Raw genomic sequence first — 72,089 nt, forward strand, 5'->3', positions numbered from 1 at the left:
ATCGTACGGACAAAAACTATATCGCCAATCTTAGCATTAAATGGCCGTCTTCCCTTATTATACCAGTCGGCCTCTTTCTGGTGGGCCGCGAAGACGTTTCTCCCAATTTTCCCGGAGTATCGGAGGAGTAAATTGCTCCGCAAGAATATCATTGATGGCCTACAGATTAGAGAGTGGCGAATTGACCTGATAGGCAAACATCAGCTTGTTGGGACAAGAGTCGGTGGATTCGTGTCTGGCGGAATTGAGCGCCTGATTGAGCCAACCTAAGGTGGTATCCCACTTAGAAGGGGCCCGAGCATGATAAATACAAAGAGCCGCCTTCAAATTGCGGCTAACTCTTGCTGCAAACGAAGGACTGGGATAATAAGGGGTGGTAATAATATGCCTAATACCTTGATTAAAACAAAATCCCTTAAAGTGGTGAGACAAAAAGGCTGGCGCGTTACCGGAAACCAAACTCTTCGGGGGTCCAAACCAGGCGAAAATCTGGGTTAGATGCTGAACGGTGACAGAGGCAGTAACTCCAGTGGTAGGCCTCAACCAGAGAAAGCGAGAGGAGGCATCAACGGCCACAAAGATATACATGTTTCCTCTCTTAGTACGCAGCAAAGGTTCAAAAATGGCTCTGAGCACTATGGGACTTAACATCTATGGTCATCAGTCCCCTAGAACTTAGAAATACTTAAACCTAACTAACCTAAGGACATCACACAACACACAGTCATCACGAGGCAGAGAAAATTCCTAACCCCGCCGGGAATCGAACCCGGGAACCCGGGCGTGGGATGCGAGAACGCTACCGAACAACCACGAGCTGCGGACTACGCAGTAAAGGTCCGACATAATCAATGTATACACGATCCAAAGGATACTGCTCGCGAGTAGACTGTAGCAGACCTTTCCGAGCCCCGGAGTAGGGTTTAGCCTTTTTACAATCATAACAATTGTTGACGTAAGAACGAACATCGCGATACATGCCCTCCCAGAAAAAATTTCTCGCGGACCTTCGCTAAGGTTTTAAAAAAACCAAGGTGACCACCCAGTGCCGAGTTAAGAAAATAGTGCAAGACACTCAAATGAGTCTACTAGGAAGACAAATTTTCCAATCCGCTCCGGGAGCACATTGTTTACAGAGGACCCGCTGACGCAAGGAAAAGCCAGACACCCCCTGTCCACTCTGGAGACGAGTGTAAATATCACTCGACTTACAATCCTGTTTCTGTTCTTGAGGTAAATCACAAAATAGATCAGGCACTTCGCTCAGTATGGTGTTAACGGCCACCTCATGTACTTCAACCTCGGGCTCTTCAGTAAACATACGACTCAATGCGTCGGCCACCTCGTTATCGACACCTCTGATGTGACGAACCCTAAAACGAAATGCTGACAACCTAATAGCCTATCTAGCAATACGACCTGTTTTACGGGGACGAGTCAAGACCCAGCTCAAAGCCTGGTTATCAGTTTCCAAATTGAATTCTCGATGTTCGAGGAAAAAGGCAAACAGAACAGCCAGAGCTTCACGTTCGTACACAGAGTATTTACTTTCAGTACCAGTGAGACGACGAGAGGCGTAGGCTACAGGACGCCTCTCACCGTTTTCCTCCTGCAACAAGACAGCCGCTATGCCCGCATGAGAAGCATCAGTCTGAACCTCAAAGGGGAGATTGAAATCTGGGATCGCTAACACAGGGGGATTGCTAATAGCGGTCTTAAGAGCAGAAAAGGCTTGTTGCTGCTGTTCCCCCCAAACGAATGGCACGGTCTTTTTTCTTAAATAATTAAGAGGAGCAGCCAACTGAGCAAAGTTAGGGACATGCTTACGAAAAAAATTACCCATGCCGACAAAACGAGCTACTCCGCGTTGATCGCGGGGCGGAGGAAATTCCCTAATGGCTCTGGTTCGCTCCTGATCAATGCCGACACCCTTGGCTGAAACAATATGCCCTAAACACGAAATCCTATCTCTACATAGGGTCATCTTGGCGGGGCTGACCGTTAACCCTGCGTCTTTAAGCCTTTGAAAGACTTGTTCAAGATGGTGAAAGTGTTCAGGAAAGGATTTACTAAAGACAACAACATCGTCTAAATATTTGTACACACATTTAAACTTTAAGTCGTGTAGTACATTATCGAGCAAGCGTGAAAGCACAGCTGCACCGGTCGCGAGACCAAAAGGGACCCGGTTGAATTCGAATAGGATCCAGTCCGTACAAAATGCTGTTACTCGCTTTGATGATTCAGCGAGAGGTATTTGGTAATATGCTTGGTTAAGGTCCAGTACCGAGAAAACGGTAGCCCCCTTGAACCAGCAAAAACAGTTATGTAAATCGGGTAAAGGAACGGACTCCAAAATTACCTTCTGTTAAGTTCGCGATAATCTACCACCGGCCTAAAGTCCTTTTGGTCGTCTTTCGGTACTAAAAACATTGGGGCAGCTTAAGGCGAAGTAGAAGGGCGAATGACTCCCTGTTGTAGCATCTTTTCAACCTTTTGCCGAAGAACGCCCATTTTTGATGGAGAAAGGCGGTAAGGTGCCCGACGGACGGGGACGTTATCAGTTAACTGTATTTCATGCTGAATCAGGGCAGTCATACCCAAGCGTTGAGTAATTACCTCAGGAAACTTCTCAATTAATTGCTTAAGTTGGCTAGCAGTCACCTGCTCAAGATGATCCAGATCAACACCTGCCTCATCTTCTGTAACACAAAGGGTTTTGGTTGGATTCTCGCGATTACAGGAACACAGGGTGATAGAAGTGCTAGGACTGAATTTAAAATAAAAGGTGTGCCCAGAGAAATCCAAGACCAAACTCATACGTTGAATGAAATCACAACCCAAAATAACCGGGGTGCCTAATTTTTCAGCAATCAAGAAAGGGGTCGGCCATGAAAAACCTTGCATAGAGACCTTTGCCTTCACCAAACCGAAGATAGGTAACCATTGCCCATCCGCGAGCCGATATCTACCATCATAAGGTTTGGGTAAAGTAAAACCACACAAACGTCTAAATTCATGATAACCACGTCTATCAACGGCCGACAGGACGCACCCGGAATCCAAGAGAGCACACAGAGGCTCTTGCCCAATAGCAAGGCATAAATACGGTACTGAGCGCCTTTTCGGGTAGGAAATGGCTCTACAATTAACGGGCCATTTCCTAACGCGCTTCCTTTTCCTCCCTATAACCTGGCGTCATTGAGAAACACGATGTTTCCGTTGTACCGGGCACTGAGCTATCAAATGTTCGGAAGAAGCACAACGATAATAACGCCGCTCCCTGGGCTTCTCAACATGACGCTCAGACGAGCTCTGTGGAGTGCGCAAGGGAGTAATATTGGAGGTAAGATTATTCTGATCTCGTTGTGATTCTGGCCCATACAAAGTATACCCTATCCTTGTGTCTCATACCTTCAAGTAACATAGCAGCTCCCTCCTGTTCCGGAATATCAACGTCCAAGGCTAGCCTGGCTACGTTAACTGTTTCAAAATATTGAGCTAAGGTTCCTTCCGCACCCTGCACCTTCCAGAAATAATCAGCCAATAACTGGTTGCGCATGCGTGCCGAGATAAACTCAGTGCGAATACGTCTCCTCAATGCCACCAATGGTCCCCCTTTTTGCAGATACTCAGCCAAGGCGGAAGTTAAACGACCTTTAGTTAACGGGTAAAGGAACGCTAGGATCAAGGAATGTGAAAACTGCAAAGCGTCAGCATGATCTTGCAACTCAACCACCAGCCAAAGCTTATATTTAAGCTGCTGCAATGAATCAACATCTAAACATTGAATCCTCTGAACTAACAAAGCTAGCGGATGCTGTAAACGGGCAATACTACTGTCGAAGGAAGCTGTCCGATCTCTGACCAAGGAAGCACAACTCGACACATCCACTGCCTCTTGACTACCTTCCCCGGATTGATTCTCGATCAAAGATAATGATAACAAGCGCATCTGAAATGACTGCAACGACGTCAATAGGTCTTCAATTTGCTTCTTACCCTCACCAGATTGACCCAACGAGAGAAGATCTATAAGAAAAAATGGTTCAAATGGCTCTGAGCACTATGGGACTTAACTTCTCAGGACATCAGTCCCCTAGAACTTAGAACTACTTAAACCTAACTAACCTAAGGACATCACACACATCCATGCCCGAGGCAGGATTCGAACCTGCGACCGTAGCGGTCACACGGTTCCAAACTGAAGCGCTTAGAACCGCACGGCCACACCGGCCGGCATCTACACTCCTGGAAATTGAAATAAGAACACCGTGAATTCATTGTCCCAGGAAGGGGAAACTTTATTGACACATTCCTGGGGTCAGATACATCACATGATCACACTGACAGAACCACAGGCACATAGACACAGGCAACAGAGCATGCACAATGTCGGCACTAGTACAGTGTATATCCACCTTTCGCACCAATACAGGCTGCTATTTTCCCATGGAGACGATCGTAGAGATGCTGGATGTAGTCCTGTGGAACGGCTTGCCATGCCATTTCCACCTGGCGCCTCAGTTGGACCAGCGTTCGTGCTGGACGTGCAGACCGCGTGAGACGACGCTTCATCCAGTCCCAAACATGCTCAATGGGGGACAGATCCGGAGATCTTGCTGGCCAGGGTAGTTGACTTACACCTTCTAGAGCACGTTGGGTGGCACGGGATACATGCGGACGTGCATTGTCCTGTTGGAACAGCAAGTTCCCTTGCCGGTCTAGGAATGGTAGAACGATGGATTCGATGACGGTTTGGATGTACCGTGCACTATTCAGTGTCCCCTCGACGATCACCAGTGGTGTACGGCCAGTGTAGGAGATCGCTCCCCACACCATGATGCCGGGTGTTGGCCCTGTGTGCCTCGGTCGTATGCAGTCCTGATTGTGGCGCTCACCTGCACGGCGCCAAACACGCATACGACCATCATTGGCACCGAGGCAGAAGCGACTCTCATCGCTGAAGACGACACGTCTCCATTCGTCCCTCCATTCACGCCTGTCGCGACACCACTGGAGGCGGGCTGCACGATGTTGGGGCGTGAGCGGAAGACGGCCTAACGGTGTGCGGGACCGTAGCCCAGCTTCATGGAGACGGTTGCGAATGGTCCTCGCCGATACCCCAGGAGCAACAGTGTCCCTAATTTGCTGGGAAGTGGCGGTGCGGTCCCCTACGGCACTGCGTAGGATCCTACGGTCTTGGCGTGCATCCGTGCGTCGCTGCGGTCCGGTCCCAGGTCGACGGGCACGTGCACCTTCCGCCGACCACTGGCGACAACATCGATGTACTGTGGAGACCTCACGCCCCACGTGTTGAGCAATTCGGCGGTACGTCCACCCGGCCTCCCGCATGCCCACTATACGCCCTCGCTCAAAGTCCGTCAACTGCACATACGGTTCACGTCCACGCTGTCGCGGCGTGCTACCAGTGTTAAAGACTGCGATGGAGCTCCGTATGCCACGGCAAACTGGCTGACACTGACGGCGGCGGTGCACAAATGCTGCGCAGCTAGCGCCATTCGACGGCCAACACCGCGGTTCCTGGTGTGTCCGCTGTGCCGTGCGTGTGATCATTGCTTGTACAGCCCTCTCGCAGTGTCCGGAGCAAGTATGGTGGGTCTGACACACCGGTGTCAATGTGTTCTTTTTTCCATTTCCAGGAGTGTATAAGAAACTGCCTACAATGCAAAAGGTGTGCCTGAATACGAGCTACCTGTTTCTGAGTGGGTAACTGTCTCGTAAACAAATCCAGAACCGGCTCTAATAGCTGAATATTATGTGCTACGCTTGCCAAGAACTCACCCAACGCCGGAAAACTGTCCGCGACAATGTTGACCGGTAACCCGAGCGCCGCGCGCAATCGTGACGCCAACTCGGGAACGGTGCCATCTAAAGCTTGGCCGCGAATGCGCAGCTCACTACGGAGCTGATCGCGTCGCAGATATCCTAGTCGGGGAACTGGTCGGGCATTCATGACAGCAGTCTGAACTGAAAACACAGTACAAGAACAAATGAGTACACTACCAAACAAGGCCAAAATACTTATGATTAAAGCAACTTGCGTGCAAAATCCCCCCAAACGAAGGATGGTAGCTCTGCTACCATTGAGCGGACGATTGGGATGGGATTCGGTTAATGAAACGGGGACATACTATTCAAGGTTTATTTCCCCAAAACAATTAATTAATTGTAATAAATTACACTGTGGCTTACAAATTACAGTGACACAAACAAATCAAGCTGCTTACAATATGAGGTAATAAAAAAGGTTATATGCCACAGGTGAACAGAGAAACTTATTTGTGTCGATTGAATCACTGCCAAACAAATTGTTTACAATTTGATACATTAACAAATAAAAATTGTGCGTTAAACTACATACTTTCACCTAATACAGTTAAATTTTATAATGTGAAGCATAAATGTGTAACTTACAATTACATTGTCAATCGAAGTTACTCCTTCCTATACCTTCTTTAAAAGAGTGATAAAATTTCCAAAAGGTATCTCAATTAAAAAATGCCCTAAAGCCCTTAACACAAAAAAATGGACATGACTAGCTCGAATAATAAATATATGTACGGCAAACCCCAACATTCATTTTCTTACAGAAAGTTTGCTGATTTCAACAGCGCAGACCACATTCAAACTCTAGCCAACATGGGCTGCTTGTCGGTCAGAACATATTACGACTGCGGCAGCGGTCAAACTTACATAGGTAATAAAAGAACACAGGCCACCTAGCAATCTAACCAAAATCAGTTTACACGAAGGATGAAGAGGGGGGGGGGGGGGGTGAAACATAATAAATACCATACGCAAGTGCACTTGCCAAACCTACTACTAAAAATACAGTATAAAAGGATCTCAATTAATGGCGAAATCCGGGATAGGCCCGGCAATATTGCACCTGAGCGCTAGTAGCCAAAATAAGGTTGACAGATACCAAGGTCTGACATCATCTTAGGTCTAACTGGCACAACAAATAAATAAGAGTAAAAGAACAAGCAAATGGCAATGCCCAAGACTTTAAATAGGATTAAGTACACACGAGGCTAAAATCAATTGCTAGCACCTTGGACATTGTCTTAGGCTTCATTGACACTACAAATAAATAAAGGTAAGAGAACAGGAAAATGACAATGCCCAGCATTTATATAAAAATAAGGAAGCACAAGGCTAAAAGCAATTGCTAGCAACTTAACAAACACACACAAAAATATCAGACTGCTGACACATCACAAAACGAAACAGGCGCGGGCGCAGTCCCCAGAAAGCCAGAAAACCAATAACACACACTCCAGCAACCGAGCCAGCCTGACCACAGTAATTTCAACTCAGAATCAGGGCGCGTGAGCACACCGGGTACACGCAAAGAACACACTGCCAAATAATTCCCACCAACAGATACGGCTGCCCCCCGGGGCGGGAAAACGGGGGCGACGACCGGGTACACACCAGCAAAAGACTCGACACCTAGACTCCGGCCAAAACGGAATCACGCAGAAAATACACTCCTGGCCATTAAAATTGCTACACCACGAAGATGACGTGCTACAGACGCGAAATTTAACCGACAGGAAGAAGATGCTGTGATATGCAAATGATTAGCTTTTCAGAGCATTCATACAAGATTGACGCCGGTGGCGACACCTACAACGTGGTGACATGAGGAAAGCTTCCAACCGATTTCTCACACACAAACAGCAATTTATCGGCGTTGCCTGGTGAAACGTTGTTGTGATGCCTCATGTAAGGAGGAGAAATGGCGTACCATCACGTTTCCGACTTTGATAAAGGTCGGATTGTAGCCTATCGTGATTGCGGTTTATCGTATCGCGACATTGCTGCACGCGTTGGTCGAATCCACTGACTGTTAGCAGAATATGGAATCGGTGGGTCCAGGAGGGTAACACGGAACGCCGTGCTGGATCCCAGCGGCCTCGTATCATTAGTAGTCGAGATGACAGGCATCTTATCCGCATGCTGTAACGGATCGTGCAGCCACGTCTCGATCCCTGAGTCAACAGATGGGGACGTTTGCAAGGCAACAACCATCTGCACGAACAGTTCGACGACGTTTGCAGCAGCATGGACTATCAGCTCGGAGAGCATGGCTGCGGTTACCCTTGACGCTGCATCACAGACAGGAGCGCCTGCGATGGTGTACTCAACGACGAACCTGGGTGCAGGAATGGCAAATCGTCATTTTTTCCTGATGAATCCAGGTTCTGTTTACAGCATCATGATGGCCGCATCCGTGTTTGGTGACATCGCGGTGAACGCACATTGGAAGCGTGTATTCGTCATCGCCATAGTGGTGTATCACCCGACATGATGGTATGAGGTGCCATTGGTTACACATCTCGGTCACTTCTTGTTCGCACTGACGGCAGTTTGTGCAGTGGACGTTACATTTAAGATGTGTTACGACCCGTGGCGCTACCCTTTATTCGACCCCTGCGAAATCCTACATTTCAGCAAGATAATCCACTACCGCATGTTGCAGGTCCTGTACGGGCCTTTCTGGATACAGAAAATGTTCCACTGCTGCCCTGCACAGCACATTCTCCAGATCTCTCACCAATCGAAAACGTCTGGTCAATGGTGGCCGAGCAACTGGCTCATCACAATACGCCACTCAGTACTCTTGATGAACTGTGGTATCGTGTTGAAGCTGCATGGGCAGCCGTACCTGTCCACGCCATCCAAGCTCTGGTTAACTCAATGCCCAGGCGTATCAAGGCCGTTATTGCGGCCAGAGGTGGTTGTTCTGGGTATTTATTTCTCAGGATCTATGCACCCAAATTGCGTGAAAATGTAATCACATGTCAGTTCTAGTATAATGTATTTGTCCAATGAATACCCGTTTATCATCTGCATTTCTTCTTGGTGTAGCAATTTTAATGGCCAGTAGTGTATAAACAATAGCTGAAGTAAGGTGAGACCGAGCGAGGTGGCGCAGCGGTTCGACACTGGACTCGCATTCGGGAGGACGACGGTTCAATCCCGCGTCCGGCCATCCTGATTTAGGTTTTCCGTGATTTCCCTAAATCGCTCCAGCCAAATGCCGGGATGGTTCCTTTCAAAGGGCACGGCCGACTTCCTTCCCTGTTCTTCCCTAATCCAATGAGACCGATGACCTCGCTGTCTGGTCTTCCCCAAAACAACCAACCAACCAAGTAAGGTGAAACGATAAAAATAAAAATAAAATAAAACACAAGGGCCAGTGACAGATGGTGCTCCAGGAATCGAACTCTGAGTAGGTCACACCAAAAACACTTTCGCCAGCGAAGAGAAAGGCAGCCAAGATTTGCACTCAGATCACAGGATGATAACTCGGACTAGTGGCAGACTAACGAGCGACTAATGATAACTTTGGTGAGGCTACCTGACATCCAACAGAACAAATGCGAGATGTAAAATTACGCCAAAGCCGGAACCGGCGATCTGGGCTCCGCCCGCTGAATACTGAGCCCGGAACAAGAAGGAATGACTCTCACTAAGGTATAAGACCGCTAACCAACCTATAATCAAGAAGCTGTCAAACATACACGCCTCACCGGGCAGCGGCGGCAAGACGAGGAAATGTACACTGCCATTACATACACTAACCCATAGGGCAAGTAACTGGGGCGTTAGCAGCCACAAGACAGAAAAATACCGCTGGTTGAACTCAACAATGTTAGAAGCTGAAAATAGTGAATAGTAATTAGAAGCTCAGGAAGGCTAACCAAATCCGCCTTCCCCAGGTACTCCACTCGCTTCTTTCCACCTCGGTGACACTACAAGCAGCGACATGAACCCAAGTCACTGGAGAATCGCGACATTTCACAGTGGTGGAGGTTACTCTACGCGAATTGCAATGCAGTCAACTTAAACATGCAGGATCCGGTTTCGACGAGGTCGTGCACCCTCGTGACCACTGCCCTTCGATCCGGCAGTCCATACGCGTCGCCAGTGGTCCTGTCCTGTTATCGCTCGGCGCGGGCCTCGCTGCTCCTCCGTCACCAACCGAACTCCCCACTCACCACACAGGAGAAGAACGAGGTCACCCCAAAGATAGGACAGCAGAACTACATATCGATAAGCGCCGCTGCTGCCACTAGCGGACAGGCAACGCTTACGAAACCGAGTGGCGCCAGTGAACACGAGAAGACAAACAACGTAACCACGCCAAGTAAACGACACTGTCTGGCAGAAACCTACACACGGCACCAACGCGAGCCGCAGCACGGCTCAAGCTCCCCCTCTCAAGGAGAAACCCTGCAGCACGGCTCATATCCGGATACCAATTAGTGGACATTAATATAGGATATGTCCACAATTCCCTTTATGATGCCGTGAACTCTGGTAGGACACTTTCAACGAGGCGTCTGAATGAACGGTAAGCCATTTCCAGAGGAGTTCCAAAGGGTTCAGGTCGGGACTTTGCGCAGGTCAGTCCATTTCAGTAATGTCATTGTCCACAAACCATTGCCCCACAAGAGCTGCTTTATATCAGGGTGTGCTGTCATGTTGATACAGTCATCGTCTCCGAACTGTTCCTCTACTGTACACAGCACACAATTCTGTAAAAGGATATCGTTTCAAATTTAACATTTTGTTCAGCGCAAAAAGAGGACCACGCCCAAACCACTAAAAATATCCTCTTACTGTAATACCACCTCGTCTGTACTTCAGTGTTATAAGAAGTGTTCATATCCTTACTCATTTAGCGTTTTCTTAGGCGCAAAACGGCGACTATACCCTAACCACGAAAACACACCGAATAACTCTGCCCTTCACTGTTGGCACTACACATGGTGGTAAGTAATGTTCTCTAGACATTCGTCAAACCCAAACCCTCCCATCGTATTATCATAGGATGTGGCAGGACTCATCTCCAGATCACTCGTTTCCAGTCATACACAGTCCCGTGGCATCGCTGTTTACGCTACGCACACATCCCTTAGAAATGACTGCAGTAATAGTAATGTGCGGCTTATGAGGAGCTGTTCGATCGTTGTACCCTAAAATCGAGAATTATCAGGACCAGGAAAACGACATGGACTATGCCCATTTAACTAACATCATTTATCCTGGGACAACATCATTCACTTTTTTGTAACAACAGGTCCTCTTCGAGAGACAGGTAGGGAAATTGAAGTTGACTTGCCATTACAAAAATGGAAGCGTTCAAATCGGTGAATTAGACAGCCGTTGAATCACAATAATAATAATAATAAGAAGAAGAAACAAATTTCTATTTTTCTAAAACTGACATGGTGACACCGTGGCTGTGTACAATTAATGTAGGTTGATTCTTACAAAGGAGAAGACAGCAACCAGCTACCATTAATACTGCTATTTATTTGAGTAAATAGCGCCATTGTTCTTTGTAAGAATCAACCTACATTAAGAAACAAATTCATGAAATAAGACCTTAAAAATAAGACCTTAACAATATTGCCCTTTTTAAAATTTTTAAATTAAACAATGTTAAATAAACCAGCCAACAAAAATTATTGAAACAGTTCTCGATAAATTTCTTCAAGACATTGCGCAGTGTCCCAAAATGTTTGCACCAAAAAATTTCCAACAAAACTTAGAGCAAGAATACAATACGTACCAAACATTAAAGGGAAAATTTATTGTGCGAAGCCAGCTAATCAAACTGCCTCTTGGCCGACGGAAAATTTCGTTTTCAGTGCAAGTCAGATAACGTAAGATACTCAGCTTGAGCACAGACAGGCAGGACGCGCGACTGCAAACAAATAGCAAGCCGCGCTAGGGTCGTGTACACGGCCGCAAGAACACCGGGCCCCATGTGGCAAGAAGCAACCGAAACGGAACACACTCGCCCAGGAACTTAGTAAGTGATGTTAACAAACAAGAAAGATAAGTGTATGACTGGATTATACTACAAGTGAAGTTATGGTTTAACCGTGATTGCACTTGTAGAGCCTTTCACATAAACTGAAACGTCATAGGAAATAAGCATTGCTAACAGAGAACGACGAAATGGAGCTGCATTTTTCTTCCAGGGAAGAATATAATAAACAACTCGCAAGGGTCTTACCATTATCTGCAGCTCATAACATGCCTAAAAGGGCTGGATAATAGTGATACGGGAGTGCCCACCACCTTCTAAAACATTGCGAAAACAAATTTAACAGCGGTTCTCTCGCATAAGAATTATAAAATAAACACAGTTTTAAAGAAGTATATATGACGTACGCCCCTGATAGAGCTACGCGTGACAACTAGGCACAACTAGTTGAGCACAATACAAGCGAGCCAGACCTTAAGCCGACGGCACACAGACCGTGCATCCGAACGTTGAGCGTTGAGTGTGCCAAGATTCTGACGTCATAGCGTGGAACAGCACGTTTGGGAGTCTTTCCGAACGTGCAGAGCAATATCTGGTATGTCAGATATTCTGAGCGTGCGTCTGAGCGTTGACCAATGAGATGACACAACGCCACCTACGTCACACGCACACTGTCTCCCTTTAGTACAGAGTTGTGAGGCGCCATATTGGCATTCGTTTCAAGCCTATATGTATATATGCCGTTTCTTAGCACCAGCAAATTGAGAATCACTGGAAAACCCGTTGTTAATTGTAGGATTCTTTCCAATGAAATAATGAGAAACATCATATTCGTGGCAAAAGAATGATTGTAACTTGCGTATTATGAGAGTAGGATATGTGAAGGCATGACACACTGAAGATCCACCAAAACGCATTGTTCTTGGTACAATTTGTTATAATTAAATTTCAATTAGTAACATATCTACGATTAAGGTTTTCAGCATGGCGTGAGGTAACATGATTAGATGCAAAAGGTCTGGTGTTGGTTTAGCGTAATGAGTAGCGTCAGTTTCCTCTCTTGAGTTGTTAGGTGAGGCAGCGGTTCGCGTATTCTACAGGACAGCTTGCGCTACTTGTGTAAAGATATTTTGCTCCTTTTTCTTTTACGCTTCGTAATTTACATGTTGCAAAGATTCTGGTACTGGGTAGGAACAGTGATCAAGTAGGACTGACCTTGGAGTTTAACTAAAATGTGGGAATTATGAAATAATGTTTATCTTATGCCGAGAAGTATGCCAAATTTTCACCGCACTGTTTGTAATGGAACTTTTATAAGTCTGTGTCCTTATTGATTGGACATGGCTCTTTCCTTTTCGTGGATGATGGAGGAAATGTGCGTTTTAATAGAGGTAACGTGGGAATTTTACGCGCGCCCGTTGAGTAAACAGTGTGATCTACGAACTAGAAACATCCCTCAACTGCCGCTGGAATGCGTTGCGATCGCGTATACCACGTTGGGTCCCAGTGCCGTATGCACAAGTCGCATCGTTTCTGAGCGTTCAGCAGCTCGCTGAACTTGGCACGCTCAACGTTAACGTTCAACAGCACGGTCCGTCGGCTCACGGACCGTGCATCCGAACGTTGGGGGTTGAGCGTGCCGAGTTTCTGACGTCATAGCGTGGAATAGCACGTTCGGGAGTCTTTCCGAACGTGCAGCGCAATATCTAGCATATGAGATATTCTGAGCGTCCATCTGAGCGTTGACCAATGAGATAGCACAACGCCACCTACGTCACATGCACGCCATCTCCTTTCAGCATTGAGCTGTGAGGCGCCATATTGGCATTCAGTTCAAGCCTATACGTATATATGTCGTTTCTGAGCACCAGCAAATTGAGAATCACTCGAAACCCTTTGTTAACTGCGTGATGCGTTGCAATAAAATAATGACAGACATCACATTCGTGGCAAAAGAATTATTGTAATTTTCGTATTATGAGAGTATGTCATTTGAAGGTAGCGACACACTGAGGATCCACCAAAAACACATTGTTCTTGGTAATATTTGTTGTAATTAAATTTCAGTTAGTAACATAGCTACGATTAAAGCATTTCGCAAGTGACAACATCTTAGAATTGGCTATTAACGAATTGTTGTCACTTTAGCATGGTGAGCAGCATTGATGATTTATGACCAGATAGGTGATCTGCTGGTGGTTTGCGTCTTGCCGAGTCTAAATATTTTTTTCCTAACATTCGCGTATATAATAGGTTCTGATGCTTTATTATTAGTTTAATGTAAGTATAGATTGCAATATTTGATGTTATGTAAATACAAGTTCACCTTTTTTTGTGGAGTGAGTTTGTTCGATGGGCTTAATCTACAAGACAGCTTGCGCTACTTGTATAAAGATATTTTGTTCAATTTTCTTTTGAGTTTCGTAATTTACATGTTGTAAAGAATCTGCTACTGGGTAGGAACAGTTATCAAGTAATAATGACCTTAGGGTGTTACTAAAATGTGGGAAAGTTAAAATAGGGTGTATCCTATGTGGAGAACTATTGCATATTTGTGTCGTACTGTTTAATGGAACTTTTATAAGCCTGTGTCCTTATTGACTGGACATGGTACTTTCCTTTTTGTCTTAAAACATCTACATCGATATTGAAGTTTTTATTTGTGTAGCCTATATTACATGTAGAACAACGCGACTAGGATATGAACAATGGAGGAAATGTGCGTTTTAATAGAGCTAACGTCGGAATTTTATGCGTGCCTGTTGAGTAAACGGTGTGATTTACGAACTAGAAACATCTCGCAACTGCCGCTGGAATGCGTTGCGATCGCGTATACCACGTTGGGATCCACGTACCGTATGCACAAGTCGCATCATTCCTGAGCGTTCAGCAGCACGTTGAACTCAGCACGCTCAACGTTGACGTTCTACACCACGGTCCGTTTGCCGACGGCTTTAGCCTTCTGCCCAGTCCTGGAGAATAAGAGTGAACGACGCCCCGGAAAAGACGTCGTGCAGATCTGCACCGCGTGTCCGTTGCTCCAAGCACTGCTGCTGCCTCAGCTCCACACTGTGCGAAAACCATCCGTCAACTCCCTGCGCCGGGCTCTTCGGAGGACTTTCTCTAGACGTGACTCCAGCGGTCGCTTTTGAAGACTAGGCGAGGCAGCTAAAGCCGCACAAGGGAGAAACCCGCGTTCCCTGGTGTGACGCCAGCTATAAGTTATCGATAGTGGGAAGAAGAAATGAGCCGCCACGGTTCATACCCAATTCGTTTTCTCCCTACGCACATACTGATAACTCAATGGCTAACAGCACCATGAAACTCACGAGTGATTTCTTTCGCTGATTTCAAGCGCTTGTTTTCGTACACCCTCCGCAATTTTCAATGCTTTGTGTCCATCGGTACATATGTTCTAACGTGTCTTGGTTTACCTGTAGTTGTTCGTTCGTGTTCCCGCTTCAGAATCGCATGACCAATAGCCGCCTTGGGCAGCTTCAAAAGTGTTGAAGTGTCCCTGATGGATTTCTTCCTCAGGTGACAGCAACTGACTAGTCCACGTTAGATGTCACTGAGCTCTCCTGACCCCGCTAAAAGCCGGCCTTTATGGCCGAGCGGTTCTAGGCGCTTCGGTCCGGAACCGCGCGACTGCTACGGTCGCAGGTTCGAATCCTGCCTCGGACGTGGATGTGTGTGATGTCCTTAGGTTACTTAGGTTTAAGTAGATTCTAAGTCTAGGGGACTGATGACCTCAGATGTTAAGTCCCATAGTGCTTAGAGCCATTTGAACCATTCTGATCCACACAATCCGCTGTTATTTATTCTCTTCTGAAACCACAACACACCCTGCTTCTGTTTGCACTGGCAAATCCGACTATCGTGACGTCTAGTGATCAATTCCTCATTACACAGTGGTGCCTGCGAGCTTGATCAGATAGTATAGACAATCACGTAGCTCCTCCACTTGTTTCCCTTCCTATCTCCCATAGTAATTCCCGTTCGTCCAATGAACAACCCTCAGTTTCAATTTTTTTTTTTTTTTGCATTACTATCTGTAAAATAAGAAGTACGCATTGATTGTAAACTTTCGTTTTATTTTCCGAAACCTGGTTTACTTTCTCAACAGCACTAGACCATTTTAAAACTTCAGTTTCTTTCTTTGTGTGTCCATCCAGTCAATGTCATCAACTTCACTGCTAACTTGCGCAATTTTTTTTTCAAGATACAGTTATTGTACTTTTACAATAATTGATTTTTGTCCTACCCTCACCCTGATTCTATTACGTTCTTCGCTCTGTCTATCTGCACCAGAATCAAGCAGACCACGGACATCATCAAAACGAAATTGCTTCAGGTATCTTCCATTGACGTGTACTCATTCGTTATTTTCTGGCTTAAGTGCCCCAAAATTTCCTTTGGAACTGATAAGAACAGTTTTGGTGATATAAAATCCTAAGTGACTTCCCCTCAATTCTGAATGTGTCATTATACTGATAAAATCTAATGGAATAGGTTCCCAAATATGAGTCGCTCAAAGACTTCTTCAGTAATAGAATCCAGCACGCTGTCCACGATGGCGAGTGTTCATCAGAGACAAGGTTACCGTCAGGAGTGCCCCAAGGAAGAAATGTGATAGGACTGCTATTACTTTCTATATAGATAAATGATCTGGTGGACAGGTGCGCAGTAATCTGCGGCTGTTTGTTGATAATGCTGCGGTCTACAGGAAGGTCCCGAATTGAGTGACTGTAGGACGATAGAAGTGAACGTAGACAAAATTCCTAGCTGATCTTATTAATGGCAGGAAGCTAAAAATGTAGAAAAATGTAAGCTTATATGGACTAATAGGAAAAACAAACCCCCTAATGTTCGCATATACGATTAGTAGTGTCCTGTTTGACAAGTCGCGTTGTTTAAATATCTGGGCGTAACGTTGCAAAGCGATATGAAATGGAACGAACATTTAAGAATATTGGTAGAAAAGGCGAAAGATCCATTTCGGTTTATTGGGAGAGAGTTCTAGGAAAGTATGGTTCATCTGTAACGGAGGCGCCGGCCGGAGTGGCCGAGCGGTTCTAGGCGCTACAGTCTGGAACCGCGCGACCGCTACGGTCATAGATTCGAATCCTGCCTCGGGCATGGATGTGTGTGATGTCCTTAGGTTAGTTAGGTTTAAGTAGTTCTAAGTTCTAGGGGACTGATGACCTTAGAAGTTAAGTCCCATAGTGCTCAGAGCCATTTGAACCATTTTTTTTTTTTTTTTGTAACGGAGGCCGCATAGAGGATGCTGGTGCCACCTGTTCTTGAGCAGTGCTCTAGTGATGGGGATCCGCACCAGGTCGGATTAGAGGAAGACACCGAAGCAATTCAAAAGGCGGGCTGCTAGATTTGTTACCGGCACGTTCAAACAACACGTAAATATTACGGAGACTCTTCGGGAACTCAAACGAATCCCTGGAGGGAAGCTGATGATGTTCTTTTCGAGGAACACAACTGAGGAAATTTAGAGAAACGGCATGTCAAGCTGGCTGCAGAACGATTCTGCACATTTCACATCAAGACAATGAAGATAAGCCGGCCGTTGTGGCCGAGCGGTTCTAGGCGCTACAGTCTGGAGCCGAGCGACCGCTACGGTCGCAGGTTCGAATCCTGCCTCCGGCATGAATGTGTGTGATGTCCTTAGGTTAGTTAGGTTTGAGTAGTTCTAAGTCTAGGGGACTGATGAGCTCAGATGTTAAGTCCCACTGTGCTCAGAGCCATTTTAACCATCTGAATGAAGATAAAATCCGAGAAGTGAGGGCTCTTGCAGAGGCATATACACGGTCATTTTTCCTTCGCTCTGTTTGCGATCGGAAGGGAAAGAAAATGGCTAGTAGTGGTACAGGATACCCTCCACCACGCTCTGTACGGTGGCTTGCGGCGTATGTACGTAGATGTACATGTGTAAGACGAAACATTCCATAGTCTACTACTCCAGTCTACTAATGTACGATGAATCAGATTCGTCTCTCAATGACTATTAACTCAGATGTCGTTAAGACGGAGTCAAAAAATTATTCACAAAAGCATGAATTCCAAACAACGTGCTATTTCCTACTGATTTTTCCGCTCCATTAGTTCGTTCGCAACGTGTAAATGGTTCATACTTCTCAACACGAAGAAATCCTGATGAGAGATCTTCAGACAAGAGAGACTCCCCAAGTTGCAGATGGCTCATTTTAAGCAATGAATTCATTAAAGGGTGAAATTCAAGTTTTAACAGACTCTGGGTCGATTGTATAGTATAAAGAAAGATGTCGAGCCGGCCGAAGTGGCCGTGCGGTTAAAGGCGCTGCAGTCTGGAACCGCAAGACCGCTACGGTCGCAGGTTCGAATCCTGCCTCGGGCATGGATGTTTGTGATGTCCTTAGGTTAGTTAGGTTTAACTAGTTCTAAGTTCTAGGGGACTAATGACCTCAGCAGTTGAGTCCTATAGTGCTCAGAGCCATTTGTACCATTTGAAAGATGTCGAAGAAAAAACTCTTAACCACGTTTCCAAAGGCAAGAAAAGAATGTAAGAGATCATCGAGGCGGTGGATGCATTCAGAACAGATCCTGCGGCTCGAAGCGTGGCAGGAATGGAATGTGAATATCTACATTGAATCGAAAACGAAACAATAGTTCCATTAGCATCTGCTGCAAGTACAAGAAACAGGCGTGATGCTCTTTCAGTTATTGAAGTACACATGCAAATCAGTGGCAACTCATTGCTCTCTTTTATCCCAGCCAACAGGGATTAAAATAAAGGTCGATTAGAGGGAAAAAAAGTGTGGTCGTAAATTTTTGGGCAGTGTTAGGAGAGAGTATCCTGAACAACAGACTAAAAATTCTGAAAGATGGAGTGTGAGCGTTGAGGGAAGGGACGGGAGGGGGGCGGGGCGTTTAAAAGTCAAAATTTTTATATTTTTCTCGAATAACTCGAAAACCTCGCCTTCTAGCGAAAATCTGTCATATCACAAAATGAAAATACATTAAATTTCCTACAAAACATTTCCTATTAATACTTTTTTTCTCTAGTACTAGTACTAGGTTCGAAAAAAGTGCGGATTATTAAAAATATTGTTTTGACGGTATAAAATTAATGTTTATCTTTAAATGAAGTGGGTTAGAACAATTATTAAATGTTTGTACAATGTCTGAGTGCAGGAGAGTCGTATTAGACAGTAAATTGCGTTTCAGGGGTGAAATAAATGAAGGGGGAGGGGAGGAGGGATGTACGGGGTATAAGCGCGTGTTAAGGCAGATGCCGGCAACGGCCTTGCCGCAGTGGATGCACCGGTTCCCGTGAGCTCACCGAAGTTAAGCGCTGTCGGGCGTGACCAGCACTTGCTTGGGTGACCATCTGGGTCGCCATGCGCTGTTGCCATTTTTCGGGTTGCACTCAGCCTCGTGATGCCAATTGAGGAGCTACTCGACCGAATAGTAGCGTCACCGGTCACAGAAAACAATCGTAAATAGCGGGAGATCGGTGTGATGACCACACGCCCCTCCTATCCCCATCCTCATTTGAGGATGACACGGCGGTCGGATGGTCCCAATGGGCCACTTCTCGCCTGAAGACTGAGTGCTTAATGTAGATGCCGGATGATGTTCGTACACTCCCCTCCTTCCACTACGTCACAAGACGCAACTACAGGGTGTCTCACAAAACTACGCCGACCCCCACAGTGCGTCTTATGAAACACTGGCGAGGCAGTGCGCTGACTATATCTGGAGGATGCTTAGTTTCCACATACTGCGTTAACACTAAAAGGATACATGTTACTAACAACACTAACGCAGGTAATGCAAATGGACAGAATCTACATAAACTCTGCACACTGTTCTGCAGGTCTAGAGGAGAAATCGATTCTAAGTCATCCTGCACAGCAGTTATCGTTAGTGGTCTACCGGGAAAGGCAACTTCCCCCGCCATCAGTGCTGGTCGATTTTCAGTTTGTAAGAGGTCCATGACTAAGGAATTTATTGTTAGCGCACTCGAGCAGATATAACTTCGATGGATTGCTCACGCGCTGCCGTAAGTTAAAATAGAATCGCAGACCGGAGAGTAGTGTCGGCAGTAGTAGTAGCAGCCAGGGTTGTGATATGTACAAGAATTCTCGTACGCATACGAGAATTTCGCCATTTGTACGATACACGAGGCAAAAGTGAATATCGTACACGAAAATACGTGATTTTTGCCTAAACTTTTTTTTTTTTTAGCGTTTAATCTGATCGATAACTGGAGTCGTTACAGACGACTTACTCTACCCTATCCTATCCTAACTTAGTCTACAGACGTCACAGAAACATACATGCCCACGGGGGAACTCGAACCTTAGTAGTTGCGGGCTCGTGGCTCGTGACACCACACCATACACACCATATCGTGTGGCTATGGAGGCGGGTCCAAATTTTTTACCAAATATACATTATACACATTTGTTTGGAAAATAATCAATTCATCTGTTCTATTTTAAAAATGATTAGAAACTGTTACGGATCCATGCAGTCTCTGTCAATCAACATATTTCAGGCAGGAGAGAGAGCGCCAAACTACCGACATGACAAAACGATTAAAGTCAAGAATGAGACTTAGTTCAAAGCCTTGTAGTGCTACAACGATGAAAATTAATATTACGACGATGTCAAACCTTATTTTCATGATTTAAAGAAGTATTCATGATATTAAAAATGTAATTATAATTTTATTGTTACCAGTTACAGTCAATTTACCAACGGTAGAGCCAACACAAATACTAATGGATCCATTTTCTCTCTTAATGATGAAAATGGAACAATGTTTAAAATACAGGAACAATTACAGATACAGCGTGAACAACAAACTGCTAAACAGCTTGCAACTGAGATTAATAATAATTTAGATAAACGGATTAGCAGAGTAGATGAACGGATTAGGACCTTGGATGAACGCATCAGTCAATTATACGAGCGTACGCAGTTAAGCTTTTCACAGTTCTCAAAAGAGATAGATCAAAAGCTTGAAAACCGGTTAAAAGAACACGATCGCCAGCTGCGACAGCAAATAAATGCCCAGTTGTCTGCTGTACAGAACAACATTTCAAGTATGCAACAAACATACCATGACTTACCACAGAATTTAAAGCAAGTAACCCAGGATGTGGACAAATTACAACAAACACACACTTCTTTGGAAGCAGAAATACGCAACATAAGTACACGTACAGAAAACCTTACGGTTGATAATCAAAACGTAATAGAACAATAATGCAAAGCACAAGAAGAATGCGTTGTGACCACATTCAACACATGGCTAAAAGACAAAGACAAAGATAAACAAATTAGTACTGTTATACAGAAGGAACTACCTGTGATATTACAACGAGCAGGAACACAACTGATACATGAAAACAACACAAAGATTCATGAACTGCAGACTGAATTACAAAACGTGCAGAAAGTGCTTAATGAAACACGTATGCAAACATCTCATAACAGTTCACCAGAGTGTGTTAGTATCACAGAAACACGCCCTGATCATTATGAAACGCCTTTAACTGAAAGTAGGGGGCAGACGGTAATAATTTCAATCCAATACGTGGAGTAACATCCGTTTATCAAGACCATACACAATCATTGGTCACTCAGGATGCTTTAGTGAAGAATTCACAGTTTCAGAAGTTTACCAAAGATAAGAACGGACCCCATCCAATTGTGTTTATCAAAGGGATCCGCGGAATAATGCCAAAAAGTTGGAACGAAAGGGAGGAAATTGTCTTTAGAGAGCACTCCGTCTTCAGGCCACATGTGACCCATCGGGGCCATCCGACCGCCGTATCATCCTCTGATGAGGATGCGGATAGGAGGGGCGTGGGGTCAGCACACCGCTCTCCCGGTCGTTATGATGGTTTTCTTTGACCGGAGCCGCTGCTATTCGGTCGAGTAGCTCCTCAATTGGCATCACGAGGCTGAGTGCACCCAGAAAAATGGCAACAGCTCATGGCGGCCCGGATGGTCACCCATCCAAGTGCCGGCCACGCCCGACAGCGCTTACCTTCGGTGATCTGACGGGAACCGGTGTACCCATTGCGGCAAGGCCGTTGCCAGAAAATTGTATTTACCATTACCCATATTCAAGGTGAGCCAGCGTTGTTCGCGACACACAAAGCTGAACAATGCAGCTCCTTCGATGAACTTGAACAAGCTTTTCTAAACAAGTATTTTTCGCGTGGGGTACAAGAACGATTAAGAAAAGAAGTTTATAGTTCTGAGCCATTTAATAGGAAAGGCGGTACTTTGCGGAAATATTTCTAAAAGTATCTGGACAAAGTGAAATATTTATCCACACCAATTCCTGAGTGTGATGCTTTAAAGATATTAAAGGAGAAGTTACCGCGTGATCTAAAGGAGAAATTGTTTCACATTCCTGAAGACAACGCGGAACATTTTCTATCTGTACTGGACTCTTTAGATTTGGTTATCGAAGAGGACAGACACCATTATGGGAATAATTCGTCGAATAATGGTAATGGTAATGGCAACGGGCGAAACCACAAGAACAATAGTAATAGAAACACCTACTATGGGAATCAAAATCATTGGAATAGTCCGAATTATTCAGGATGGCAGAACCACAATATGAACACAAATGGACAGTACGGTAATGCACCGAATCACAATTATCATCCACAGAACAATAGTGGACAAAACAATAACGGAAACTTTTCAAAGAAACGGAAACGAGATTTTAGAGTTAACGCCAATTACAATAATGGTAATTTTTCAAATAATCAGCAAAACATGCAACCACCGTATAACTGGTCAACACAGAATTATGCACAACAGCAATGGCAGCAGCCTAGGCCACCGCAGTATCACAGCAACAATCATGTACAACCCCCGTACAACACAAATATGTCAAATAAAATGCAGCAGCATATGAATGCGCAGCCATGGTAACCACCGAATCAAAATATCAAGATCATTGAGGTAAGTGAACCACAACCGTCAACCAGTACCAGTCAGTCAAACTAGATGCGACGACATTCTGCTCGCGTGTGTCAGTCGCAGGGTGTCTAGGGGGCATTTGCATGAATGATGTTAGTAATAACGAGCAACCAAGCGTGCAGACAACCAGCTGTAGTAACAATGAGAATATGTGTCGCATAGAATCAGCAGCGATCGGGTCTAACAACGCAAAAGATGTAGTGTGTAGGAATAATTCTGTTGATGTTGCTCAGCAACGTAGTTCAAATGGTTAAAATGGCTCTGAGCACTATGGGACTTAACATCTGTGGTCATCAGTCCCCAATTAAACCTAACTAACCTAAGGACATCACACACAGCCATGCCCGAGGCAGGATTCGAACCTGCGACCGTAGCGGTCACGCGGTTCCAGACTGAAGCGCCTATAACCGCACGGCCACACCGGCCGGCAGCAACGTAGTTCAACTATCCAGATGTTAAGATATAATGACGGAGTCGATATACGAGAGGAATTATGTCAATATTTTCGGAAGAAGTGTAATTTATTTGAACGGGAAGTTGTACAAGCAGCTATAGTTTGTGATATTTATGGTATTCAAACTACGGTGATTTTAGATACTGGATCATCTGTTTCTGTGCTGAATGAATCGTTCTTTCTTCACTTAAAGAAGATTAGAAAGATTCCGGTTTTTCCAGTCACTAATTGTCGAGTTACAGGAGCCATTAGTCAGAAAGCCCAACTAGTTCGGGAACAGACACGGATTTGTGTTAATTTTGGAATGGGAGCCAAAGAGTGCACCTTCCTTATTGTAAGAAATTTAGCCGTGAACTGTCTCCTCGGATTAGATATTGTGAGAGACGGAAACTATAATCGATCTCGCAAAGGGCGAATGCAGCATGTGTTTCGGTGACACGAGAGTCAGGGTAGACTTGGTAAAGACCAAAGAACTGCATGGCAAATATTGTCAAATTTTAAAGATAGAACCGATTGCGCACATTTATGGCGGCTTCAAGATAGTTTCAATTGCAGTACATTCCCGGTCATGGAAGATGTGAAGGACGAGGAGAATATCCACCTCTGTGAAATAGTAGAAAAAGTACAACAATCCTCTGGTCTTGACAGTCTGCAACAAAAGTAATTATTAGACACACTTACCAATTATCGTAAAGATTTTTGAAAAAACCTGGACTAATTAAAGGTTACGTGTACGACATGCAAGTGTTTCCCCATTAAATTTACTGTCGTCAGACGTACTCAATACCCAGCTCGAAAAGGGAAGCAGTAACAAAAGAAATCAGACGAATGCTGGAATGGGGAATTATTGAGACCTCGTTATCACCATATAGTAACCCACTTTTATCGGTAATGAAATCCGATGAAAGCGTAAGGTTGGTTCTCGACGCTCGCCGGATTAATCAAATTATTATGCCTGTCAGGACGCGGCCTGAGAATCTAGAAGAACTATTACAGAAGTTCCATGGGATAAAGTATCTATCAAGCCTCGACCTCCGCGCGTCATACTGGCAGGTGGTCTTAACGCCAAGATCTAGGAAATATACAGCATTTATTTATAGAGGAAGAAACTATCAATTCAGAGTATTGCCATTCGGATTGAATGTCAGTGCCGGAGTCTTTATTAATGCGCTTGACACTGTCCTAGGCCCGGATTTGTTAGAGCAAGTTACTGTCTATGTGGACGATTTATTAATTGCTTCACCAGCGTAGGACGAGCATATCAAACTAATTAACTTGGTGTTACAAAAATTTGAACTTGCAGGTGTTACGGTTAACCTTAAGAAGTCCAAGTTTGGAAAAACGGAGATAAAGTTTCTAGGACATATAGTATCATCAGAAGGAATCTTCCCGGATAGTACGAAACTCGAGGCTATCAGAAATTGTCCATATCCGGCCAACAAAAGACAATTAAAGGCATATGTGGGTCTTGTATCCTTTTTCCGAAAGTTCGTGCCTAATCAATGGCTTAACAGCGAACATATATTGGGGCTTCTGAAAAAGAATGCGCCGTGGGTGTGGACTGACCAGTGTGCACATGATTTCGACACGATCAAGCATTGCTTGTCAAATGCTGAAATCTTGCACCATCCAGATCTCAGTAAGGATTTTTGCATAACCTCAGATGTTTCATGTACTGGGTTAGGTGCGTGTTTATTTCAAACAGAAACAGTAGACTGACACGAGCAAATAAAAATAATATCTTTCGCAAGTCGTGTATTATCGGAATGCGAACGCGCATATTCCACTACAGAGCTTGATGCATTGGCAGTGGTATGGGCGTTTCGCAAATTTCATTATTATGTTTATGGTAGACACGTTCGGGTATACTGTGATCATCAGGCTTTGAGTTTCCTGCTGACCTGTAAACTTCTCCATGCACGTTTGGCAAGATGGACATTAGCGTTGCAGGAGTATGATTTCCAGATTATTTACATCAAAGGAAGTAATAATATTGTGGCAGATGCTTTGTCTAGGCTACCCCAAGGTTTACCTCAATTTAGTGAACTCACAGAGCAAGCATCGGAATTTAAAGTGTTACTAATGGCGGACAATGTTAATCGTAAATATTTTCTAGACAGGTGTAAAAATATGGCACAAAAACAGGATATAGATAATATTTGACACGAGATCAAGGATCAACTGAGGACGGATCCTACTTCGAAATTGCATAAATATTACATGTTACATCAGGATGTGTTATTCTTTAGAAGAAATGAGGATTCACGAAACTGGCTAGTATGTATTCCGCAGAATGTGAGTAAAAATTAATAATATATACACATAATGTTTGGGGTCATTTCGATTCAAGGAAGTGCCTGGCGAAACTAAGAATGTATTGTCATTTTAATAACATGTATAGAAAGATCCTATGGATGACGCGAGCATGTGACATTTGCCAGCGCGTAAAGCCGTATGCTTTATCATCGCAGACATTAATGCAGTCAATTGTTCCAACTGTTTCGCGCCAACTTTTAAGTATTGACATCGCTGCACCTCTGCCAACTGCCAGAGGAGGGGTCAAATACCTCGTAGCAGTGCTAGATAACTTTACTAAGTTTGTAAAGCTATTTGCTACAAAAACAACAGACACAAGAACGATAATAAACCGATTGGAAAAGGATTACATACCTCATTTCGGAACGCCAGAAACATTACTCTCTGACAATGCCTCAAATTTTACGAGTGTTACCTGGAAGAAATTCTTAGAGAAACAACTGCCAGAGGAGGGGTCAAATACCTCGTAGCAGTGCTAGATAACTTTACTAAGTTTGTAAAGCTATTTGCTACAAAAACGACAGACACGAGAACGATAATAAACCGATTGGAAAAGGATTACATACCTCATTTCGGAACGCCAGAAACATTACTCTCTGACAATGCCTCAAATTTTACGATTGTTACCTGGAAGAAATTCTTAGAGAAACATAATATAAAACCAATTTTCATTTCGAAGTTCCACCCCCAAGGTAATCCCACAGACGTGTGTTCCGCGTGTTTAATCGCTTTGTGAGAACGTACTGCTCAGCTAAACAAACTAAGTGGGTAGAATACATAGAGCCGTTTGAAAGTATTGTAAACTACATACCACATTTATCGACAGGTTTTACTCCAGCAGAACTCACATTAAAACAAAAGAGAACAATAGTTGGGTCAACCCACTTTCAAAACTAAATACCGAACCGGAAGACTGGGAGGACAAAGTTGGACAAGCATTGGTCACACTATACGAGAATGCACAGAAATGGCAAGAATCAACCGGAGACTACAGAATACTCAACAATTTAACGTGGGAGATATGGTGTTAGGAAGGAATTATCCGCAGTCGTCACTATTAAAGAGAAAAATAAAGAAGTGGTTTCCGTTATATTCAGGACCATCTGTGATCTTAGGTACACCACATAAAAATAGTTATTTCTTGGTCTATTCCAACTCAAATAGACAGAAAGGACTATACAATCACAAGGACTTGAAATGATATGTATCTTAAGTACAGTAGATGACCTTTTACGTGTGTCGTCATGAGGTGAAGTCAAACATCAAAGACTCAAGTACTGTGCGAGTAGGCTAAGTGACAATTATTAATTAATGGACTAGTGTATAAGTATTTCATGGACACATTGTGATGTGGCGTGTGGGAGAATAGGAACATACAACATTGGAAGCATCAGTACTGCTTGGAGGAAGAGACTCTCAGAATACCAATTAGTTGTAAGAAAACTTCAGCTCCGGTTCGACGGAGAAGAGGACGCCGAGCTCCAACAAGGAGAAGAAGAATTGCTTCAAGATGATTCCACCCTAAGACACTTAATCAAACATAATACAAACTTATTGAGATTTAGTAAACTTTCAGGAACTTATGCGTGTAAAACTACGAACAGTGAACAGAACTGCCTATTTCACACAACAGTAGGCTATAGTGACTTTAGAAAATAAACGTTTCATTTTGTTGATTGTTAACTATTTTGAACTCACTAGGGTGAGCAGGTTATGTTCTTTTTTTTTTCTTTCAGACTGTGTACAGGATAAACTTACAACATGTAAAGTTTATGCAAGGTACGTATAGGTTTAACAAATTTTCCACCGTAAGTTAGTGCTCGGACTTGCATGAGCTATAAACCAGGTCGAACCAGATGTTGTCCATGACTGAACAGATCATTACGCAGACAAACATATACAGACTTGTGTTTATCACTGCACAATTCTTTGTAAGTCCAGGAGCACCTTTTCGAGAAAATATATGACTTAGGATTTGCTTTTATATTGTAAATGACTACAATTATGTACTTCATTTGATATGTACAATCATTCAGTTATTAATCATTATATAACTAGACTGTGTAAAGACATTCTTATGGGCAGCACAAGGACTTTACCTTGTCAGACTTGATAACTGTGATCAAGTGACTACGTGGTGGAGTGAACATGTCACAGATGACCTATGAACAAAGACTTCCTGTGAACATTGTCCTCTGCGCGTACGAACTTTATTTCACTGGCGAAAGAGTGGAATTTAACACAAAAGTGGACGCTCAATGAGTGCATTGTGTTACCATGATTTCGTTTTCAAATTTTGTGCTACGAGTGTTTAGTAATTCCAAGTATTCAGAGTGTTATTGGGACCACATGCGTGAACGTAACATTCCAGGCAAACTAAAACTCAAGAGCAAGTGTTTTTATCGATCAGTTAGCAACAGTGGTGAGTCGTAACAGTGTTGGGAACTGCTACTGACTATATCATTAAACCCATCGCAGAACGGTATCAATGTTGGAACGTAATTACATGAACCTTTAATTGCAGATAGTCAGTTACGTCGGAAGGACGAATGGACTTGCATCGTGATAAAGAAACTAAGAAACTCACAAACAGTCGAACACCTCACAAAAAAAAAAAACACATTCTTCTTGTTGAGTGAAAGAGTGCGTGAAATATGATGTAATTTAGATGTTAATTTAAGGAACTGATACTGCTGTTTGAATTTCATGGGACTTTATGCTGGGATGCTGCGCACACGTGTCGGTGAGAGCAGCATACTGCAGCGACATCATCCGTCATCGCTTGCCGCACCCTGCAACGTCATCGCAGTCCATCGCAGACTTACCTGATGGGGCGAGACATCGGTGTTGCAGTACACCAATCGCCAGTCGTCGTCACCAGCAGCACTATCACGAAATTGTACCATTATTAAATGTCATACGAAGTGAATATTCAAATGCTCAAAATTAAAAAAGAGGGTATGGAAGATGTGCTCTCTCCGCCGTGGTTTTTTTCCGGGGTTTTTCCCATTGGCCTTTGCCCGAATGGGAGAGCGTAACTCAAAATCACTGAGACTTAAAAGTAAACAAAGCACATGCTTCCAGGTGAAAGAACACAGTGAACTTTAAACAGAACAGACAAGGAAAATAAGCCTGCTTGGGTGTCCAGTCAAACAAGTGTGACTGTACATCCAAAGGGGGCAATGTAGTGCTACAACGATGAAAATTAGTATTACGACGATGTCAAACCTTATTTTCATGATTTAAAGAAGTATTCATGATATTAAAAATGTAATTATAATTTTATTATTTTCATTTTTGTGCTCAGTGTATCAAATGCTTTCTAGTGCACGGAATAAATTAGCATTGTTTGTACTACGAAACTATATATGATTGTTGAGGGTTAAGCATGTAATAATTCGATGTAAGACATTTTGTTTAGTCTGATTTTTGTTCTCGTACTGGTCGGTAGAGAAGGAAAAATTCCTTAATCGATGTGAAGGTATAAAGGCTGTAAAAAGGAGAGAGAGAGAAGGTAAATACAAGCTATTCAAAACAAATATCTCTAAAGTGTAACGTCTTGTGATTTCCTACAACTAAAAATTGCAAGGTCTAATCTGAGCCTGTCCTGAATAACAACGAAGAACATTTATTTTACCATATATTTTCTTCGTTTGATCACGGTTGTGATTCGCATGTTTCTTTTTGTTATGCGACGTGTTATGAATATTTTCATTATACGCGCAAAAGTGCACACAGTTTTAATCGAACCTGCGTCTTTCGGAAACGATAACTTTCAATCAGTACAATTACGCGAATACCGTCTAAAACGCAACCGTTATCGCAAAAGTGTTTCCTGGCCCAAATAATTCTTATAAAATGTGTATTCTCCAAAGCGAGCAGCATTGCACTATCGCTGACTCGCAACAATCGAAAGAGTAAAAACAGTGCTTAAATAAAATTGCCACCTTTTAACAATTATTATTATCCCATTAAATAAATAAATAGCAATTCAGTGGCTATCCAATCAATAAACAGAGAGGGCAATTCAGCCTGGCCCTGGAAAATAAATTAAATAAGCTAACAATAACGAATCACTTTGCTTTGCATGACATATTTCACTCTGTTCGAATTGTTAAGTTTCAGGAATAGAGCGGCCAACGAATCTCAAAGCACTAAATGGAACTTTAATCGAATATTATTGGAAAGCAGTTAACAGTAGACCTAATTACCCTATAATATGGAATTGTTAAGTACAAACGAAAGACATTTCAGCAGACGGTATTGTTTCGTCTTCAACAAACGATACTCTTAACAATGCGTAATTCGCGTATAGTCATTAAGAGTACGTTTAGCTGAATTCATTTACTGTGTAGTTTCTTTTTGTAAGTGTTTCGGGTTACTGTGTGTTACTGTGAGTGGAGAAATGGGAAGTGACAGTGAATATGAAAACACAAGCACGAAACTTTCGTGCACGCCGGAGAAAAAACGTCTAAAAAGAGGTGAAATCTCGAAGACAGAACGGCCTGTCTATCGACAACAAAAATTTCGTGATGAGTGGCTACATATGCCAGGTTTACGTAATTGGCTGGTGCGCGATAGTGATCCGCTCAGGGCGCGATGCAGATATTGCAATACCAGCATGGTTTCCGAAATCCAGAATATTAAAAACCATTCCAGAAGTAAGAAGCACCTAAACATGGTGCAGTCTGCTACCGTGCGACAGCCTTCAGTTGCTCAATTTGTCACAAACGCACAACCAGTTAAGAGGAAGGTTGCTAAAGCTGAAATCAAATTATCAGCATTCTTAGCAGAACATAATGTGGTATTTTTAGTTGCTGACCATTTATCCGATTTGTTAAAAGATATTTTTCCAGACTCGGATATTGCAAGGGCAATGACTCTTAAACGGCACAAAGCACGTGCCATTTTTTCTAATGTTATTGGGGCGTCACACAAAGAAGTGTTGGCGAAAAAACTACAACACGCCAAATTTAGCATAATGACGGACGAGTTCACCGATATCGGAACTGTGAAAAATTCCTGCGTGGCGATCCGCTTTTATGACAAAGATTCAGGGGAGTAATAATAAGAGCTAGTTTTGAAATAATTACCAAATTAATTCTAAAATAAATTTTCCTGTTAAGTTACCACTTTGTATCACTTCTCCTTTTACAGGTTGTATTGAAAGTAAGTTTTTGGAGCTATATAAAGTTTATGAAGATGGAGACTTAAATTTTGAGAAAGCTTCTACTGCAGAAAATCTCTATAATGGTGTAGTAAAAGCGTTTCAGCAGCATAACATTCCATTTGCCAATATTATTGGCTTTGGAGCAGATGGTTGCAATACTATGATGGAAGTTCGTAATTCTGTAGCAAGCAGGTTCAGAGATAGCTGCCCGGGAATTTTTGTAATGAAGTGTGTTCGTCATTCGGTGCATATATGCGCAAGCGAGGCGTGCAAGAACCTTCCAAGAGCTTGTGAGGACCTCGCGAGGAATATTTATGGTTTTTTCAAACTCAGTGCAAAGAGGCAGGCAGAGTTCAAGAAATTTCAGGTATTTTAGCATTTTATATCTCATAGACTTTATTTTACGTCCGATCGTGTGGAAATAGGCTAAACATTATGTTTTATTCCAGGTATTTTTAAACTTGGAACCACACAAATTACTACATCCTTCACAGACACGTTGGCTGTCAATGATCGCGGTTGTTAGGACAGTGCTGGAAAACTAGGATGCTCTAATGCTATTTTTTAACCAAAAATGGCTTTCTGAGCGAGTTCTAAGTGCTGAATAAGTTTTTAACTGTTAACATGACTCCTTTGCAAAAATGTATTATATGTTCTTAGAGTGGATTCTACCAAAATTTACTACTTTCAGCGAGTATTTCCAGCCTAGAGCAGTAGTAATTGTTGACCTTCATGACAATATTAGAGCTCTCTATACAGAAATACTTCTGTATTTCATGAAACCCATTTATGTCATGGGAAAAAATCTCAGTGATGTTGACCCAAAAAATGCACCTCATCATCTGGAAGATTCACAACTGTATTTGGGTGTGAAAATTCTGAAGAACGTTGGCACACCAGAGATAAAGAATCACCCACATCTTAGCAAGGATTTTTATCATCGATGCAGTACACCTCGTTTGCCTGAAATCATATATAATTTGTGTTTTATTGTTTTCTATACATTTGTGTGTTTATGTGTGGCATATCTAATGAAAGCTATTAATTCTCAAATATTACAGACAGCTTCGTGCCAGATCAAATTACGGTATGATATGGAAGATAAAGTGCTGTCCAAACTATCGGCACTCAAACCTACAAATGCCCTGTCACAAAGTTTCCGAGATACAACACCTTCACTCATGCCTTTAATGGAACTGTTGCCACGTATAATTCCTCCCTCAGATCTCGATTTAGCACAAACTACAGATGACCAGTGGAGGCGTCTCCCTCTGGTTTTGGCTTGTCTCCCAGACTCACTACAAAAGGAACAATCACCGGATAAAATGTGGTATATATTAAATAACGAATCTGAAGAATTTAAGGAAATGAGCGTTTTCGCTCTCTCAATTTTGAGTTTACCTCATTCAAATGCAGACTGCGAAAGAGTTTTTTCTAAGGTATGTAAAGCAATGAAGCTAATAACTAGTTAATAATATGATTTCATACTTGTCAGGTTATTGAAGTTTCATGTTCAACTTCAGGGAAACCTCATGACTCCAAACCAGTACACTGAATGGAGCACTTCTTGCCTCTGAATGCATTAAAGAACGACCAGGAAACAACGGAACATGTGTAACTTTTGAGCCAACACACGAAATGTACGAGAAAATGACGTCAGACACTCTTTATAAAACGAAACAGGAAGAAGAAGATGTAGACATCGAATTTGTTTCATAATTACACATTCTTGTCCATAGTTTTATTCATTGTAAATAAGGTTTTGTAAAGCTATATATATATAGTACGAATAAAAAATTTTCAAAACGTACGAGAGTTTTTACTAAAATACGAGAATTTCATAAGGTTGGTACGATAATCGCGCTGTCTGGATATCACAACCCTGGTAGCAGCAATAGCTCGCAGTCGGGCAGTTGGGCCGGTCGTGGAGAGCGATGGCGGAGCCTGAGGGATTAGTTTAATGTAAAACCAAAAATAACTATTTATAGCTGCGCGCATATGTAATTTGTAACAACTGATTTTGTACTATTGTTATATCAAATCGCATGTAAATGTTTTAAAAATCTTTTAATAATAATCTTTGTTATAAAATTAACTTTTGACAATCATTCATCTGAATTTAAAGATTTTGCTAATTTCTCCTATCCATGGTCATCCCGATTACCGTTAAGAAAAATCAGTTGTTTCTTTTTTTACATAACAAACCTAGCGGCCAGCATTGCACTGGGCGGTGCCAGAAAATTTTCTTATAGGAGCAGATATATAGGCGTTATCCAGGGACTTCTTTGATGTAAGAATTTTCAATTTATTCAGAATGATTTTTCAGGGCCTTGACGCAGCATTCATGGCGTCCAGATTTACCCGTTTAGATTCACAGTCAGTTAATTATTGAGAGGTTATATATGAGCCACATTTTCATTGGGCCGTTAGTCACATTTTATTGCGAGGTTACGGAATCTAAACTGTTGGGAGGTTACTCTTGGCGACAGCCGGCCAGGATCGTATTCTTTTTTAATTTCTGAGAAGTAGTCAGTTATATATCTGCTCTTATTTACCTAATGTTAAATGTAGTTTGCATCTGGTGCAACGCATTTACTAATTTGTCACTCCTTTTCACAGATCATCGGCAATTTCTTGCTCCTTGTTGTTATTGTATTTGTTCCATTTTTCTTTGTCTTTGTTTGATTTTCTGCCTACCTTTGACGTGTGAAAATGCCGCGAAAAGCTGCTAACAGCACATCGCGATTCGCAATGAGTGAAAAATCCGACTTGAATAAATTGACTGATCAGTATCATAATGATAATCCTCCAATTACAGATAATCAGTGCGTGCCGACCACCAGTAATGATTTTAGTCTAAATGGTGAGCAAACAAATTCAATTATGCCCACAGTAAATTTAACGGCAATTTAAGACGCGGCTCGTTCCGCTACAATGAACGTTGCCCAGTTTGACACACCTGATTTACAAAATTTACATAGTGAACAGATAAATGTTTCTAATGAAGACGAACAATGTACTCAAAATACGTCAGATTTATTTGATTCCGATGTAGTGACCAACGGAGCACATCCAATTAGCAAACTTTTTCGTGAATCAGACAATGACCAAATAGTTACACAAAAGTGACAAATGCAAATACACCATCACATAGCACAGAGAATAGAGTCGCTAATATTGGCATGTATGAAATTATGGCAGTATTGCTACAACTTAACGAAAATCTCAAACAGTCGAATGAAAAACAAGACAACAATTATAAACAACGTAATGAATCGAACAAACAATTTATTGAAAGTTTCAAACAGTCGAATGAAAAACACGACATGTCGATCAATCAAATTAATGAGAACTTCAAACAGATTAATGAAGAGATTACAGCTGTTGCCATGCAATGTAATGAAACTAAAGAACAATTACGTGAGGAAATTAAGGCTTGTGCTAGGAATAGTAGTGAAGAATTTAGATCCGTTGCACAAGAAATACGTAATACACATACAGCCACATCAAAATTACTTAGAGATGAAATTAGTGCAGTTGCTAAACAATGTTCTGAAAACGCAACACAGTTACGCGACGAGTTTAAATTAATGTCAGCAGAACTTTCACGCACTCTGGATGCGAAAGTCGCCAAGAAATTTGAACAACAGAACAGCCAAATTGATGAACGTTTTAATCACCATCTACAAAACAGTGAAACGCGTTACCGTAAATTCATACAGGAACAGAACAGAGTAAAGATACAAGTCATGGAAAAAATTACGACACAGAGACAGGAAGACTAGCGTAGTTTGCTTACGAAAGCAAAAACATACGTAGACACCAACATTGCTACAGTATCAGACGAAATCAATACTATCAAACAGTTGAACGCTGATTTTCATGGTGAAATCTCCAATCTAAAAACAAAAACCGACACTAATATTCAGACTTTGGAAAGTAAATACACAATAGACTTTCAAACAGTGACCAGCAGACTTGAACAATTGGAGTTAATACAGGTTACCGATGGCATTTAAGCAGATGTTAAGAAATTAAAGAAAACCACACGTAAAATGAAAAAACTAAAAATGAGGATCAGGTAAAAGCACTGACTGAAAAATTTCATGAATTGGCCAGTCGTGCTGACGTTATCGAAAATAACAATGACACCAGATCAGACGATACGTCACCAGTTTCGTTTAATCAAGCACCCGAATTCCAAACCATATAGCAGACAATCAGTGAGAGAGGTACGTCCAATAATACATTGCGTAGAAAATTCTTATCTTCAGAGCAAGAAGTGACAGAAATGAAAAATGTTTCAGCCTCTAACACGTCACAGCATACGCCACATTATGAACATCTGTCACACTCACGTAGACAGTATAATTTAGGTAATTTACAAAGAGTACGTGACTTAGATTCTAAAAAGACACAGACAAATAGATTCTCATACAATCCTGAACCTGCTCATAAATTCAGAGACGGTAATTTTGATTACAAGCACTTTCTACAATTTAAACTATTTAAAAATGACAGAACACAAATACACTCTTTGGACTGGATACAACAATTTGCTTTTGCATTTCCACCGGGTTGGCCTGTAACGCAGAAACTAAAATTTATTTGCCGATTTTGACCTCAGGGGATTCATTACGCTTAGATGAATATGTGCCATAGCGTGCACAGGGCCCCGAGCCGTAGTAGTGCTGTTTCTTGTTTAGTTTTCTGCACTGCTGCCTAATCTTTTACTATCCTTTATATCTATCAAAGCAACTCTTCAACTATCGATCTATCTAGGATTAGGAGTGAGCAAAGAAAACCTGATATGATAAGTTTTACCTGAAAGCGACAGTTTTCATTATACGCTCCAGAAATGACAACCACTGGAACTTTAGTACCAGTCAAAATTTTTAGTTTTAGTGTCGTCAAAATTATCAGCAACAGAAAACTCATTTTGGCAACAATAGAGGCTTTTCCTCACAACAACAACAAAACTAGCCAGCTAGCATACCTAACCAACATTGTGGTTTGCAAGGTCAACCAAGCTTTAATGTTTCGTCGCCTACACGTATAGCGTCGGCTCCGCCAAATAGTAACGCACAGCAACAAGGAAATCGCTACATACAGAAGACACATAATTTCAACTCCTATCGCAACGCGCCGTATAGTAATGACTATCATGACAGACGTAAAAGTAATGAGCAGAGTTTTCTGCGCACGTTTAATAACAGTAGGTCTTGTCAGCAGCAGAATCATCCACAACAACAGATTATCATGAATGAACCAGACAGTCGACATCATCTCCAACCTAATACGTCAGGACGAAGTAATAGAGTAGTACAAATAGTTGAAATACCACAGCATCCTCCCACAAATAACAGCACGTCAGAAAGTATTTGACTAGATACAGTACAGGTTGCATCTTCCAGCAACGTAAGCAATAATTTTGATACACAGAATCTTGTTCATGAAAATGTTATTACTTTTGACGATACACGAGACACACTTTTACATGAAAAACCGGTTATACAAAAAACCATTTCCCACCCTGTTGTTGAAGTAAAGATTGGATCATCCACATTTTCAGCAGTAATCGATTCTGGATCACCTACGATAGTTATAAATGAAGAAACTTTCAACGAATGTAACAAAGAGAATACCTATCCTACGTTACCACTAGGCAAAACTGAAGTAGAAGGAGCAGTATCTGGTAAAGGAGTAGTTGTAAAATTACAGACACACTTATTTTGTATTGCAGGTCATACGTTCTAATCAAATTTTTGGATTGTTAACTTATTGACAACAGACGTTATTTTAGGTACGAATTTTTTGGTATAACACGACGCAATTACTGACTTTCAAAATTCCTATTTAATGTTAAAGGATAAAAAGGTACAACTGGCATTAGAATTTCAGCACTTTTTATCTGCTGAAGAACAAGCAATTAATCGGACAGAGGTCATTTCTACATCGCGTAACACAGACTGTCATTCCACATTGTTCACAGATACGTATGCACACAACTACAATACACCAGACGAAGCCGACTATGACGTTATGCAAATGATTTCTGAGAAAGTAAAACAAAGCATCGCAAATACCAACGTACTCAACTACACAAAATTATTTTACAGCAAGCTCCAGTTTTTGACAATATCCCTAGTACTATGTCCCGTTTTATGTATGAATTTCAAGTTAAACAGCATGACACATTTAAAGCCAAACATTATTGCATTCCAAATATTCACAGAGAACAAGTCAAGAAGGAGTTGCAAGCTATGCTTGACCAAGGTGTTATTGAACCGGAAGTTAGTCCTTACATAAACGTAAAAAATGTTCAAATGTGTGTGAAATCTTATGGGACTTAACTGCTAAGGTCATCAGTCCCTAAGCTTACACACTACTTAACCTAAATTATCCTAAAGACAAACACACACACCCATGCCCGAGGGAGGACTCGAACCTCCGCCGGGACCAGCCGCACAGCCCATGACTGCAGCGCCATAGACCGCTCGGCTAATCCTGCGCGGCGTACATAAACCCGCTCCATATTGTTCAGAAAAAGGACGGCTCATTTCGCCTTGTACTTGATTCCCGTCATGTCAACGACATTATTATTAATGAAACAGATCGCCCACAGACACTAGAAGAACTTCTACAGAAATTTCATGGTACTATTATTTATTCCCCATTAGATTTAAAATCGGGATTTTGGCAAATTCACCTCCATCTGAACTGCAGAAAGCACACAGCATTTCTCTGTTTTGGTGATTGTTATCAATTTTGAAAATTACTGTTCGGTCTAACAGTTTCTTCAGCAGCGTTTATTCGCGGTTTGAATACCATAATTCCGAAAGAACTTAAAGGCAGAATCACAACATATGTAGACGACATCCTAATAGCAGAAGCTAACTGATCTGAACAAAATTTGATTCTTGAACAGCTGTTGCGAACTTTTCTTGCACAAGGACTCACAGTCACTCTTAGCAAATCGCACTTTGGAAAAACTTCCATAAAATTTCTGGGGCATGTAATTTCAGCAGAAGGCATTGCGCCTGACCCGGAAAAACTTCAAGTTTTACATGACATTACTGTTCCAACGACCAAGAAACAACTACGCAGCCTTCTGGGTTTAATTAACTTTTTCCGCAAATTTATTCATTACTCTACCTTAGACACCCCTAGATTATGCCAGTTGACGGGTAAAAACGATATTTGGTCCCTGGGATAACTGAAACAAGCCTTGTTAAACGCACCACTTTTATCACACCCAGGTCCTACCAGAAATTTTTCCATTGCCACCGACAGTTCTAACACCGCTTTAGGCGTACACATTTTTCAGGAAATTGAAGAAGACTGTACTACAGTAATTAAAAACATCGCCTTTGCAAGTTGCACTCTGTCACCTGCTGAACGCAACTATTCTGTTATGGAACTTGAAACATTATGTGTTGTATGTGCATTTACCAGATTTAGGCATTTTCTTTATGGAATACATACTACCGTTTATACAGATCATAGAGATATACAGTTTTTACTTTCCGCTAAATTTACATATGACAGGTTAAGCAGATGGAAGCTTTATTTATAGGAATTTAATTTTACAATTGTTCATATACCCAGTACATAAAATATTGTAGCAGACGCATTATCCCGTTCTCTCGGGAAGACATCGCAACCGAGTTCTGCCAAGCAAATTTTAGCCTCATGTATATTGAACAAGTTGCATTTGAAAATTTCATTTCGTCGTCATTACGAGACATAGCACAAGAGCAGAGAAAAGACAACGTATTGAAAGAAATTAAACACCTTTGGCAAGATAGGAATAACGTTACCATTAGAAACCATTATACTGTACGCAACAACATTTTGTTTCGCCGCTCTCACTCTGACAGCAACAACTGGTTATTATGCATTCCTGACGAGCTTGTTATCAAATTAATTTGGTGTACTCATTTAAGTTACGCACATTATGGAGCCAGAAAATGTTTTCTTATACTGAGACAGAATTGTTATTTTGCCAACATGGAAAAACGTATTCAACGAGTTTTAGCGTCATGTAAAATCTGCCAGAAAGCTAAATGAGACACGACTTCACATACTCTTCCGTTATATCCCATTGTACCCATTTTTGGACCGATTCCCAGATCTAACAGAGGTGTTCGCTACATCTACGTCGCTGTTGAACTCACTTCGAAATTTGTTATCTTCACTCCGTTACGCAAAGCTACTGCTAAATCTATTTCGAATGCATTTGTAAAACATTTTCTATTTCATGTAGGGCATGTATTGACAGTAATTTCCGACAATGGACCACAATTTCGATCTGCGATGTGGACACGTACGTTACGAGCTAGAAACATTTCTCCGGTCTATATATCCAGGCATCGCGCTTCTTCGAACCCTTCTGAACGATTGATGGAAGAAATTGGTTAACTATGTAGAATGTACTGCCATAAAAGACATATTGATTGGGACACACACATACTCTCATTCCAGGATGTAATTAACTCCGTACCAAATGAATCTCCGACTGTTTTATTGAAAAATGTTGAACCACCCAACAAAATTAAATAATTAGTATCTTTTCCTACATCTCGTCGACTACGCCACCATGAAATAATTGACATTGTGCTCAACAACATCGAACGTGCCGCAGAACGCCGGAAAAGACAGCAAAAACTGGTTTGTACATGCCCTGAATTTCACATAGGACAGAAGATATTAGTACGCACACATTATTTATCCAACAGAGGAAAGAGCAGATGCAGTAAATCTGAGCTTCTATACGCTGGTCCATATAGAATTGGCATCATTCCTCACCCTAATGTAGTACATTGCGAAACTTTGAGAACCAGAGAAACCAAGGGCAATCACCACATTTCCAATATTAAACCCTTTATTGAATAAACATACTTTATGACTTATCACACTGTAATGCCATTTCTAGATATTTATATGACCACTTATTGATGATCATATTTTTTCTCGGCTAGTGCCCGGCGAGTTAAGGATAGCAGGTCGCTTTTCTTGTCATTATACCTCAGACCGTGCACATTTTTCCAGATAAACTTACATATTGTGTGACCACTTATGCATTTATATCTATGGGACTACTTACTGATGATGATCATATTTTTTTCTTGGTAAGTACCCGGCAAGGTAAGGTTAGCAGGTCGCTTTTCTTGTCGTTATATGTCAGACCGTGCACATTTTCCATTTTTCCAGATGTATATATGATGGTTTTTCTATTGAAAGTAGAATTTTCTCTGTATGCACTATGAAATCTTTAAGATATAACAAACACCAGTTGACTTTGACAATTTGCCTTATGATCTCCTAACATGTTGACTATTCTACATTTTTTGCTACTGTATTATGATATTGTGTGTACATTTTTGCACTTGAAAATTGTGTATGGTTTTGACCTAATACGTTTTCTGTCATGCTATGCTGTATGCTTAGTCACATCGCTAGAAACAAGTTTTCATTTGATGGGTATATGATTTAAATGCAAGATATTAATCCATATTCATCATTTTCAGAAAGCGATACCAAGTAAAAGAAATAAATTAAAGACCCACAGAGGTTTACTATGAAATGGAAATTTTACTATCAGAATGAACGAAAGAAAATGCAATACTTTGTCATGGAAAGTAAATGGATCGGAATTAACAAGCATTAACAAGAATATACTATACACACTGTATGATAGCAGTCGTGACTAATTATTTTTCTTTCAGGATACAAGGCAATTGTGGCAGGCTGTCAGACAAAACTACACATGTTAATTTTAGTGATGAAATGTGCTAGAAGAAAGAAACTATAATATATGAAATAATGAATGATAATGAATAGTTGTATGAAGAATATGGTAATATGCACATGATGATAATGATGAAGTTTATATATTTTTTATTAGTCAAGAGATGCTATGTAATTATTTAAGTATTTGTTGCAGATCTTTATGACAGTATGTCATATGATGCATAGTATAATGACTGAATGTTTTGGGAAAGACAGCTAGAGTACATACACATTAAGTACACGTTTCATTACCTGTTAATTGGAAGTTAACTACTTTTCAGCATAATATGAATACATTTCTTCTTTCAGCTCAATAATCCACTTTGTATTTTTCCCAGGAGAAGCTTTTCATGATATTAACATCATTTCTGAAATATGTTCTTACGTTATATGCTACAGGCACTTAGTTATTAAACCTGTTCTAGTACTTGTAATTTTTTTACCCAGTTGTCTCTATCATTCATGAATGTGATCACATATACTCTACTTGTTTGATAACCTTGCTACAGTTGACTCATGACGAATGATGTTAATAATCCTTATTTCTAAAAAAAGTCAAAAGCAAATATTTTCATTCTCCTGCAATTGACTATTGATCCCAACGCAATGCACTACTAGCACAAAAAATTATTATTAGTCCCAGCTATTACCAGTATACAACTAACTAATGCTACCAGTTTAAGATATAATTCTAGTCCTAAATATAATGCAAATTTTTCTGATGTATCGATTCCATTATGTCTATGTATTATTAGACTAAACACCATGAGAAATAGTTCTAATGTCTTACATTTTAAATATGTCTTATGTCACTTGCATGGTACTAATATAGTCGCTAGTAGTTTGTTGCTACACGCAATAACTCCTATTTTGAATAATGACTTCTGAATAATGTATAATAAATGCTTTGTAACTGGCTAACGAGAGCCAGTTATTACTGCAATGAGATGACTTGTGAATAATGTTCTAGAGTACTCCATACATGCTTTGTAACTTGGCAATGAGTGCCAATAATTGTACAAATCCGATGATGCACTAGTGTAGTTCTGAATGATGACTAGCATAAGACGTAATGTGTCCTTCACCTTCTGACCTAACTACCACCAATAACTGCGATATCCTTATGTGCTGTCCATCCTCATGACCATGGAGCACTCTATTTGGTTTTTGCACTAATTCTACCTTGATATAAGATTATGGATTCTAGAAGAATGTGGTTTTGACATATCAAGCTGTCCACCATCTTAAACGACGGAGATGTTATTATGGACCTACTGTTTGGTGTACCTAATGTACTACCAAAATGATAACATACCATATTAATACAACATTTCAGTGTCTTGGCTACACTGATAAATGCTTCAGGGAAGAGAACTTCAGATTGTCTCGCTTGGTGTTGTGCTTCTGTGGAAAGATATGGACTTTTAGTGCAGCTATGTGCAACCCACTGTGCTACAACCATGATCTATCCTTCCCATTCCTTTCCTAGTTCTCGTAAAAATGCTGAAGACTTATACAGTGTGTATGCACTTTATTTAATTTCTCAATGTGTTTAAATTATTGTAAAATGTTAAAGACATATACAGTGCATGTGCACTTTATTTCATTTCTCAATGTGTTCAGTTCTTGTAAACTGCTAAAGACTTACACAGTGTGTGTGCCTTTTATATCATTTCTTAATGTGTTCAGTCCTTGTAAAAATGCTAAAGACTTATAGATTTCTTAATACACTCCTGGAAATGGAAAAAAGAACACATTGACACCGGTGTGTCAGACCCACCATACTTGCTCCGGACACTGCGAGAGGGCTGTACAAGCAATGATCACACGCACGGCACAGCGGACACACCAGGATCCGCGGTGTTGGCCGTCGAATGGCGCTAGCTGCGCAGCATATGTGCACCGCCGCCGTCAGTGTCAGCCAGTTTGCCGTGGCATACGGAGCTCCATCGCAGTCTTTAACACTGGTAGCATGCCGCGACAGCGTGGACGTGAACCGTATGTGCAGTTGACGGACTTTGAGCGAGGGCGTATAGTGGGCATGCGGGAGGCCGGGTGAACGTACCGCCGAATTGCTCAACACGTGGGGCCTGAGGTCTCCACAGTACATCGATGTTGTCGCCAGTGGCTGGCGGAAGGTGCACGTGCCCGTCGACCTGGGACCGGACCGCAGCGACGCACGGATGCACGCCAAGACCGTAGGATCCTACGCAGTGCCGTAGGGGACCGCACCACCACTTCCCAGCAAATTATGGACACTGTTGCTCCTGGGGTATCGGCGAGGACCATTCGCAACCGTCTCCATGAAGCTGGGCTACGGTCCCGCACACCGTTAGGCCGTCTTCCGCTCACGCCCCAACATCGTGCAGCCCGCCTTCAGTGGTGTCGCGACAGGCGTGATGGAGGGACGAATGGAGACGTGTCGTCTTCAGCGATGAGAGTCGCTTCTGCCTTGGTGCCAATGATGGCCGTATGCGTGTTTGGCGCCGTGCAGGTGAGCGCCACAATCAGGACTGCATACGACCGAGGCACACAGGGCCAACACCCGGCATCATGGTGTGGGGAGTGATCTCCTACACTGGCCGTACACCACTGGTGATCGTCGAGGGGACACTGAATAGTGCACGGTACATCCAAACCGTCATCGAACCCATCGTTCTACCATTCCTAGACTGGCAAGGGAACTTGCTGTTCCAACAGGACAATGCACGTCCGCATGTATCCCGTGCCACCCAACGTGCTCTAGAAGGTGTAAGTCAACTACCCTGGCCAGCAAGATCTCCGGATCTGTCCCCCATTGAGCATGTTTGGGACTGGATGAAGCGTCGTCTCACGCGGTCTGCACGTCCAGCACGAACGCTGGTCCAACTGAGGCGCCAGGTGGAAATGGCATGGCAAGCCGTTCCACAGGACTACATCCAGCATCTCTACGATCGTCTCCATGGGAGAATAGCAGCCTGCATTGCTGCGAAAGGTGGATATACACTGTACTAGTGCCGACATTGTGCATGCTCTGTTGCCTGTGTCTATGTGCCTGTGGTTCTGTCAGTGTGATCATGTGATGTATCTGACCCCAGAAATGTGTCAATAAAGTTTCCCCTTCCTGGGACAATGAATTCACGGTGTTCTTGTTTCAATTTCCAGGAGTGTATGTTCTGTACTTACATTATTTATCAATAATATATATATATATATATATATATATATATATATATATATATATTTCTTCTGCCTTAGGTCACAGTACGAAGAGACAGGGCGTTAGAACACCACTCTCCAGCGGTTTTCGGTTTCCACTCCAGTGGAACATCACTGTTCTCACAAGGGGAGTCCTACACCAGGACAAAATCCTTCGCCGTACCGGAAACTGAACCCGTATCCTTCGTATGACAGATGCGCTGAACACTCATCTACGGAGAAGGAAATTGGGTACCACAGACTCTATAAATGTAAAGAACAACATCATTTCCATTTGGCTGTTATTTTAAATTAGCACATTATTTGACAGTTCAAGCTAGTTTAGAAAGTGCACAAAAGATATGGCTACATCAAGTTACCTTCCATTTGGAGTGTGGGATGCACTCAACGATTGTGATACGACTTTCAAAGTGACGGAGCACAGCAATTAATTGTCCTTTCCTTTCAGGTATTATTAAAGCAAACCTAGATTCCGGCTGGTGCCTAGCCATTATCAATACTCTATTTCATAGTTTCAATACATATCCTAGTATGTCAGTCCTCTGTTGTTTGGGTTTCTCTCACAGTTCATTCAACACTCTTGAATGAACTGTGACAGAAGCCGGAACAACAGGAAACGGACATACCTGGACAGGTACTGAAATTATAAAATAGTGCATTGATAATAGCTAGGCACTAGCCGAAATCTAGATTTACTTTAATAAAGCCTGAAAGGAAAGAACGAGTGATTGCTGTACTTTATCATTTTGGAAGATGTGGCTACATCATCTTTTTAAGTTCACTGCTCTGGAAAACTTAGGGACAAGAAATATAAAGTAAGATAACATATTAACAGCTCGCTGAAAATTAATGAAAATGTGGAGCATGTTGCCATAGGTATGCCAGTAGTGCACAGAGGACTGGACGACAAGGCGTGGTGTCAGCGTACTGTTGGGGCCAGATGGGGCTGACCCGCAACAGGCGGCAGTTGAAGGATTGTAAAAATGCAGTGTGTGTCATATCAGGAGCAGTTACAGTGCACAGTGGTTCTCCGTTCTAACATAGCCCGGAGACAACTTTTAGATGGCTTCACACGGTGAAAATCGTCGTAAACTGGAAGAAAGGAGAAGCTAAATGTAGCACAGGAGTTTGGTACCGTTCACAGCTGATAACCGCTGTTTTGTTCAGTAGGCACGAGGGTACCCACTGTGGGGTGAGATTAGAGCGGCAGTTTCCTGCCGCAGAACACATGGCTGGCGGTTTCAATGGGTCCATGGCGAGCGGCTAGCTTTAAGGCCGGTTCCCACTAGGGCTTCCGCGTGTCAAAACCGCGCGTCAGCGGCGTGGTTGCCATGGAAACGGCGTCAGCGGCAAGGCGCGGCAGACTCTGCGTCGCGGTTTGCCCATGTCGAACCGCTTCCGCTGCCGCGTGAAGGCCGGTTCCCACTAGAGCGCGGCAGCGCGGCGTGCGGCAACGGCAGCGGTAAGCGTTTTCCGCGTTGACGCGGCGGCTCGCGGAATTGGCGTTCCCATCTGGAAGCGGCAGGCGCTAGCGGTAGCCAATGACGGACAGCCACTGAGGTACGGGGCAGGACCCACTGAAACGCGCGCTGCGTTTGATTAACTATATCTTACACCTACATGAAGGAAAGACGAAGTTGGGTGAAGACATACCAATTTTTCATTTTCTGTACAATGTACTCTTTCACATATTTCATTATTCATGTTTTCTCATTTCACCATGAACAGATTTCATGACTACCATTCACGATTGTTCACTATCTCCTAACACATTGAAACAATGTACGACAAAAGAAATTATTCAGATAGTTAAGCGAGACAAAAATTTAAAATGTGATACGGTAGCAGGTACACGAAACAATAAGAACACAAAGGCTAGGTGGAAGGGATGAAAGTGGAAGCCACCTGATAGAATTTCGCACAGAGCATAATTTAATCATCGCCAGCACCTTGCTTAAGAATCACGAAAGAATAATATATATTTGGAACAGTTTTCGAAACCAGATTTTAAATTGTAAGGCATTTCCTGGTGCAGACGCAAACCTGACCGAAGACTGTCAATAGCAAGAAAAGCGTGCTGAAAAAGAAAATTTGTTCACGACGAATATAAATTCTAATGGTTGGATACTATTTTACAAAGGTATTTGTGTGGAGTGCAGCCTTGTATGTAAGTGAGACGTGGATGATGAACAGTTCTGTCAAAAAGACAATAGACACTTTCAAAACGTGGTGATTCATAAGAATGCTGAACATTAGATACGAGGATCGTGTGACTAAAGAAGAGGTACGGAATTAAATAGAGGAGGAAGAGGAAATTACGGCACAACTTTGACCACAATAGGGGTTAGTTGACAGGACGTATTATGGGGCGTCAAAGAGTGAGGACAAAGGGGTTGGGTGATACTATTCTGATAATAATCATCTGTTGAAATACTATTCTACTATTTTATCTATTAATGTAAGCAGTGAATTTACTCTTCCATGCACTCCTCCACAAAACATTTAAACTGAAACTGAAATCAGCTGAACACCAAATCTTTCAACCACTGTCTGACAACTACTGGATTCACTTTCAACTTTCTATAACTATCACCGGCTAGCCACACACGCATACAGATATAAGGAGAACAAAAGTAAACAAACATTAGTTTTCAGCATGTAATTCTGCAGTTTGGCAACATGTACATAAACAAACCAGACAGGAAGGGACATGAGGCGAACACACTGTAGTTACGACTTCAAATCAGAGTTTTCAGTAAAACGTCTACTGCTAGAGTGACAGAAGAAAAAAGAGCGAACATGAAAATGTGCTTATGTTCCATAATCTAAGTTTTAGTTCAAACTCCAGCATGTGACCAGGTGAGGGGAAACGTATATGTCCGCCAAAAACTCGATTCACTGTAAGTAGTCAGTCATTCACATAAAAAAAGATGTGAACTGTTTTATAATCTGCAAGTATCACATATCAAAACAAAACTGATTCATTCTAGATTCCACCGAAGATGCCTTAAAGTAAAAGGAGAAACGCGTCTTGAATCAGTAAAGTACACTGGATAAAGAAAAAAGAAAGGAATAGCTCTACATATTTAGTAAATTACATCTTATGACATACCAGCAAATTAGTTTCGGTTTAACTTCTCATTCGACATGCTATTAATGCCGTCTAAAAAAAATTCATCTATCCCTTCTGAAAAACTGTAGTTACTTTCATATCTCGGTAGATAAACAGATTTAGGATATTTATCATGCGACGAAATACATGACTTTTCACAAGTTATCTTTTGCAAAAAAACACGTTTCAATTTCTTGAAACGTTTACGAAATTTGCGGTTGATACAACCACATGGTTTACGACGAGCAGGACGAAGTATCGGTCGCGTCGCGAGCGAGCCGCCTGCGGTCACGGCATAGCCCGTCCGCCGACATATCACTCAATATCTCGAGAACGGTGATAGCTATCGATCTGCTCTCAGCTTTAAAAACAATTTCGATATGTTGACTAAATTTCATATGCAATAATGTATAACCTAAAATGAACTGTACGCAAAGTCCACGCAATGCGTTTTCACCTCTGCACACTCATTAAAATTTCGTGTAAAGGTTTACGTAAATGCGATACAGCAAGTAACCACGACGAATAACGAAAAGAAATTCGGTCCTTTATCGAGAGAAGATATCAGGCTATAACATGCCCAAGAATCAAATTTTTCTACCGAATAGTTTCCTTGGAATCGGATGATATGTTTCTCATAGCTGCCGCCGCGTCCGCGCCAGCGCTTCGGCGGAAGTTCGTGAGGCCCGGGGTGACGTCACGCTCAGCGCGTTCTGTGATTGGCGGCGCGCACCTGGAGCGCGTCACGCGGCAGCGGAAGCGGTTCGACATGGGCAAACCGCGACGCAGAGCCCGCCGCGCCTTGCTGCTGACGCCGTTTCTATGGCAACCACGCCGCTGACGCGCGGTTTTGACGCGCGGCAGCCCTAGTGGGAACCGGCCTTGACGCGCTCCAGGTGCGCGCCGCCAATCACAGATCGCGCTGAGCGTGACGTCAGGTACGGCACCCCGGGCCTCACGAACTTCCGCCGAAGCGCTGGCGCGGACGCGGCGGCAGCTATGAAAAACATATCATCCGATTCCAAGGAAACTATTCGGTAGAAAAATTTGATTCTTGGGCATGTTATAGCCTGATATCTTCTCTCGATAAAGGACCGAATTTCTTTTCGTTATTCGTCGTGGTTACTTGCTGTATCGCATTTACATAAACCTTTACACGAAATTTTAATAAGTGTGCAGAGGTGAAAACGCATTGCGTGGACTTTGCGTACAGTTCATTTTAGGTTATACATTATTGCGTATGAAATTTAGTCAACATATCGAAATTGTTTTTAAAGCTGAGAGCAGATCGATAGCTATCACCGTTCTCGAGATATTGAATAATATGTCGGCGGACGGGCTGTGCCGTGACCGCAGGCGGCTCGCTCGCGACGCGACCGATACTTCGTCCTGCTCGTCGTAAACCATGTGGTTGTATCAACCGCAAATTTCGTAAACGTTTCAAGAAATCGAAACGTGTTTTTTTTGCAAACGATAACTTGTGAAAAGTCATGTATTTTGTCGCATGATAAATATCCTAAATCTGTTTATCTACCGAGATATGAAAGTAACTACAGTTTTTCAGAAGGGATAGATGAATTTTTTTAAACGGCATTAATAGCATGTCGAATGAGAAGTTAAACCGAAACTAATTTGCTGGTATGTCATAAGATGTAATTTACTAAATATGTAGAGCTATTCCTTTCTTTTTTCTTTATCCAGTGTACTTTACTGATTCAAGACGCGTTTCTCCTTTTACTTTAAGGCATCTTCGGTGGAATCTAGAATGAATCAGTTTTGTTTTGATATGTGATACTTGCAGATTATAAAACAGTTCACATCTTTTTTTATGTGAATGACTGACTACTTACAGTGAATCGAGTTTTTGGCGGACATATACGTTTCCCCTCACCTGGTCACATGCTGGAGTTTGAACTAAAACTTAGATTATGGAACATAAGCACATTTTCATGTTCGCTCTTTTTTCTTCTGTCACTCTAGCAGTAGACGTTTTACTGAAAACTCTGATTTGAAGTCGTAACTACAGTGTGTTCGCCTCATGTCCCTTCCTGTCTGGTTTGTTTATGTACATGTTGCCAAACTGCAGAATTACATGCTGAAAACTAATGTTTGTTTACTTTTGTTCTCCTTATATCTGTATGCGTGTGTGGCTAGCCGGTGATAGTTATAGAAAGTTGAAAGTGAATCCAGTAGTTGTCAGACAGTGGTTGAAAGATTTGGTGTTCAGCTGATTTCAGTTTCAGTTTAAATGTTTTGTGGAGGAGTGCATGGAAGAGTAAATTCACTGCTTACATTAATAGATAAAATAGTAGAATAGTATTTCAACAGATGATTATTATCAGAATAGTATCACCCAACCCCTTTGTCCTCACTCTTTGACGCCCCATAATACGTCCTGTCAACTAACCCCTATTGTGGTCAAAGTTGTGTCGTAATTTCCTCTTCCTCCTCTATTTAATTCCGTACCTCTTCTTTAGTCACACGATCCTCGTATCTAATGTTCAGCATTCTTATGAATCACCACGTTTTGAAAGCGTCTATTGTCTTTTCGACAGAACTGTACTTCATCCACATTTCACGTACATACAAGGCTGCACTCCACACAAATACCTTTGTAAAATAGTATCCAACCATTAGAATTTATATTCGTCGTGAACAAATTTTCTTTTTCAGCACGCTTTTCTTGCTATTGACAGTCTTCAGCCAGGTTTGCGTCTGCACCAGGAAATGCCTTACAATTTAAAATCTGGTTTTGAAAACTGTTCCAAATATATATTATTCTTTCGTGATTCTTAAGCAAGGTGCTGGCGATGATTAAATTATGCTCTGTGCGAAATTCTATCAGGTGGCTTCCACTTTCATCCCTTCCACCTAGCCTTTGTGTTCTTAGTGTTTCGTGTACCTGCTACCGTATCACATTTTAAATTTTTGTCTCGCTTAACTATCTGAATAATTTCTTTTGTCGTACATTGTTTCAATGTGTTAGGAGATAGTGAACAATCGTGAATGGTAGTCATGAAATCTGTTCATGGTGAAATGAGAAAACATGAATAATGAAATATGTGAAAGAGTACATTGTACAGAAAATGAAAAATTGGTATGTCTTCACCCAACTTCGTCTTTCCTTCATGTAGGTGTAAGATATAGTTAATCAAACGCAGCGCGCGTTTCAGTGGGTCCTGCCCCGTACCTCAGTGGCTGTCCGTCATTGGCTACCGCTAGCGCCTGCCGCTTCCAGATGGGAACGCCAATTCCGCGAGCCGCCGCGTCAACGCGGAAAACGCTTACCGCTGCCGTTGCCGCACGCCGCGCTGCCGCGCTCTAGTGGGAACCGGCCTTTACGCGGCTAGCGTTACGCGGCCTTGGAAAAACTCGAGCGGACGCTAGGCAGGGGCGCGTATGGCCGTGTTTGCGCGCTTGGAGAAAAGTTGATAAAAACAAAACTGAGAGTGACACGGAGGTGCGAGTTGGCACTCACGGACAGAAAAATATGAATAGCTAAATTATCTAGACGAGTCACAAAAATGTATAATAGTTTAAAAGTTATTGTCGTCTTAAAAATTGTAAATTTGTGAAAGTTCAAAAGCTAATATCTCGGCAATGCTTTGGCCGATTAATATAAATATAAATAAAGTGTCTACGGATGCGGCTAGTAGAGCTGCATCGAGTAATCATAGGCGATTTAGTAGAGTCTGTACCATTTTTTAATGAGAGGTCGGAATATGGGATTCGACTGAGAGAATCTGTGTTTTTGGTAATAAATAAATTTAAAGAGACGAAACTAGCGGCAGCATTCTAAAGTTTAAAGCGGTAGATAAGTAATTAAATATGTATTTTTATTTGTTTATTTATGTTAAGTATCAAAAATCCTGGACAAGCAATATCACGCCACAAGAATATTATTTGTGAAGAAACGGTGGCAGATACAGGAAATTGGACCTTAGATTGTGCCACATTTTTCAGTGTATCATGTATGTTTTTGTGTTTAGTTTTAGAATGTTCGTAATTCTTTTTGTCAAACATTGTTTTGAGTTAGGCAGTCGTTTCGAGGATGCATAGGGCGGCCATCTTTGATGACAGGACAGTTGGTTCTGAGCGACGCTAAGAGACGGACGTGCCGCCCATCGGGGGGTAGGAGTCGGTTGGTAGCCACGTTCGAAAGCCGTCAAATGGAATGCAGTACAGTGGTTTAGGACAGCAGACAACAGTGTATTTTGTGAATTGTGAACAGACTGTCGAGTACTGTGATCGCGACACATGAATTTTATAGTGAAGGGTTGTAGCATCAATTATTAACGGCCGCCCTTACGTAAAGCCGCTTAGGCTGCATTTTAAGTGTTTAGTGAATATATTGAAGAAAAATAAACTACTTGTTCAAATTAAAAACCAACGTGAGTGACTCAATATTTTAAATTTCACCGCAATACCTGCTGCATTGTTTTGTTATATCTTATTTCAACTTAAAAAGTTGAGCTTACGATAGCTATGAGCTGGCACCCTATGACGAAAACGTAGCCAAACATTGAGAACAGTCACATCTCTGGGCCGCTCAATCAAGCTACGTGTAACAAGTATATATATATTTTCATGCCATAGCACGTGGGGGATCGAGCCAAACTACACAGACTTCAATGTGTAGTGCCTGGTACACTCGTATCACGTCACACAGCGGGTGTCATTGCAGCCACATTTAACAGGACCTCAAGGCAACACGTCTTGGGCTTCACAGTGCCACGGCGACTGTAGTGTGGTTGGTCTCTTTCCCCGACGACCAGTATGTTCCGTTGACACCCACGCATCGGCGTTACCGTTTGCGATGGTGCCAAGAGAGTACGGACTGGACCAAGGAGGAGGAGGGGGGGGGGAGGGTTACGTGCTCTTCTCGGATGAGAGCAGAACCAGTCTGAGTAATGATTCTGAACGTATCCTCATATAGCGGAAACGCAATCCAACGAGGAACATTGTCATCCATGATCGTTTTAGTGCTCCAAGTGCTATGGTATGACAAGGCATAATACTGCATGGGCGTACTGACTTCCAAATTTTTTGCACACGGGACTCTCACCGGACAGTGTTATTTTGGCACTGCACTCCTTTTCCATCTACGTCTTTCCAAGGGGGTATTCGGCGATGACTTCCTTTTTATGGATGACAATGCGCGACAGCATCGAACAGTGAAGGTGGATGAGCTCATGGAACGATATTCGGAGAATGGATTGGCCTGCCCGTTCCCCGACTTCAGTCCCATCGAGCACGTTTTGGATGCGTTGGGAAGATTATTGCAGCACCTCAACAAGCGCAACGACCATACAACAGTCGTCAGCTGCGCAGGTAGAGGAAAGAACGCCTTTCCACAAGAAGTTCTTATCGATCTTTTGACCTTGTGGGAGCAAGTTGCAGAGTATGCACTGCTGTCGGTGGTGATCACACACCCAATGAAGAACAGTTTTCCGTCTTTTGTAATTTCCAGTGGGGCACCATAAATCGCGGTGACTTCAGTGTAATTGTACACTTTGAATAAAGGAGTCATTCCTCTTCGTCTCATTGTACATTTTATTCAGTGACGTTCTGTCCAATACTGTAGCACTTTTTTCCAGGTATTGTCCGAGTTTCATCAAGCTGTGCTATTCGGCAGTGAGACATCACGCGGAAGTTACTTTCTTACTTAAGTTTTGCACGACGCTATAGCATAAAACACGGTGTGGCCGAGCGGTTCTAGGCGCTACAGTCTGGTACCGCGCGACCGCTACGGTCGGAGGTTCGAATCCTGCCTCGGGCGTGGATGTGTGTGATGTCCTTAGGTTAGTTAGGTTTAAGTACTTCTAAGTTCTAGGAGACTGATGACCTCAGAAGTTAAGTCCCATAGTGCTCAGAGCCATTTATGAGCTGTTGTAACACCTCATGCCCACTTCAGCGTACAGGATCTCGGAACAAGTACGCACGAACGACGCATACAGAGTGCTTGGAACCCCGCCACCTGCGTATAAATGGTTCATGGATACCTATTCCGAGGTCGTGAACACGGACGACTATGCTACGCTCAGCTGTGCATATTCCACATCATACTGAGGAGCCGATACATTCCGCCCACAGCTCACCACGAGATTGAAGGTCACCTGGAGACGATGTGGGCATGTGACACAGTAAGTAACGTATAAAAGCGGAGCAGGGGCCGCCTCACAGCCATCCTAAACAACTGCCTCACTGCACAGTACTTGGTTCAACCTGGTAGGATGCAAAAGTAATTTCAAGCCCCAAACCAAATAGAGACAATCTATTCCCTCAAAAGTACCGGCTCATATCTCTGCTCAACCAGCTGTCCGAGTTACTTGAAATCCTCATATAAAATTCCCTACTACATTTCCTATCTGCAAACAACATCCTTATCCCTTAGCAATTCGGATTTCGTGCTGGGCATAGCACAACACAGCAAGTCATTCGTCTGGTGGAGCACATCTGCACGGAGAAGAGCTGGGGTAACAGCACTGCGGCTATTTTCCTGGACATAGAAAAGGCGTTCGACCGGGTTTGGCAAGGCGACCTACTTATACAAACTGTCGAAAATGAACTGCCCACGTCACCTACTAAAAATAGTCCATTCGTTCTTTTTAGAAAGGAAATTCTACTCCTCAGTAGACAACGCAACCAGCGACCTAAAACCTATAGAAGCAGGTGTCCCACATGGATCTGTGCTTGGCCCCCTCCTATATCTCCTGTACACCAACGATCTGGCGAAACAACTGGGCGGCAACATAGCCCTGTATGCAGATGATACTGCACTGTACCACAGTGGCAGGAACATAAACTATCTAGCCTACAACCTACAACGCCACCTAGATAAAGTGACGAAGTGTTGTAATCTGTGGAAGATAAAAATTCATCCAGACAAATGCCAGACAATTCTATTCAGCCACAAAATCAAACGACCCATAGTTAACATCACCCACAACGACCAGGTTCTACCCTGGAAAGAAGTCATTACATACCTGGGGCTAAAACTGGACAAAAACCTGACCTTCACACACCACATCAAGGAAGCCAGAAATAAGGGCTCCACCCGGGTCTATCAGATATATCCACTCCTAAAACGTAGGGGACTTACCAGTCCTTGCCAAACTTAAAATATGGAAGACCATCATTCTGCCTGCCATCCTCTACGGTTCAGAAGTGTGGAGCATGACAGCAGACATCAATTTCGAACAACTTGAAATTATCCAAGATAAGACCTTCCGTACAGGAGATATAGGAAGGGGCCTAGCACAGATCCATGTGGTTTTAGGTCGCTGGTTTCGTTGTCTACGGAAGAGTAGAATTTCCTTTCCACTAAGAACGAATGGACTATTTTTAGCTATTTTGAAATGGGCAGTTCATTTTCGATAGTTCGTGTAGCAGGCCGCCATGCCAAATCCGGTCGACAGACAGCTGCCCTGAGGTTCTCATGTAATGAGGAGACAGAGCAATGTTAGGACAACCATGCTTCTATCACCTCATTAAGCAGAAATCAACAAAATTCTACGAAACATCTAATGCATCACCACATCCACTCATCAACTCTCTGGGAAGGGATGGTAGCCCTGTCCACAGAGCACCATTCACTCCCATCCACCGCCAATTCAGGCGCTAGTCACTAAGAAACTCTTAAATACATATACCAATCACATCATCATCGCTGCCGCCTCCACTACCATTATGTACCCAGGTGACAAACCACCCCTAGCCAATACTACATAATCCGCCAATCCGAACCAATGAGGATCGCTTCGAAAGACAGAGCGTTTTCAAGGACGTTGGCTCTTCATATGCATCATGGGTACAGACCCAGCCATTTCATACCTGTCTGTGGTATGGATAGTAAATGAGAAAACCCACTGCCACAAGCGACTTTGACAAAAGGCAGACTGTTTTGGCCCAGCTCCTAGGAAACGGCGTAAATGATCGGCTGTTCGCGATCTAATGTCGTGATCGTCTTCGGTAAGTGTTTGAAGGTCGATCAAACTACGAGTAGGCGACGTGATATTGGAAGTCCAGGCCTCATCACAGAACGGGCAGGTCAAAGGCTTGAGCTCCTCGTAAAACAGAACAGGCACCAATCTGTGGCAGATCTGACGACGAAGTATAGTGCTGGTGCAGGCACATTTCTTAAATCACTCTTGTGCGCTCACTACCGAACATGAGGTTCGCAGCAGCATGTGCTCAAATGTCCAAACACATATCGTCATTTACGAGTGCAGCTGGCACAGTATGATCGAGACTGGACCGTGGATCACGTCATCTAGTCGAATGAATCACATATCTTGCTGAACCAGGTCGATGACTGTGTTTGCATAAGTCGTCACAAGGCGAAAGGATGCTCGAAACGTGTGCCGCCTCTAGAGTGCATGCCGGTGAGGGTAGTGTTACGCAGTGTGGGAAATTCACCTGGCCTCCCATGTGGCCATGAATATTATTGCAGCCCAACTGCAACCCTACACGCTTAATGTCTTTCCGACGGCGATTGTATCATCCAGCAGTGTAACTATCCCTGTCACAAGGCCATAATCGTGCTACACTAGTTTGAGGACTGTGACAGTGAACTTACGTTCATGTCCTGGTATCCAAATTCACCTGATCTCTGAGCGATGCAACACATCTGGGAAGCTATCGGGTGCCAAATCTGAGACCACGAACCAACCGCCCGAAATTTATGGGAATTGAGTGACCTGTCCGTAAACATGTGGTGACACATACATGCGGAAAACCATCAAGGACTCGTTGATTTCCTGCCACGCATAGTTACTGCTGTACTGCGTTCCAAAGGTAGCTTAACACGATATTAAGCAGGTCGCAATAATGTTTCGGGTCATCAGTTGTGCACGCGAGAATGTGCACACGCTCACAGGTATCTAGTAGTACTAAATGAAGTACTAATTTCAAATAACAGTGGTTGTCGTTTAATGGGAAAATACTTTGTTCAAAGAACATAAACGTTGAAGAGAGGACGAATTGGTTAAAAGCTGTATTTGGAGAACAACTCTTCCGGCTGTGAAACATGAACAATACGCAAAATTGTGTCATGTTACTGTATTGAGCTGCTGGTGAAATTATTTATACAACCAGACTCAGTCGTCTGACCATCATCAGGTTCATAAAAGTATTGACAGCATCATGTTGTGTGAAATGTATAGAATTGTTAATGTCTCGTGATAAAACCTTGAATAGTACACGATTATTATTTCGTAATATAAACTTCATCTGTCTATAAAAACTGTGATAGTGGGTGCATTCATTCATGTTAGAACATACACTCACTTGCACAGTTTTTATAGACTGACGAGGTAATTTGTATTAATATATGGTAAGTTACTATCACGGTTTTATTACCTGAATATAACGATTTTATATTTGAGGTAACATGATGCTGTGACTAGTTTTATGAACCTTGTTATATAAATAAGTATTTTAAACACAGCTCAAGGTTTTTCAAATCTGTAAGATCGTTGGGGCACCAACTCCTCAAAACATATCGAGAAATTAAACATGTTGAAGCGTTTGAAGTATGGTGTTGGATACTGGTGATAAAGATATAATGAATGGACAGAACCGCGAAACAGCGATAAGGGTTCATGGAGATACAATATGTGATCAAAGGTATCTGCACACCTGACTGAAAATGACTTCCAAGTTCGTGACGCCCTCCACCGGTTATGCTGGAATTCAATACGATGTTGGCCCACCCTTAGCCTTGACGACAGCTTTCACTCTCGCAGCCATACGTTCAGTCAGGTGCTGGAAGGTGTTTCTTGGGGAATGGCAGCCCACTTTTCACGAAGTGCTGCACTGAGGAGAGATATCGATGTCGGTCGGTGAGGCCTGTCATGAAATGGGCTTTTCAAAACATCCCAAAGGTATTCTACAGGATTCAAGTCAGCACTCTGTGCAGGCCAGTTCATTACACGGATGTTATTGTCGTGTAACCACTCCGCCACAGACCATGCATTATGAACAGGTGCCCGATCGTGTTGAAAGATGCAATCGCCATCCCCGAATTGCTCTTCAATAGTGGGAAGCAAGAAAGTGCTTAAAACATCAATGTAGGTCTGTGCCGTGATAGTGCCACGTAAAACAGCAAGGGGTACAATCTCCCTCCATGAAAAACACGACCACACCACAACACCACCGCCTCCGAATTTTACTGTTGTCACTACACACGCTGGTAGATGACGCACATTGAGCATTCGCCATACCCACACGCTGCCATCGGATAGCCACATCTTGTACCGTGATTCGTCACTCCGTCCAATGTTTTCCCACTGTTCAATCGTCCATTGTTTACGCCCCTTACACCAAGGGAGGCGTCGTTTGGCACTTACCGGCGCGATGTGTCGCTTATGAGCAGCCGCTCGAGTGTGAAATCCAGGTTTTCTCAACTCCCACCTAACTGTCATATAACTGTCATAGTACTTGTAGTGGATCCTGATGCAGTTTGGACAGTCTGGATAGATGACTGCCTATTACACATTACGACCCTCTTCAACTGTCAGCGGTCTCTCTCAGTCAATACACGAGGTCGGCCTGTACGCTTTTGTGCTGTACGTGTCCCTTCACGTTTCCACTTCACTATCACATCGGGAACAGTGGATCTAGGGAAGTTTAGGAGTGTGGAAATCTCGCATACAGACGTATGACACAAGTGACACCCAATCACCTGACCACGTTCGAAGTCCGTGAGTTCCGCGGAGAGCCCCATTCTGCTCTCTAACGATGTCCAATGACTACTGAGGTCGCTGACATGTAGTATCTGGCAGGAGGTGGCAGCACATTGTATCTAATATGAAAAACGTATGTTTTTGGGGTCGTCAGGATACTTTTGATCACATAGCGTAGAAACATTCAGGAAAAGCACGGAACGAATAATGCACGAGTGAATAGTAATACGTTGTAAATATTCTAGAAGATGCACTATAAGAAAAGAAAGTCTTGGGAAGATCCGCAGCGATTATTTTAAAACAACCAAGTAACGCAGGAGACAACCGTCGTGGAGGAATCAAGGAGTCAGCTTCTAATAGATACAGATATGGAGCTACCAAGAGAAAGATTAAACAGTAACATTTTTTCCACGTTAAATCTGTTGAGATTAAACGATAATTAATCAAACAAGAGAGAAGGGGACGTACTGAGCGCAGAAGAACAGGATAGAATGGAATCACATTTTCTCTTAGATACTGAATTCGCATGTGCATTCTGTTGAACTGCAGCTTCCATTTCTGTTATTGAGCATATTTCTCGTTTATTTTACGACTCTGTACAGGAACGGCAGCCAATGAAACGCAGGAGCCTTATTCAGTACACTAAATACATTTCTGGCACAAAGTCGTTAGCAGACTCGCTCCGGCGCTGCGTGAATTGCGAGGCACGGGAGCGCTTGGCGCCCGCCGACAAAGCGCACGAGTAGGAACTCGGCTAAATTAACCTGGAGGCAAACGCCACTCGAACGTATCTGAATAAATACGAACGCGTGAACAGCTAAAGCACTTGAGTCGAGTGCAGCACTGGATCTGAACTCGAGCGCACTTTTGCAGGAGCGTTGCGTAGCAACCGAGTCAATGGTCACTGCTCGGTCAGTAACTGCTGTTGCGGTTCAGGCAACCTTTTTCTGGTCTCTCTTTCAGTTCTGTGTAGAACTAAAACTTATTTTCCAATATAATCAAAGCCGGGCTCCATTCAAGTGATTAAATGACATTTCGGTCTTTTCATTTCCTAATAAAAGCTCAACTCTACATGATACTCCTACGAAACGCAAATAACTTGTTAATTGGAAAAGGGCTTGTTCTTTTCGACTCAGTATTTGGAGGTTAGGGAACAGAAGTCACTTCATGCCAATTCGGGCAACAAAATGGGTGAGAAACTGTTTCGAAACCCAATTAGAGCGGTTTTGGTATTGCAGTACGTTACGTCCTGGCTGGAGATTTGTACAGACGAGTGAGCACTTTTTTTGAACTAATGATGTTGAGTGGTAGAAGCCAATAATGGGTTTGCCCTTTCCCAAATATTCCAAAACATCCAGTCAACAACTATCGATTTTCCTGCACCAATCCAGTCTTTATATATATATCCTGACAAGATTTGGGCCATAATAATCTCTCTAGCATCTAATAATGCAAACATAAAATTTTATCTTTATAGTCACTATGATACAAGTATTATAAGAGGTTTTACATTTAGTATGCAGCCTAAAAGCTGGAAAAATTTGTAAGTATTACCTTACATTCTCAGAGTGGAGAGGAGTCATCACAAATTTAATTATTTAAAAACTTTTACCTGTCTAGATCTCAATTAGATAACGATAATTAGATAACTAGAGTTGGTTGAAAAATTAACTACTTTCAGAATTAAAAATACTAAGCAAACAGAAAATTAGTATAAACGGATAAAACACAGCTTCTGAATATCAGGAAGCACATTCATAAATATATAAAATGAACATTTGTATACCACAGTGGAATCTCATGAAAGCGGCAGAAAGCGACAGAACACATCAGCAGAAGAGCAAGTGTCTCTAAACCTATAAAAGTAAGGACATCAAAACGGCATGACTAGAAACAAACGGACTATAGGAACACAATGTAAACTTAAAACATAGTATACGTCATCTAAAATATATAAGTATTCTTGAAAGCAAGCCTACCACGATGACTGAAAATGCACATCAGTATAAGAAAATAGTCTGTGCACTGAAGTAACTTGTCAGCTAACACAGCTAAAGCATACAGACGAGCAACCAGGTCATGTTCATACTGACCTACTCGAAAGAACGCAGCAAACTACCAGCTGGTTGTACTCGCGTACTTACATTAATGTGCATTTTCATCCAGAATAGTACACTTGCTTTTACAATTACTCATGTATTTTAGCTAATGTACACTATTTTTATATTTATATTACACTTCTCTTGTAAGTTTGTTTCTACTCACGTCGGTTTTATGTCCTTCCTCACAAGCGACTTCTAATCAAATGGCGTGCACATGCGGTATCCTCTCAGTTGTCTGACTGAAAGTCAACGAGGCAAAACTAAAGTAAAATCTGCCGTTCCCCAAGGAAGTGTTGTAGGCCCTCTGTTGTCACTGACCTACATAAATGATTTAGGAGACAATCTGAGCAGTCCTCTTAGAATGTTTGCAGATGCTGCTGTCCTTTACCGTCATGTCATGACATCACAAGATCAAAACCAATTGCAAAATGATTTAGACAATATATCTGTAAGGCACATAAAGTGGCAATTGATTCTAATGAATCATGAAAAGTGTGATGTCATCTGCATGAGTACTAGAACAATCCGCTAAATTTAAGTTACACGACAAATCACACACATCTAAAGAGTGTAAACTCTGTTAAATAATTAAGTATTACAGTTACGAATAACTTAAATGGGATCGATCACATAAATAATGTTGTGGAGAAAGCAAACCAAAGACTGTAATTTAGTGTCAGAACACTTACAAAATGTAATAGGTCCATTAAAGAAACTGCTTAAGCTGGTATTACACGACGATCAGCTGCGAACGGAAGCGATCTAGTACGACAGACATCTAGCGGTCGAACGGGTGAAAGTACGAAAATTAGCAGACACATTATCCACTCGCCAGGATAGGGTGCAGTTCTAAACTGCCGTCAATCTGCGCATGCGCACTAGGTAGCGATAACTTGGACATGCGCAGAAGGCGCTACCGCAGTGTTTTCTGCTTGTCGTTTGCTTACTGCTTGGTGGCTCGTAGCTCATTTCAGATTTTCGTGTTGGGGATTTTCCACGTTTTTTTTCAGTAAGTAGGTTTTCATGAATTCAGAAAAAAAACTATTTTTTTGCCGGTAGACTTTCTTTTATACTAGCTGTTTGTGAAAGCATTATTTCTATTGATTACTTCGTATTCTAGAAATGAAATGGAGCATGTACCGAAAGTCTGTTGAAATGAATTACTGTTATATATATATTAAATAATAAAAGTACGAAGAGCCCATTATCAAGAACTTCAAATCATATACGATGTCGCTCAGTTATAGTTATGTCATTTCCTGAAATTGATTTTACTCAGTCTCTATTGTGCTTTGATAAAATAAAATAATTGCAGCTAACCTTTAAAATTAAATATAAAACATTATGAAAACTTATTTATTCCTGTAAATCTGTTTTTTCCTGTGATGTATGTACTAAAAATAAAGAAAAAACAGAAGTCGCAGAGCTACATGCGTTATCCACCTCAGCAGTTACCTGAAATGAGGTGACAGTAACCTAATAAGACAGATGTCTTTTGTCTACAATAGACAGTGGTGGATGAAATGCTTCATTTTCAGCAAGACACTCGAGAAATGTTACCAGGACTGTAATTTTGCACAGGTAGCCATCAAAATTACCCAAATTATCACATTCTACGAATATTTCCCAAGTCTGTAGAATGATCAGGATCACATGGTGTAACTGATCTATCCTCGACATTTTATGGTATTGTGGGCCTTCAACCTTGCACATAAGCTACTCACTGTAGATGCGAAGTCGACTTCCTGTTCGTTATTTAGTCTATTCACCGACTAGACAAGAAGTGAAAGGCCGTTGGTCATACGACAAACATCATAATCTGGTATAAGGCATGAAATAATGTCTGTAATAAGAAGCCATACCCACAAAATAGTTGAGAACTGTGCAGAGGATGCGAAACAAGCTTTCTTCCACGAAAGTGTTGCAATGGTATCAAATATTCACATCGAACTGAAAAAGTGCCCTACGTCTGGACAATATCGTTATATACAAGCAAAGTTTCAGTTCTGGCGAAACTAAAGCGGGAATTGGGTGTATCTGAAAGTTGGTGCAACAGACCTTTTAAAAATACGATGGACAGAAAAAGCAAAGGTAAATATTAGAATGAAAATGCAAAAATAGAACATAGAAGATCTGAAGAAAAGAGAGACTATGGAACGCATACACAGCAACCAGTAAGTGTTAAAATTGTAGACCAGAGAAATAATGAAAAATGCAAAACAAATTGCTTGATGCTTCACATATATTACATGCGCAGGGACAAACCGCTGAATACACAATAAGAAGAGATGAAGTATGAAATCAAACTAGTGTATCAACTATATGCATAATACTCTACGGCTGTGAACGACATCAGATTTACGTGACACAGATTCAACCAGGTAGTGATAGCCTTTTGGAGAAAATGCCAACACTTCGATAATGTTCCGTCCCTAATGACATCAGCGTCGATAGGACACTGAACTTCCTTCCTTTTCGCTGGTTTTGTGTCATAGATACTGGTCTGTATCAAAATTTAAATTTTTGTTCTGTTTGACATATTTTAACAGAAAAACTACAACAAATAACAAAAACTGTTGCTAAAACTAAACTACAGAATTAAAGATGTAATCAGTTTTTGTTATGTGAAACAATAATTACACCAAGGTATCTTGTACATCCCATAAAAAATAAGAAATATTTTGCATGCATTTAGAACACATACTTAGACTACGACTTTGAAACTCGTCTCTTTTATTCCTCTCTGTGAGAGCGTAAAAAACAGTCTTGAAAGACCCTTTTGATTCTCATCCATATTGCCACTCACCTGAGGGCGCTGAATCGTTTAACGGCATTACAGATTGTTGATGGAATTATCATATAATTTAGCAGAGTCCTCGCAACCGAAGGAATAAATGCAGTTTCTGGAAGTATGTTACTTTTCCGTGCAGTCCTTAGGTGTTCTTAAAGCATACCAGATTCTGGTTTCTGCTTCAAAATTTTCTTTGCTGTAAAATGGAAATAGTTCCGTCATAGATTTCAAAAAAAGTACTCGAAGCCTTTGCTTATAACTTTCATGGAGTTAAGATGAGCGAAAACTTCTTTCAAAGGAGTCTCGTTTCCTTCATTCAAATGGCTCCTTCTATGTATAGAATGAAAAGACCTCCTCCTTAGTAATTAAGTGGAGTAACCACAGGAATCTTGAAACGATGAATTTGGCTCTAAAAATTGCAGGCAACTGGATTTCAATTTCCAGAAATGCATCTGAAATTGAGGTTTTAATGTTGTTATTTTGGTTGGTTGGATGACGCATCACCTAGAAGGTCATGGCTTTCTCAGAAGTGAAACTCTATGTCAAGAATACTGTTTGGTCAGTTGTGCATTGCCCCTCTGCTGGGTCTGTGGGCAAAAGTTCTGCGGAAGGATCGCTGATTCTGGTGACGACGGTGCAGCTGGGAGAAACCTTGAACGACGTAAGACGAAGGACACAAGACTTGTGTGATGACAGCGTGGTCCTAGCGCTGTTTGTTTACAAAAACTGTGACGAAAACTTTGTTCTGCGGGTAAAATTTTGTCTGGGTCGGCGGAACGAACAGTTATGCAGCGGACAAAGAAGATGCAACGGGGAAAGCTGACGAAGACCGTATAATAATTCTGCCGACGACTTCCCGTCCTATGGCAAGGAGTCGAAGAGGGAAAGAGAGAACCGTAAGGCTTCCTTCCTTGTGTGAGAGGAACAGAGTTTCTACATGTGACTTTTGAACGTTCGAACAAACCGCTCAGCTTCGCCACTAGACAGAAAAACGGAGCAGTAGTTACACGGTATATAACGTTGTCGGCTCCAAACTGTTGAAAACCGGCTGATGTGAACTGGAGTCCGTTGTCCGAGACAAAGACTTCGGGAAGACTTTCGAGACAAAAAAAATACACCAAATCAATACAGCACTGACAGTAGTGGTAGGGACTACAAAAGGAAAATACACCAAATCAATACAGCACTGACGGTAGTGGTAGGGACTACAAAAGGAAATGTACTATATTACATTTTCCACCAAAAGTCAACACATGTTCCAGAAGGGCGCGCAAAATCAGTGTGCAACCGTTGCCATGGTGCGGATGGACGTGGCCACTGGAAAAAGTGTTGCAGCAGAACAGACTGACGCTCCGCACAAGCTGTGCAACGAGAGGTCATTTGCTGAATTTGGGCGTCCGAGCCCTGCCAAGCACAAGGACATCGTGCGAGTTGCTTTGAGCGAACTACGCCCCTGTCACCTTCGTGAAACAGAGGCAAATGCTGGAGGGAATGATTAGTCACAACCCGTGCATCGTCATTGTCTGCATGTAGCTACAAAACACGTGATAGTGCAGGTAGTGCATTACGATGCTACTGGGCAGGAAATTTTTACAAACTACATATCCGCCAATGGCGCACGTATTGCAAAACTCCGGAACAGCTGGATTGGAAGAAGTTTCTACAGAGATATGCCGAAAGAGGAACACCTTGAGGATATTCAAAATCTTGAGCGTTAATTTGATAACATGATTCCTCATCACATACTGGGTACCGACAGAAAACCGAGACAAGAAGGCCGGCCGGGGTGGCCGAGCGGTTCTAGGCGCTACAGTCTGGAACCGCGCGACCGCTACGGTCGCAGGTTCGAATCCTGCCTCGGGCATGGATGTGTGTGATGTCCTTAGGTTAGTTAGGTTTAAGTAGTTCTAAGTTCTAGGGGACTGATGACCTCAGAAGTTAAGTCCCATAGTGCTCAGAGCCATTTGAACCATTTTGAGACAAGAAGCCAGCGTTCTAACGTCGGGCATTGAGTCTGTACGACAACTCTCAATGAAAAATAAACAATAAAAGAACTGCAATTTTTCCACTGTCTGTGGTGCAACAGGCTTGTAAGGGTTGAACAAGACCGTTAAAGACCGATGATGCATAATCAAATAGAACTCTCAACTGTACAAATACTGGTGGAACTCGATAACATCATAGACAATGGCCAGAGCCTCTGTTTCAAGCAGACTATAGTTGCGCTCTACGCTTTGTTGAATGTTTTCGAGGCAGTTCTACTGGAGAGCACTGCTCAATCCCATAAGAAGATGCATCCACAGCTAACACAAATGGTTTGGTTGGATCAAAATCAATCAGACAACAATAATTTAGCAAAGTGTCCTTAAGCTCCTGAAACGTGCTCTGACATTCATGAGGCCACATAAAGGGAACACCTTTCTGATACAGCCGATTCAGTGGAGGAGCCATCAGCACAGTTTTAGCAATAAATTTTATGTAATTAGTTACTCTCTCCGATGTAGTCTTTAACTCCTTGACGTTATGGAGCACAACAAATCTTTAATCGCAAACAAGAGTAAGTTAGAACGAATACGCTGTACGTCCTAAATATTCAAGTTCTTTATGGAAGAAGGAGCACTTTACCCCGCTACCCTTTAAGCCAGACTCGGTGACAACTTAAAATAAAACTATAAATTTGACAAATATTCAACAGGCATAAGACCCACGACAACAATAGCATCCAAATAGTTCGTATGATAAGGGACTTTAGCTCTTAATTGTTCAACGAAACGTCGAAAAATAGCAGGAGCTGAAGCACTTCCAAATGGTAGTCCGTGAAACCGGAACAACCTCAGGAGAGTGTTTTATCGCATAAAATTGCTTGGACTGCTCGTCCAGTTGTAAATGTAAATATGTCTCACGTAAACCACTCTTAAAAAAGAATACATTCCTTCCCAACATGTCCATTAATTCCTCGGTCGTGGGAAAAGAAAAGAATCCGCGACAATTTGTTGGTTTACCGTGGCTTTAAAATCAGCGCACAAACATAAACCTCCTGATGGCGGTTTAAGTATTACCAGAGGGGACACCAGCTGGCTTGCAGAAATGGGTTTTATCACCCCAATGTCTTTCCATGATCACTGTTTTCTTTGAACCTGATCACTTATGGCATAGGGCTGGGCTTAGCATGATAAAATCCTGGTTGAACATTATGTTTAACAGTAGTGTGTATCTCAAAATCCTTAGCCCTTCATAATCATGGTTCAAACAGTTCATTCGATTTATTGCACAAATCAGACACATGGGTATTAGGCACTGAAACACTGATTTGCAGCACATTACACTGTATTGACACGCTGAACAAATCACACAAGTCTAAGCAAAAAATGGTCGTATTGTTTCTAGAACATAGGACATAGAATGAAATACACTTTGTTATGTCACGTAAAGTTGCTGACAAACTGCGCACGCCTGGTACTGGTATTTCGCGTCCTTTATAACCAGACAAAACAGAAGCAGGCTTTTGTAGCAGTGGGCTATCGAACATATCATAGGTGTCTTTCTCATCAGCATCGACACCAAACCAACACGGACAAAGATAATTCAGGTATACATGCCGACGTTGCAATCCGAAGATGAAGATATAGAGAAAGTATATGACGACATTGAACGAGTAATTCGGAACGTAAAGGGAGATGAAAGTCTAATAGTCATCGGGGATTGGAACACGGTGTGACGCAAGGAGTAGAAGAAAGGGTTAGGGGAGAATAAGGGCTTGGAGAGGAAGGAGAGAGGAGAAAGGCTAATTGCGTTCTGCAAGATATTTCAGATGGTAAAAGCGAATATTCTGTTCAAGAATCACAAGAGAAGTGGTATACTTGCAAAAGGTCGGGAGATATCTAAACATTTCAATTAGGTTGCATCATGGTCAGGTAGAGTTTCCGAGATCAGATACTGTATTGTAAGACGTACTCTATAGATATAGACTCAGATCACAATTTAATAGTGATGAAGAGTAGGCTGGAATTTAAGAGAGTAGCGAGGAAGAAGTGAAATGCGGAAGTACTAAGGAAAGAAGAGATACGCTTCAAGTTCTCTGAGGTTATAGATACTGCGATATGGAATACTTCAGTCAGCAGTTCATATGAAGAAGAATGGACGCCTCAAAAAATGGCAATCACAGATGCTGGAAGAAGAAACATGGTACAAAAAAGGTAACTGTGAAAAATAAACTGTGGATAACACATGGAATACTTCAGGTGATCCATGAAAGTAAAAAAATGTTCATGGAAATTCGGGAATAAAGAAAGACAAGTAACTTAGAAATGAAATAAACAGGAAGTGCAGGGAAGCTAAGGTGAAATGACTGCATGAAAAATGTGAAGAAATCGAAAAAGAAATGATAATCGGAATGACTGACTCAGCTGATGGGGTCAAAACAAACTTCGGTGAAATTAAAAGCAAGGGTGGTAACATTAAGAGCGCAATGGAAATTCCACACTTCAGTGCACAGGAGAGAGAGGATTGGTGGAAAGAGTACATTGAAGGCCTCTATGAGAGCGAAGACTTGTCTGATGTGATAGGAGAAGAAACAGCATTCGATAAAAAAATAAATAGGGATCCAGTTTTAGAATCAGAATTTAAAAGAAGATGGAAGACTTAAGGTTAAATAAGGCAGAAGAGATAGATAATATTTCCTCAGTATTTCTAAAAACATAGGGGTACGTGGCAATAAAACAATGGTGTGCAGAATATATGAGTCTAGCGATATACTGTTTGACTTTTGGAAAAAACATCATCTATACAATTCCGAAGATAGCAACAGCCGACAAGTGCGAGAATTATCGCACAGTCAGCTTAACAGCTAATGTTGTATCCAAGTTGCTAACGAGAATAATATCAAAAAGAATGGAAAATACAATTGAGGATATGTTAGGTGATGATCAGTATGTGTTTAGAAAAGCTAAAAGCACTAAGGAGACGATCCTGACGTCGTAGTTAATAGCGGAAACACGGCTAAAGAAAAATCAAAACATGTTATCGACATGGAAAAAGAGTTCAGCAGTGACACATGGTGTAAGATGTTCGAAATTCTGAAAAAAGTAATGGTAGCTACAGTGAAGGATGGGTAATATGCAATATGTAGAAGAGCCAAGTGGGAACAACGATGTGTCAGAATAAAAAGGGTATAAGACAGGAATGTACGAGTAGTATTCTAACATTCTGCGTGGTGTCTGTTTGTTCTATATCGTGTCTCCCTACCACTTTCGCGCAATGACGCTCTGAGCGTGTTTTTTAGGGAATTGACTAGTTTGAACCTGGGACCTGTTGCTGGTAAGGAGACGCCAGACCACACATGACATGTAGAATTCAGAAGAGTTCAGTGAGACTAGCGATGATATAACCAAATACTTAATGATTTCAGCGTCAGCTCCACTGCACTCCCTGTAAAAGAATCTTAATACTAACTAAATTTAGTGGAAGGGGTTCAAGGCTTTCCTATTTTTAGTTAGCTAGTAAAATAACATCGAAAAAGCAGTTAAGTTTACCATTGGAAATTTTATTCTACTCACAAAACATTGTTTATAAATTGCACTATTGATAAAAGGAAATGTTTTAATATAGGATGGTAAAAACCAACTGCGTTCAACAAAAATGTGAACGAATATTCCCTGAGTGGGTTTCCAAGTTCTACAATGGATCGAAGGACGACCTATGCCATATCACATCTATAATCTAGGTTTAAATTAAGTTTCACAAGAGAGAAAACTATCAAAATGGTCTACAGTGACCCTCAATTATCTTTAATTACTTATCTAACTTGTAAATTACAGTGGCTGATGTAGCTTCTCAATAACTATATAACAGAAAAATCATCGCGTTTCAGATTTTTACTTCAAGTGGCAAATGTGAACACCATGAGCTTTAATTGACGATCGACACTAATATTACGCAAAAAGGGGGTGTATCACATGAGACTTCTGCAGTTCTGAATGAAGCTTTATGCGCCGTTATGCGGCATCGCGTGTGTTCATTACCTAGTCGGTGTTCGTCAGGGGGCAGCGGGCAGCACAGCTCCGCTCACCTCGCCGTCTCGGAAGCAACTCTCTCCTAACTTCTCCTTACTACAATTTACCGAAGTTGGTTTAAAAAAACTATCTGGCTGTGTTTTCATCTGACCAATCAGGGTCTCAATGTTAACCGTTAGCTCCGCCTACAAAAATTCTGTCTATTCAATGAGAAACGTTATACTTTTCGTGGTGGGGCAATGTTTTTAAAGTTTGCAACGTAACAGAGACGCGAAAAAGTCTCATGCTAAAACTTTCAGCTGGTGTGGTCCTTTTAGCATTATCGTAATATCTATACTGTTCTTCTGGAGGGCTCTATCTTTTAACATGGGCTGGGGGGTGGTCGTAACGTAACAGAGACGCGAAAAAGTCTCATGCTAAAACTTGCGGCTGGGGTGGCCCTTTTTGTGTTATCGTAAGATCTATACTGTTCTTCTGGAGGGCTCTAGCTTTTAACATGGGCTGGGGGGTGGTCCTGACGTAACAGAGACGCGAAAAGGTCTCACGCTAAAACTTGCGTCTGGGGTGGTCCTAGCGGTTAGCTGGCGACGTGCGTGTCCGCCCCTTATCGTAGGGCCATCTCGCTTAACACGGTTCTGCTCTCGGCTTCTGTTCTCGTTTCTCCCCTCGGAACTGCGTCTGTCTCACGGTGGGAAGGTATGACATGCATTTAGGCATTCTTGTGTTAGTCTGTGGTATTCCATTTGCTCACTCGTTACTCGTATTACTTTGGTTAATTTAATGTCACGATTTATTCGGAGCTATGTGACATACTACTGGATTTGCTTATCATGTCAGGGTTTTCATGGAAGGTGTTGGATTTGCCTGACACCATACAGTATTTCGCCCCTGTTGTTTAGTCTACGCGTCGAAGAAACAATGACAGAAATAAAATGAAGATTCAAGAACAGGATTAAAATTCAGGATGAGAGGATATCAATGACAAGATTCTCAGATGACATTGCTATCGTCATTGAAAGTGAAGCTTAATTACAGGATATGCTGAATGGAATGAACAGAGGAAAGACGGAAGTAATGAGCAGTAGCGGGAATGAGAACAGCGGGGAAACTTAACGTAAGAATTGGTGATTACGAAGTAGATGAAGTTGAAGAATTATGCTACCTAGGTAGCAAAATAACCCATGACGGACTGAACATGGAGAACATAAAAAGCACGCCAGCATTGCCAAAAGTGCATTCCTAGCCAAGAGCAGTCTGCTGTGTCAGACTTAGGAGTTAATTTGAGGAAGAAATTTCTGAAAAGGTACATTTTGAGTACAGCATTGTATTGTTGTGATACATGGACTGTGGGAAAACCGGAAAAGAAGAGAAATGTTCAAATGTGTGTGAATTCCTAAGGGACCAAACTGCTGAGATTATCGGTCCCTATACTTACACACTACTTAAACTAATTTATGCTAAGAACAACACACACACACACACACACACACACAGACACACACACACACACACACACACACACACACACACACACACACATGCCCGGGGGAGGATTCGAACCTCAGGTGGGAGGGGCGGCGCGGAAAAGAAGAGAAACGAAATATTTGAGATGTGGTGCTACAAAAGACTATTGAAAGTTAGGTGGACTAATAAGGTAAGGAGTGTGGAGGTTCTCCGGAGAATTGGCGAGAAAAGGAATATATGGAAAACACTGGCAAAAATAAGACATGTTTTAAGACATCGGGAAACAACTTCACCGAGCGAGGTGGCGCAGTGGTTAGCACACTGGACATTCGGGAGGACGACGGTTCAATCCCGCGTCCGGCCATCCTGATTTAGGTTTTCCGTGATTTCCCTAAATCGCTCCAGGCAAATGCCGGGATGGTTCCTTTCAAAGGGCACGGCCGACTTCCTTCCCTGTCCTTCCCTAATCCGATGAGACCGATGACCTCGCTGTCTGGTCTCCTTCCCCAAACCAACCAACCAACCAAACAACTTCCATGGTACTACAGGGAGCTGTAGAGCGTGAAAACTATAGATGTAGACAGAGACTAGAATACATCTAACAAACAATTGAAGACGTAGGTTGCGACTGCTACTCTGAAACGATATCGGCACAGGAGAGAAATTCGTGGTGGGCCTCATGAAACCAGTGAGAAGACAGATGAAAGTAAAATAAAACATTACCAGCAGCAAACACTATAACGAAGATAGGATTCTGTAGTGTCACCGCCAGACACCACACTTGCTAGGTGGTAGCCTTTAAATCGGCCGCGGCCCGTTAGTATACGTCGGACCCGCGTGTCGCCACTATCAGTGATTGCAGACCGAGCGCCGCCACACGGCAGGTCTAAAGAGACTTCCTAGCACTCGTCCCAGTTGTAGAACCGATTTTGCTAGCGATTGTTCACTGACAAAATACGCTCTCATTTGCCGAGACGATAGTTAGCATAGCCTTCAGCTACGTCAATTGCTACGACCTAGCAAGGCGCCATTACCAGTTACTATTGATACTGAATCATGTACAGTCAAGAGCGACGCTCATCATTAATGGATTAAAGTTAAGTATTCCACAAGCTACGTCCGTTTTTCTAAAGTCTAACTTCCTTGTCCTGTTCCAGACCTCACGCCAGCCTGCGTGAGCTAAAACGCGTGCCTTTCGGCTTCCTCTACTAACACGGTGTTGGCTCTCCTGCCAACCCACAACAGATTCACTACGAGCAGGACAGTGCGGCAAATAGTTACTATAAACAGCAGAGTGATTAGCTTATTCTCATGATGAACGACAACAGAACAAAGCCAACAACAGTAATCTGGATATATGCACCGATGTCACAAGCAAATTATGAAGAGAGGGAGGGAACTTATGAGGGCAAGGAACGGGTAAATCGGTATGTAAAAGGAGGAGATCTATTAAGCGAGGGGAGTAGAATGTTATCTTAGGGGAAGGACATTGTGAAGTGGTAGGAGAAAACAGTCCAGGCAGTAGAAATGAGACTGGAGAAAGATTCCTTCAGTTCTCCAGCAGATTTCAAGTACACTGCCGGGAAAAAAAACCGCAACACCAAAAAATAATTAATGTAGAGTAATGAAATTTCGGTAATATATTTGTCTAGCTAACATATTTAAATGTGTAACATGGCAAGATCATAGGTTAATGTAAGCTCGAGACAAACCATTTCCAAAATGAAATGTTCGTACATTAAAACCCGGTGAACCGCCTGAGTGTTCAACACAAGCGTGCAAACATGTGTGCATTGTGTTGGATGTTGGATATCAATTTGTGGGATGGAGTTCCATGCCTGCTGCACTTGATCGGTCAATATAGGGACGGTTAATGTTGTTTGTGGATGACACTGGGGTTGTCATTGGAGACAGATCTGGTGATCGACCAGCTCAAGGCTTCTCTGTAGAGCATATTGAGTTAGGGTTACAACACCGTGTGTAACCTAGCGGTATCCTATAGGGAAATAACTGAAATGCTGTTCATGAATGGCAGCACAACGGGTCGAATAACAAGACTGACGTACAGATTTGCAGTTAAGGTGCGTGGGAGAACCCCGAGAGCCCTCCCGCTGTCATACGAAATCACATCCTCAACCATATATCCAGGCGTATGTCCAGTGTGTCTAGCAT

The 72,089-nt window shown here is 42.3% G+C and overlaps 2 pseudogenes; one reads left to right on the forward strand and one right to left on the reverse strand.

The window, feature by feature from the left end:
- The first annotated feature begins 19,102 nt into the window (after nt 1-19,102).
- LOC126163265 (5S ribosomal RNA) lies at nt 19,103-19,220 on the forward strand (annotated as a pseudogene).
- A 2,582-nt stretch (nt 19,221-21,802) lies between these two features.
- LOC126163652 (5S ribosomal RNA) lies at nt 21,803-21,920 on the reverse strand (annotated as a pseudogene).
- Between the last annotated feature and the right edge of the window lie 50,169 nt (nt 21,921-72,089).

This window comes from Schistocerca cancellata, chromosome 2 (genome assembly GCF_023864275.1).
Source record: "Schistocerca cancellata isolate TAMUIC-IGC-003103 chromosome 2, iqSchCanc2.1, whole genome shotgun sequence".
Lineage (NCBI taxonomy): Eukaryota > Metazoa > Arthropoda > Insecta > Orthoptera > Acrididae > Schistocerca > Schistocerca cancellata.